The sequence below is a fragment of the Epinephelus lanceolatus genome, chromosome 8 (genome assembly GCF_041903045.1).
Source record: "Epinephelus lanceolatus isolate andai-2023 chromosome 8, ASM4190304v1, whole genome shotgun sequence".
In the NCBI taxonomy this organism is placed as follows: domain Eukaryota; kingdom Metazoa; phylum Chordata; class Actinopteri; order Perciformes; family Serranidae; genus Epinephelus; species Epinephelus lanceolatus.
This window is the reverse complement of record NC_135741.1, coordinates 12975524-13041871: the sequence shown is the minus strand read 5'-3', so window position 1 is coordinate 13041871 and position 66348 is coordinate 12975524. Positions and strand designations below refer to the sequence as shown.

At 41.1% G+C, this 66348-nt stretch overlaps 1 protein-coding gene across 3 annotated transcripts; it reads right to left on the bottom strand.

The window, feature by feature from the left end:
- Positions 1–24547: 24547 nt before the first annotated feature.
- Positions 24548–66124, bottom strand: LOC117258056 (chemokine-like protein TAFA-1). 3 transcript variants are annotated; one of them, XM_033628523.2, is made up of 6 exons: positions 65715–66124; positions 64306–64450; positions 27075–27215; positions 25848–25972; positions 25584–25671; positions 24548–25434 (listed from the first exon to the last, which is right to left on the bottom strand). In XM_033628523.2, the coding sequence occupies exons 2-5, from the start codon at positions 64445–64447 to the stop codon at positions 25639–25641; spliced, it is 441 nt and encodes a 146-aa protein (XP_033484414.2). In that variant the 5' UTR covers positions 64448–64450; positions 65715–66124; the 3' UTR covers positions 24548–25434; positions 25584–25638. The 3 variants fall into 3 exon arrangements, with proteins under 3 accessions (XP_033484414.2, XP_033484415.2, XP_078025988.1); XM_033628524.2 differs by having other exon boundaries at positions 64306–64447; XM_078169862.1 differs by having other exon boundaries at positions 25295–25434; positions 25554–25671; positions 64306–64447; positions 65715–65844.
- Between the last annotated feature and the right edge of the window lie 224 nt (positions 66125–66348).

Here is a 66348-nt window from a genome sequence, read left to right as displayed (position 1 = left end):
CTGGCAGACACTTAAGGAGAGATTTTGTGGATTTTCAGGAGGCAGAATGTGAATCCAGTCAGTTGCTTGTGACTCTCTCCGCCGATCAAAGCAGAAGACCACAAATACTGAGAAATTTATGATTATGTAGCATTTGTAAACAATGCTGTCCCGTAGACTTGCTCTGAGCTTTGTAAAGGGGTCAGATCCCTTCGGACTACTCCTTACCACAAAGAGGCACTCTTCCAAACACGCCTGCACACAGACACACACTCAGTCGTGCACAGAAAGGCTGCTTTTCGACTCCACTGGTTGGACAGGCCACCACCTGCAAGGCTGTGATGGCATGCACACAAGCATGAAGCCTTGATGCAAAACAAGGACTGTTTGAAATGCTAATCATGGGGAGAAAGGGGAGAGAGAAGAGAAGAGGAGCTTCTTCACCGCTGAGAGTATTTACATCATGCTTTTGTTTGTCTCTCTAAACTGAGTACTCCTGTGGAGGGAACTCCACTTATAGTAATGATGGGAAACATTGGAGGTTCTTTGCCTTGAAGCAAATTGTAGCCACTAACAGAACTGAATATTTACCATTATTACCACTTCATCGGTTGTCCTCTTTATATGAATAATATTCCTCCTGGACCCACCCTGATTGCTTCTCTTTTATCTCTTGAGTTCAGTCAGACACTTTGCATTTTACCTTTGCAATGAAGAGACATTTTATAATAACACTTATACAGCGACTGCAAATCATCCCATCCAAGGCATCAGACTTGTATGAATGCCACATGCTGTGCTAGTTGAAAGCAGCTGAATTCTAAGCAGTTTGCTCAACATTTACTTAATGCAATTATGCATTATGGTTGTCTCGCTGGTGACAAGATTCTTCACCGAGCTGTCATGCGGTCCGAGGCATTTTAAGTGTGGCTTTGCTTTGTAAACACTCAAGTTCTGAGTATAATTTAATGTTAGCAGTGCGGTAAATGTCATCGAAATCATGTTATTTTAAGATTCATATAATGACTGTAATGATATTGAATTTGTTGTTTAGAAAATCTCTCCTCTAAATCAGTGATGCCATCCACTTTATACCAGTGGGCCCCAACCTTTTTCTGAAAGAGATCCCTTTTATATCATTGAGTACACTGACAACCCTGCACTAAATGTCATATTTTAGGAATATTTCATAATATATTCAATGCATAACAGAAATAGCACTGATCAACAGATAAACTGCGACATGAACACAAATAGTGAAAACAATAACTGCAGGAAGTTTGTATTAGATGAGCGATTTCGATGAATATTACATCAGATATTTCTTTTTGTAAGTTTTTAACAATCATACAAAATTTTATTTTTGACAAATTCAGTGTTTTCCTCGGTCTGACGCTTGGCCTTTGTTCTATTAGCTCTTTGGTTCCTTTTAACTTCACACTTTTCTAAATCAGAAGCAGTGTTTTGTGTTCATGGGGTCTCATTTATAAACACTGTGTATGCCCCAACGAGGCCTCAAAGAGGTGTACGCCACTTCCCACGCAAAAACAGACTTGATGGGAAAAACTTTGGCCCATGCTTACAAACATTTTGGAGACGGCAAATTAGCGATACAGATGGTGAGGGGGAAGCCTGATTGTAGTTCAATCAGGAGAGACTCTCTTTTTTTCTTTTTATAATAGTAAATAGAATATTTATTAACATGTGCACATAAGAATGAAAAATGTGGAAACTCTTTGGCGATTAGAACCCATAGAGATGGTATAATTTAAGGAGGGTGAACAATCCATAGACGAATAGGGATAGGGGTAGAGGTGAAGATGGAGAAGTGGCGATGATCTGGATGAGTAGAGGAGTGGGCCTTTTGTGAGCTTGTCCTGGACTCTGGATACGATGGCTGGAAGTGAACGAGGTGGAGAAGGCGCAACAATTCTGCTTAAAATGACGCCTGATGCAACAGAGGAGAGAGTTGCAGTGGCATCCTGACTGGCTGATAGAGATTGTGGCAAAGTTTGATTGGATAACTAGAAGAGTGAACAGTCATAGTCAGCTGATTGGAGGAAGCAGTGGGAGTGGGAGGGAGAGAATTGTGAATGGATGAGCACAAGAAAGTCTTCCTGATTGAACTTACGCTGAGCTTCAAAAATTGTCAAAAAAAATTGCTGCACACCATTTTTAGCTTTTGTTTGTTCATACACACATTTTAAGTATGGATCCTATGCATTGTTTTATAAATGAGACCCCAGGTCCTCACTGCAACCTTATCCTGTAAGATTTTTTACAGGTTTATATCTTGGAAAATAATGTAAACTTTGAAAATGATAATGAGATATGGGGCCACTGTATATTTTTAAGAAAAGATTTTTACACCCCTTAAAATCAAGAGCACTTTGGGACCCCCTGTGACGCTCTGGGGACTCCTAGTGGGGGTCAGGACCCCCAGGTTGGGACCCAGTGTTTCAGAGAATAGAGTAATATGCCTTTGGTGATGAATGAAACTCTTTTTGTAGATTCACTGACAGCTTATCACATAACAACTTGTGATTCTGTTCATGGCCTATAGAAACAGCGACATCTCGTTCTGTAGCTACTTATATAAACGTATCTGAAACTTGTGATGCAGCTGACAATAGCATTATTAACACGACCTGACATGATCAGCCACATAAAGAAAGACGATGTTGCTTCAACACACTGCTTACAGAAGACCTTGGATGTATTTAATTTGAATGTAATACTATACACAAAGGGTGAATGCAACACTAGAAACGCCTTACAATGTGCTGCAGCCCACTTCAACCACACCTCAAACTACTGTATGGAATGAAAATGACCTTAGATTGAATCAACATCTCTCTCGCACAACATGAGCTTTACAAAGGTACAGTATTGTATCATACCCTGATTAAGATTCAAAGGAGTGCTATAGTGACCTGTGGTTAAACTCAACTATTCAGTGTTACTTTAAAACATTTAGACCAGATGAATTAGTCATTACATAAAACAACCTTTTAGCTGTTTATTCAAGTTTTCAAGCAAAAATAAAACCGAACTTCATCTGGTTCCAGCATCTCAGTTGTAATTTGTAGCTTTTCTGTAACTTACGTGATTGTTTATTAAATATATTTTGGTTTTGGAGCATCGGTCAAACAAAATATGCAAACTAAAGACATCAACCTGGGCTTCATTAAATTATGATGGCCCTTTTTTAATTATAATCTGACAATATATAAACCAAATGATTAATCCACAGGAATCAACTGCAGATTAAGCACAACCTAACTGGCAGAAAAAATGTTTGTATTGTATGTTTCTGAAATCCACAGATACATTACATTTTTATATTATTGTAGTGGATATGTTGAAATGTCACGTTTCTTAACAACACTGTGGTGGAGGTGTGGTTAAGGCCAAGAAAGGATGGCAGAGGAGATACTCACACACCAATGCAACTGGGCTGGACAGCCACAAAAAAGGTGCAGAGATCAGTTAAAAAAAATGTATTTAGGACACCCGTGCACAAAAAGAAAGGTTCTCAAAGTGCAAAAACTAATTTAAAAAGTGAATAAAAATAGCAGCAAATGTTTCAGTCCTTGCCTATCATCAGTGCTACTGAGGTGCTACGAGGTTTAAACTAAAAAACAGACTTAGTAATGGTTAGAAAGACATTATGTCTTGGTTTAAAACCAAAGTGGCACAATGCTGTTGGAAAATCAGGAAGAGAAGCACCCAGGTTCAGTGGCTTAAAGGTCGCTGGGGATGCTGCTGGGAAACGTTGTGTTGTGTTAGTGAAAACACCCAAGTTCTTCAAACACTGCTAGGAAATGTCACAGTGTGTCAGTAAAAAACACTTACCGTAAAACTTCAATTAAAAGCCTAGTCCCAATTAAACGCCAGTCCCTTTTACTAGCCCAGTGTGGCTTCACGTTTAGACAAATAAACTCCTGTCTCAATTAGACACCCCATCTGGTTGGCAAGCAGGTCATTTTTTTAATAGAAGTTCTTTGGTTGTGTAAAACCGGGTTGTTGGCTACCTCAAATTATGTGCCCATTCCTCAATTACACAGTAAGTTAACTATATTCCTTTAGTCCATAAGGGTCCTCAGATCAGAAGAATCAAAAGGGTTTTGCATAAAAATTAATCCAAGTTGTAAGGATTGTTGTAACAGGATAAAGTGGTGTTGTGTTGATGTGCTGGGTGCTGTTAAATCTCTCTCTGATTTGCTGTCTGTCAGAGCTAAATCAAATGAATGATTCATAATTGATACATTTTCTGTTTAAATAAACAATTTGATTGTATTTCCTGATCTGCTGAGCAACAGTTATGTGTGAAAGGAATTAAAGGCCTGTCCCAAATATGGGGCCACCGATTTTGGTTATTTAAACAAATAATAGCCCAGGCTACTAATTGAATTTTTAGGGAAGATTCAGTGGCTCAAACATTGTCAGAAAAACCTGCAATGTGTTGGTAAAAAACACCCAGGTTCAGTGCCACAAACCCTGGTCCAATTGCAGCAAAGGCATGCCAAAAAACAAACAAACCAGCTGTTATTGTTGAACAATGGTCTGCAGCTTGGCAGGCATCTTGCCTAGGTGACATGCCATCCAACATCCCCTCCCCCTCACAATGACAAAGTCGGCTTATATGTTGCATCACTGTAGAGACGTTGATATAATACATATGAGATGCAAATGCAATTTTAATGTATTTATGGTTTACTGAAACGTATGATCCCAAATTTTCTTGACAACATTGGCAGCTGGGCTGTTTAACAATAATGAGAACACTTGTTAGTTGTTGTTTATAATTTGTCACTTTTGATTTGTTCACTTTGGACAAATGAAGCGTCTCTTTAATGCAGGCAAATCTTGTTATTTTATACAACATCTCTGGGAAAAAAAACTATAACTCTAACAGTTAGATTTCATATATTACTGCAAGTTAAACTCAGGAGCTGGATGGGCTTCTCTAGAAGTCCAACAGTAGTCTCATCCCCATTCCTGCTCATTGAACCGTTCCCCATCTTGTATTTATGTATTCATATTGTACAGAAATGCAACGCTCATTGAAGTTAAAGGTCCCAAGATTCCCTGAGTGTTCTTAAAATCTGAGTAGATCTGGACAAGAAAGCTTGGGAGAGATCGGGAACTCGTGGTGCTACATTCTTTCACCGACTCTACAGAAGCTGCAGAAACGATGAAGCCACTGGGAATTGAACTGAATAAGTTGATGTTACTTCCATATTATTACCGTCCTCACACTCTCTTCTGTGTTTACTTCTTCACAAACATATTGAGGTTTAATTTTTTATTCTGTACACTGCACACATTATATATTGCAGTGTCATGTTTGTATATCGTCCGTAACCTTTATGGCCGTTTGCTCAAGGGAGAGATTTTGTTTCTCAAATTCTCAACAGCAACTAACTTTTGTAATAAAAGTTTGAAATAAGGTAAAAACCGTTCACACCCCAGTGGGGTTTATGTCAACAGCGACAGCATTTGTGCCTATATTCCTAAAATACCAGCAGCACTCACAGCTTTCTGTTCTGATTCATTTTTCAAAGGAGCTGGTGTGACATTCATTAGGTGACTTTCAGATGTGTCTTAGATAAACTCCATGATTCACACACGCTCACACAGGTTCGTACAAAAGTTTAAGAAATCTTTCCACACCGCTTGATTATCTTTTATCTTTAAAATAACCTTAAAGCCAGTCGAAAGAGCTTTATCTCTGTTAGTCTGGAGAAATTGAGCAGAAACCCTCTGAGCGCCTGTCATAATGCATGGCTTTAAAAACAAAATTCACATCTTAAATTCAAAATGAAAGCAGCCAAAATAAGGTAATTAAGGTAGGAGTTATGGGATCCACACTCTTAGCTAGTGCATGTTGCAGAGTGGAAAAAACCCAGAAGAGGCAACAACAGACGAGCGGAGGATTAAATACACTTTTCTCCATTTCATCCACGAAAATGAGACAGAAGTAACCTCAATTTAGAGATGTTATTTACAAAGGTCTGAACATTTCTTTAGATTTGAGTCTCATACTTCAAACCAGAGTCACATTCCTGGCAGCTTATTTGATATCAGTTTGTAGGTGATATGTGGCAGAGAGCCTTCCCTCTCTTGTGGCTGTCTATTGGGGACAGTAGTTCATGTTCGCTAATAGAAAATAAACTGTCCTGGGGCACATGAAAAACATAATGGAAACGCTGTTCTGTTCCCCTTTAACAACTTTTTCCTCATATGGAGTTGACAGTTGTAATAAAAAATGTAAACACAATTCTCCTTGTCTCCCTCTCCTTGTGTATATACTGCCTCTGTGTGTGTGTGTGTGTGTGTGTGTGTGTGTGTGTGTGAACTAAATTAGCCTTTTACTGCAGGCAGCTATATAGGCAACTCAGAGCAATAGACTGAAAGTAGTTTGGTCATGGCTGAGGGGTTTCATCTATTTGCTTTGCCATTATGCATACATACTATTTGGAATAGATTTTTTTTGTGCTTAATTAAAACAGAGAGCTGAACAATTACACTCTAACAAACAAACATTAATTGGACAATATTAATGTTATCAGCTGCGTGTGATGGATTCATATGCATTCATGCCTCATGGCTGCATGTTACACTAATGAAACAGACAGCATTTATGCACGTGTACAGGGAGGAGAGAGCCAAAACTGCACTGAGAGTTGTTCTATATTTTGCCAAATGTGTGCATTTCTTGATTCTTTTTTATTATTTCTACCAAAAGGTGCAATGGATCTCACATTGTAATTACCTCCCTCTGCCAGGTGATAATAAGGTTTCATTTAACTGGTTTCTGTGTGACTCACTTCAAACTGGTGAGATGTTGAGGAATGAAGTCATTCTAATTTTGTTTAATAGAAATCTAATGGCAGAAGAAGAAACTGAATCATTTGTGGAGACTATGGTTTATGTAATATGAATCAGAGCAGCCAAACTGAAGTCTCTCTGCTTGACATTTAAACATCACTATGTAAGGAAAACTTTTTTATATTTATCACTTTTCAATCCCCCCCCCAAAAAAAAAAGAATTTGTTAAAATCATTTGAATAAATATTTGAATCTGGACAAGTAAGAATAGTGAAAGGAGTCGTCTGACATTTTAGGAAATACACTTATTTGCTGTCTTGCCGAGAGTGAGATGACACGCAGTCATCAAAGTGCTATCAATGTTCTCATCTACCTCTCAGCAAGGAAGCGAGTATATGTGTGTTTCCTAAAATGTCAAATTATTCCTTTAAAGATTAGGACAAGGAAGCATCAAATGGAACTATTGTGTTATCATGTATTTTCTCAGATGGATGAACCCCTCGCTGTTCTAGGGCCTGGCCTTCCACTAAGTTTCAATTCAAAGAGTTTTAGATGCCATTCATCAGGGATGGAAGTAACAAATTACATTTATTTATTAATTCATTTATTAAGTAGGGGAGAACAGGGCTGGTTGTCACATGTGTCACAGTCCTACATTCCTCTTCACCTGCTCTTTTCTGTATGCCCAGTCACCCATCTCCCAGTCAGTAATTTTCCCTGGAGCACTAGTCACGCCCACCTCATCAAGGCAACTCATTTCACCTGTTCCTCATTACTCACAGCCCCTATATATACCCCAGCCTCACAGACAATCATTGCCAGATTGTTCTTCACCACTCATGCAAGACTCTCCAGCACTTAATTTGGGACTGATTTCCCATTGCTGACCCTGCCTGCCTCTGACCTGCCTGCTTCGTCTGATTCCCGGTAAACGCATCAGCCCTCTGTCCCTGACCACGAGACCTGGTTCCTGTTTGTCTTAGGCTGGCACGGTGGTGTAGTGGTTAGCACTGTGGCCTCACAGCAAGAGGGTTGCTGTTGCCTTTGTTTGTGCATCCTGTGAATATTTACCTGCTGGCTTCTTAACTCTTCGCCTGGCCTTGACCTTTGTTCTGCCTGTCTTCTACTGGTTCGTCTGCTTGGACTGTGTATCTACCTAGTCCCAGATTTTTTTGCCTCCACTATTACTACTACTCCACTCCACTACTCCCCACCTGCTCCTCCTAGTTGCTGCTGCCTGTTATTGAACTGAACTGTGTTAACTGTTTGGCTAATGCCACCCCTTACTCACCAACCTGGAGGCCAAGGACTTTGCTGGAGTGTGGAATTGTATTTTGTTTGTTTACTAGCCCTGCCCTGCAGCTGCTGAGTTGTAACAGTAAATGTAATTACAAACTGTTCCTGGGGCCTGTATCACGAAGCAGGATTAATGTCTTAGCAAGGTAACTTCAGGGTTAACCCTGGGTTTTCGGTCTCACGAAGCCGGTTCAGTTCTTATCGAGGTAGATCACCACGGTAACTTACTCTGAACGGCTATCCTGCTTTGGAGCAGGGTAAGTTCAGGGTTGAATCTGATCCTATAAAAAGCACCACCCACTGGCCAATCAGCTGTTCGGAAAAAAATGACTCTGCTGACAGAAATGCAGCCCAGTCATGACGGGAAGTTTAATTCATTTGATTGATTTTGATTTGAAAGTTTATTTTGAACATTAAAAAAGAAAAGAAAGCAACAACAACAGACAACGAAAAGACTGGTCAAAACGGAGTGGAAAGAAGTCAAACTTCCATCCCACCCCTTCATAAGAAAGAAACTGATCATTGGCGGCGTCAGCTTTAAGCTTTATTGTTGCATATATAACGTTATGACAAAGAAGACCAATTTATCAGACGCAATGATGTTAGACGATAATTGTAATACACTCAATTCATCTATTATGCGTTGCCACGCATGTTTCCTCCTCCTGCAGCTGCCACGGTGTTGGCCTTTTCTGTAATGTTGCTTTACTCCTCCTCATATTTTAGTAGAATTAATCTCTGATCCTCACGAGAAATACTTTTTTTGCCCTCACATACGGCGCTCTGTGAGGACGCTCAGTGACGCTCAGTGACGCTGCACTTCTCTCATGATTGTAATTGGTCCGCTGCGTGCGCGTTCACGGCTCTTGATAAAGCAACCCTGGGTTGAGTTACCGAGTTGATATCCAGCGTTGTGATACTAATTATCCTGATTGCCATTGTTAGGGTTAGTCAACCCAGGATAGGTCTGGGTAACCCAGGAAAGGTTGATCTCGCTTCGTGATACAGGCCCTAGGTCTCCTTGGTGCTGCAACTGGGCCCTAATACCACTCGTTACAACATCGGTCGGATGTCACATTCATTAGATTTTGTTCCCCAGATGGCGCTGATTTAAAAATAAATAAATGTTTGAAGAGGGCTATCATTTAGATGGTGCTTTGTTTTTCTTAGCAAGCCTACAGCATGTGGTTGTTAGCTTATTCACGAGCAAAAAAGCACAGTTGGGGATGCCTGTCCATTTTCTTCAGGGTTGGTTGTCACATGTATTTTTTATATCATTATATAAGTGACAAATGCACTTATAAAAATGTTTTTTTACTGTTTATGTTTTGACAATGCATGAGCTAGTTAGGCTGTTGCAATGAAATAAAATTTAATTTTTTTTTTAGATCGCTTTCATTTTGTATTTTTCCCCAGTAACAATGGGACAGTTGACCCCATGGCGAGGATGGTTAGCACAAGTGCACAAAACATATGACAGTCCAGTCCATATCTTTTGAAGAGAATAAGCTTAAGGAGAGTAAAGTCACTCAATTCCTACCTGTCACTTAAAGCATCCGTTACAAATTGAAAGGGAATTCATTAAGGATTAAATTTTTGAGGGGTTCAAATGAAAGTAAAAAGTGTGACACCAGTGGCGTAAGGAAGTTATGATGGGCCCCAGTGCTATCGTACATGTACTGTCTTGACACAACAGGGTATATGCAGGAATCCCGAGGTTAATTTCAATACCTTTTTAAGACCTTCCAAAAAAAAACTTAAGACCTCATCGCCACTTCAAGCTGTCGTTGGCAGTAACGCATCTTTAACTTACTAAACAGTTGTAGTTTGCAATTAAATCTATGGAGCACAAACATACAGCAGAACTCACGTAAGATGAGAAGGAATAAAGCTTGAAAGAATAAATTAAACCAAAGGCAGGTTTATTAAAATACACCTTAGGTCATAACAGGTAACACAACTCTACAGCTCAACATCAACTGTTCAAGGCCAACTTGCTGAAAACAACAACTTGCTGAAATTACAATATTACACCAATCAAAACTCAGGACATGTGCCTCAGTTCGTGTGTTTTGCCTTCCATCAACTTGCATTTCCCCATTTTTATTGTCTTTTGCTCCTCTGTTTGGCGCCTGGACGTGTGCCATCGCGGGATGTCGCACAGGTACGCGCACGGCCCCGAGTGGCAGTCGGAGTGTGCCTACATACACATCATTGTTTGTAATAGTTGTGAGGAGGAAAATAAATTATACATTCATGGATACTTTTTGTCAAAGCTTGAATGCCAAGAAAATTTAATACTTCATAAAATCGTGATTAAGACTTTTTAATACTTTTTAAGGGCCTTAATTTTCTGACATTTGATTTATCAACTTTTAATACTTTTTAAGACCCTGCGTACACCATGCACAAATAGAGACCTGATATTGGACAACATCAAGATGCATATTACCCAGAAATCATCATTGCATATTTGAAAGCTATCAAAGTAAGAAATGAATCAGTCAATTGAATAGTTTTTATAGTGTCTATAGATTTTATAGAGAAAGAAAAAACAATTTTGTTTTCTATAGCTTCTATTTCAAAAAATAAAAATGAAATATAAAACCATGATGCAGATGGGTTTGCCTCTTTGTGGGAATCCATAGCAAATGGCACCATTTTTAAGTTAATATTCCTTTTTTAGTTCTGAACACGATTATATTTCAAATGTGGCAATCTGAACCACTTGCAAGGGCCTGCTTTATATATGGGCCCATCAACCCCAGGGGCCCCAGAGCAATGCCCTGCCTGCACTGTCTATTTTCACGCCTGGTGTGAAACCCTGTTCTCCCTGACTTTCAGTCGCATGTATGGTAGGCCTGCATTGTGGGTTGTGGTTAAGGGTAGCAGCAGCATTATATCTCCATATTACTGGAAAGAAAAATAGGTTGCATCTACCTGGAGCAAGCAGAGATGTGATGCACCACCCGGTCAGCAAACAATGTGACCCAAATCAAACGCACCCACGATTTTGCGTCACCAACAGGTGCGATATGGGTGTGGCTAAATGCAACTCCGTGTGATTTCTGCTTCAGTGTGGTGTTTGGCCTTTCTGCAGTTTGTGATTTAACTGCTGAGCCTCGTTCAGCAAAACATGTTTAAAAACTTTGCCACTGGGAGCAGAGTTACTGGGACTGGTTCTTCTGGAATTTTGCTTTGAGGATGACCAAGTTGTTGAGCAGGAGGAAGTTGAACCTGGAGACATTGTGGAGGACTCTGTGCATTTGACTCCCAGACTGCCCTCTGACAGGTGAGCACAATAACAAACTGTTTAACTGTTGTTAGTCAGTGCACGAGGAGGTCAGCAAGTGTTTTCACCTCTGCTGTAATATGTGTGAGTGTGGACTTTATGTTGCTGAGGCATCTCTGTGCTTTCTGCTTTGCTGATTTTTTTATTCTGCTGTTGAGTCTGTAAGGAATTGTCAGGCTGTTTAATTAATGTGGCTTAATGAGGCATGTGGTGTCTGTTGCGTTTTTTATTTATTGTCAGTCATTTTTAAATTGTCTGAGTTTTGTCCCAATTTCTGGTGAAAGCTGGTCCGAGGAAGGCGACTGTATGCTTGTAATTGAGAAGTAGTTGTACGCACAGGCAACAAGGTGTGTTGATGTTGTTCCTCCGGTATGACATTTAATGCAATTTATTTTGTAGCCTGAAGGTGTTCTTTAATTTAACAGTAGTGCCATATATCATCGGAAAATATTTTGTCCTTACCCTTTTTACACAAATACTTTTGCTTGAGTAAAATCTGTACTTACAGTAACAGTACTTTTCCTTTAAGAAGGCTATAATATTGTAGCACTCTCCATGTTGTTGCAGTAATAATGGTGCTGTATTTCTCTTTCTCTCTTGTCATATCCACATGATGTAACAGTTAGGGGTGTCGCAATATACTGGTACTGAGGATAACTGTGATTTATAAAATGAAATATTGATATCATCTTAATAATACACATACAATAATATTGTATAAATAATTCAGCGCCTCTTAAATCCTTTCCGTTATGGCTTTGTCTCTCTCCCATGATGCCATCTGGCTGCCTTCTCACTATTTATTATGTGTAAATACTATTTTTCTATGCAGTTGTGCTGGTTATGTTTACAGACTCTCCCCACCTCCCTACACTTGTATTGTGAGTTTAGTTCGTTTGCCAAAAAAAGAGACACACACACACACACACAGTTAACAAAATTAAGGATGATTCTGACTGGTAACATTATTATTGCTATCATTAATACTCAAATTTTCTATAGGATAGATATCGTGGTAGTATCATTTCAGTGCCAGCCCTAATAGCAGCTGTATATTTCAGCAGTATGTGCTGACTTTCTTCTGCACTGCATCTTAAAGTGAACTAGAAATTTGTAAAAACAGCATCTCTAAATCTGCTAAAAAAAGAAACCATCACCATGTAAATGTCAGGTTTACAATACTGTCACTACTGTAGCTGACAGTACCAAATCATTTTCCACTTGGGTCTCTTAAGAGTATATTGACAGTCTTCAGTTTGCCTAGGTGTCTTGAGTTTATTGAGATGTCACTGCCTGTCATGTGGAAAACTAGGTACTTTTATGGCACGTGTCCCAGGTATCAACATAGTAACACATTTCTGACCGTTTTTTTCAATGGAGTAAATGCATTTTATTACATGTTTAACAAAGAATGATGAAGTAGAATACCTCAGGCAACAAGGACGGATGTTACATCTCATTAACAATGAAAATAAAACAGAGTAGAATTGGTACTGGGGAAAAAGGATCTTGTTGTGTGAACGTGTCCGTGTATAGTTGAGAAATGTTGCAGTTACAGCCTCCAGTTACTTTATTTGCGTGTTAACCTTTTCCATACAGAGAGATTTAAAGATTTTACATTCTGGATAAAAGAAAGATGACACATGCAAGACAAAAACCAATCAAACATGAAACTCTAGGAGCTGTGCCTTGTTAGCCTGGAAATCCAGACCCAAATCTAGAAAGATTTAGGGTCTGGCCATGAGTAATGAAAATGGCCCAACTCGAGGGGCGGCACCAAGCATGCATTTGTAAATATAACTGCACGCAATTGGATAACACTATGACCAATCAGAACAATACACGGAGTGACGTATACGCTTAGCTACCACCGGAGCTAACTGTTAGATTAGACTCTTGCTGTATCCGGTCGGCAAAACAGCAAAAACGTCCTTCTTGCAAAGGAAAGCGCCGTCTTCTGTTCCTCTTTTAGAGAAAAAGCCAAGTCTAACTCGTTCATTGTAGCGACCAAAGCTGTTTCAAACAACTGGTGTTCATCCGTAGCCATCTTGCAATGTTTACCGACTGATTCCGGACTTTGTCATCGCAGCGCTGTCGTCTTCTGTTTAGCTTGCCTCTGGCCCGCCTATATCAGATACACCGATGTGATTGGTGTAGCTCGGTTTCATGGGCATAGGTAATGAGCATCATTACTGATTGCCAGAGTGACTCGCTGAGCAAATTCAAATTGTGCTCTTGCGAGAACTTTGGATTTCCAGGGTAGTGCCTTGTCAAAATAAATCAAAACTTTAATTTGAAAGGACTGACACAGGAAGTGGCCACGCTCAGCAGTCAGACAGGAGTCACGTTAAAAACCAATCACAGCCGACAGGTATCTTTCCCTTCTTCTGTAAATATTCAGTCTGATAAATATGGAAAAGTTGATCATGTTAGTGCAGGGCTACCCAGAGCTTTACATCTGTCCCACAGATGATAGGCCTACACACTTATAAACAGCGCCTGGAAGAGGATCAACTCTACACTGAGGATTTCAGGTAAATAGGCTATATGATGCTTGTAAAGCTGGCACAAAAAAGGCAGAGTAGCACCCAGCGCCCGACCTCACATTTTCAGGCGGTTAAAGACGCAGCATGTGTACGGGACCTAATTTCCAGGGCTGATACCTGCAGTTATTCCACAGGCTAGTTAATAACATGTCGGGCAGGAAATCCAAAGTGTGGGGTCATTTTGAGAAAGTGAAGGACGAACCCAAGGTGATATGTAAACTCATCTTCATTGGTCAACTACAAACATGACGTATCATCTGAAACATGGAAGTAGCTACATGCCCATTAGCCCACAGCGTCATTAACAGGCGGCTCGCTCAGTGTGTGACGTGCACTTGTAGATAAAATATAGGCCTATATTAATGAAGGTTCATTAGTACGGTTTTGTATTTCTCTGTAATGTAGCACAGTGTTAACAATGTTACTGATACTATTCTTTCTCACACCTTCAACTCAAACCATTGTGTTGTCCCGCCCAAGATATATCATTTAATAATTAGATTAATATCGTAAACATGCAGGCGACTAGTCGACTAATGGCCCTAAATGACGACTATTAGTCGACTGGGAAAACTCTTAGTCCGGAGCAGCACTACACCTGCGTCAGCTCCATTCGCTGATGAAGATCATGGGATGAAGTCGTAGGCTCAGAAAAAGCTTGTAATGTTTTTTGTATTTTTCATTATTCTCCTCTTATTTTACAGACTGGACATTAATCACGTACATTACATATTATATTATTTTCCTGGCCTTCTAAAAGTACGTTTGGTACTCTAACAGAGTTTGTCTGGTGTTTCCTTTTTCGTAGTTGTAAGTTCAAAAGATTAGCTGTCATTTTCCTGCAAGTGTGTGTGCACAGCTCAGAAAGTAATTGTCACCAGAACATTTTTAATAAGCCTACATGTTGATGAGCAACATTTTTTCCCCCTAAAATAAGTTGAAAACTCTTCCCTGTGCAGACTGTTTCTTGTATCTTAGAGTCAAACAAGGACAAAGGTTTGACTGTGTGTCCTCTGAACTTTCAACTTTCACATGATGTGCCCTGGCAGAACGCTGCTCGGTGCGGGCCATGTGTTCACCCTTCAGATTAGGCCAGCCTAATTTCCTAAACTATTTTTAAAGTGTCTTGTATGGGTAATTGTGATTTACTGTCAGTCTCCATTAAAGTCAAGTGTAAGGGTGAGGCCTGAGTGGTGAGGAAGAAAATAACCTACAGCAAGACACCACAGACAGGGAGACGGATTGGACACGAGTCGCTCGCTGCTCATTTCATGTCCTTCGCCTCAAAGGATGACGCTCGCATTATGTCATTGTCTCGCCATGAAACAAACAAACAAATTAAAATCTCAGTCAGGCGGTTTCTTGGTGATAAACACAATAGTATCTCTATCTAAAAACATTTAAAGGATAGACATAGTAAATAGGTGGATCTTGGGCCCAAACCCATTATTATTTTTACCTTTTCCTCTTGTTTTTGAGTCACATCTTTGCCCCTGGAAACAGAGTCACAAAGGGTAGTAAGTGAAATCTTCTCATATTAAATTTGACAGCCCTTTAGGACCCTGATAGATCATCAGTAGTTGTCATCGATGGCATTCATGTAAACAGATGCAACTATGGCAATGATGGTATTATCACAATCTGCTGTGTATCTGATGGAGATAGAAAAGCACAGATGCTCATGAGTGGTTTGCAACTTAATCACGCTATCAACTGGTCAAACAAGACATCAAATAAAAAAGAACATTGCTTCATTGCCAGACCACTAGTGTTACTCTGTGGGCTAACATTAGCAACCTGTACTCCTATGTACCCTGCCAGTATGCACTGATATTAAAGGAGTGGTATCAAGTGGCTTTAGTCAAATTTCGGCTGTCGTTTGCCACTAAAGGGGGGAATGCAACACGAAAATATGTAAAAACGTGGGACTGTCAAACACAAATCAGCAATAACAAAGTAACGTTAGCTAATTTGCCACCAAGACATACTTTTTTTGTGTTAAACATCTTAAAGCAGCTGTGCGGAACTTTTTACCATTAATAAAACTATCCCTAGTTTGTATCACTATCTGTTAGTCACTCACTCTGCAGCAGAAAATGGCACTTCAAATTAAAAGCTCTGTGCCAAAAATTCACTGTACTTCAATATAAAGTGTGTTTTTTACAAAGGTGACACATTCGTGAGTTGTTTGTGGACCATTCAGAATAGACTGCAACCCACTTTTGGACCGAGACTCACCACTGGACTACAGAACATCATCACGCTGAACTTGGCTTTACAGCCTGGTTGTGGTGGTGACGTTATGTAATGTGACCGTTGAGTAGTTTGTTAATAGGTGAATGTTAGCTTTTTACTTCTGGTGAGTCCATTTGGACTTCAAAATTTATGTTCATTTGTGAGGATTATTTTGCCGATCAAAAAGTGTAGGTATCATTAATGTTTGTTTGCCGCAGAGCTCATTTTCTGCAATAATCCAAAATTCAATGGAAATTCCCATAGGCTTTTGACAAGGGAGCCAGGATGATGCTAACTGCTGCGTCAGCCTACAGAAAAATATCCTTGGAGCACTCTAATGGGATTGAGCCTTAGAAGTCCTTTTAGACCCTTTTAAAGGCAAAAACCATTTTATTTCCAAGGCTGAATCATTAGTACACCATACTACCAGCCTGATTAAATTGTCAATATTCATTAGCAGCACAACTTCAGTTCATTTTCAGGTTTTTCATACATATGATTTTCAGCCAGCAATTCCAATATACCAATAATAAGAGCACACAGCCATCTTCCTCAGCCTGGAGGCACTTTCATGTCATGGTTAGTCTGTTCAGCTCCTCCACAAAGCTTAACTATTATACCAGACCTATTTTTGCCTACCTGTAGTTATTGTGTACTATATGCTGTGTTGTTCACAATAGCTTGACAAAATGCAGGGGGAGCTCATCTTTAATTCAAGGCAGTCTTTCTCACACAGAGATAAATCCTCTTCCCCACTTATAAGAAGAAGGAAAAAGCCTGCAAGTATTCATTTCTGTATTCGGCAATTATTTAGCCTACCTGTATTGTCTGCAATTTCAGAGAAGGATTCAATTTTATGTTTCCGTTAGGCGCTTAGCTGGTGCTCTTACCCAGAGCGACACTGAGTTGCTTAAACTGATCCACTTCCACAATGCCAGCACTCCAGCCCGTAACATATGGCCAACACACTTGTGACGTTCATTTCCAAACAATCACTTCAGGTTCACAGCAGGTCACAAGCCCTATTCAAATTACCACGCCAGGAAACTTAACATTTTGTTGTGTTTTGTCTTCACGGAGCAGTGTGATTCTATTAGAAAACCATTTTTAGCCCTCTGATTTAATTTACTCTCTCACATTTGTCAACATGAATATCTGTAAAAAACGTCCCCGCAAAAACACAAAATGTCAGCTGAGTGCCTCAGCATTGGTCTGACATAACTTGATATAAGTCGGTGCAACAGACACTGTGCTGGTGTCATTGTAAATCTGTCTGTGTTTGCTTTGTGTGATCAAGTTGTTATTCCTTTGTGAGGACCTAACGGCATGAAAGGCCTGGTGTTCTCTGCATGAATCATTTAGATGAAAGCCTGAGGAGGAGGGGGGAGGGGGGGGGGGAAGGAGAAGGAGCATGAGGCACCTGATGTCAACTTTAATTAGAATCCAGTTTGGTCGGCGTTACCTTGACTTTAAAATCTCAGAATCCTGCAGGGGCAGTGGAGACAGTTCTCGGTTACAGGATGTGATTAGACTGGGTAATTCTGGCGATTGCTTGATGCCACAGAAAACAACTGCAGAGAGGAGTCAATGACTTTTACCTTGTTAAATGCTTTGTGTGTGTATATGCATCGCTTGCAGTTTCTCGTACGTGCATCCAGTGCAAATCTGGCGTTTGTAACAGCCGTGCAGCTAATTTTATACACTACTAATAAAAAGGCATCTTGAGCATTGATCTTCTCTCAAGCAGATAATTATCGGTGTGTGGGGACTTTGTCTTGATAGGAGTTATTTCACACTTAACACCTTATCATCATATCCTGTTGCTTTAAGTTGCACCTTGATATTCATGGAAACAGAGCAGCAGCTTCCAAGTGCAGAGAATGGAGCATGACTAGACTGTCTGAGTGTTTTGAATGAAATGTGTCTTCAGAACAAACCCATGGGAGCCTCAATTCCCAGGACGTCCCTGGTGCATCATAAAGAGAAGTCAGGGCACATCACCATCACTTGTGTCTTATTTCTCACTGTTCTGCAGCTTGATGTGAGACATCAGAGCCTACAGCGGCAGCCCAGAGAGCCACTCCGAAGACTGACAGAAAATGAGATGCTGCTCGCTGCCATCTTGCACATATTATGCCCATTTAGCAATCCCATGTTGGACAGGAAACGTCATTTCAAAGGCTAGTCTGAACTGTCACAGCCTGAAGCAAATAAAGCACGGCCTAAACAGCATTTTCATGTATTCACGCGGCCGTGTTCAGCAGCCACTGCTGCCTTGGACAAATGCTGTAATTTTCAGTACAATGGATGATGGACAGTGTGCTGTAATTTGGCATCTGTGTTTATGCTGCACGATCCGCAGCGCAGATGGAGCCAACAGACAACATGTGCAAGGGCAGAAACACAGCAGGGAAACACTCTCATTCAGATGCATATTGATTGCTAATACTGTACTACCACACCTGGATTTACAGTCCAAGTCCTCCCCCTCAGTACGGCTGAACATGCTTGTCTCTCTATTACTAACTGAGTCAAATTCACAGGCTGTATGGTAATGAATGGGGGCGACAACTGCTAGTACGACAACTAACAGCTATGCAAGTTGACTCTAGCTGCCATGCAAATAAGCTTAGCATGTGTTTCATGTGAGAGCCAAAGTCTCGCCTCACTTCCAGGTTCTGTTCCACTTGTTTTTGCACTGTATTTTTGCACAGTGGGTGTCTTTCACAAGGCTTTCTAGAAAGCTGATTTTTTTTTACTGGGTTTGGGGTTTTGATTTGTGATCTCAGCACTCCATAAGTCACTCGGTGATTCTGTCACATGCAAGAGCACTCTCAACTAGGGCTGCACAATTTATCGAATTTTAATCCTTATCATGATTTTGGCTTTCCACAATTACGTTAACATGATTGCAGGGTTTCCCACATATTCATTGACTTGTGGCAGCCTACCATGATAACAACATCTGACATCGTGTATTGATTTTCTGTTTTTGGAGCTGGACTGTTCATTAGGAACTCTACTGGAATATGTATACCGGTCTGTTATTTATTGCCCCACACTTTCAGAGTGCAGAGTGTACTCTGGGCACAGACGGAGCAGCAAAATGCCAGGCGCAGTGAAAATGAAACCGGGTCTAAAAGTTTGCATTCACTCGCTTCTGCAGCAGCTGCTCCTCTCATCCATAGATCTGATCTGATCGACTCATCAATTATCCACCCCACGACTTAGGACGCATTCACACTGGCGCTATTTAGCCCACTTTAAACAAACCCTGGTCCACTTTCTCGAATAGTTCGGTTTGTTTGGAGTGGTGTGAACGCTCATTCGAACTCTTGTGCGGACTCGGTTCACTTGCAAGTGAATCCTGGTGTGGTGACTATCCAGTGAACCAAAGAGAGGAAGGCTGCATTGCATTTTGGTGTTTGGTGTTTTTGTGGTGACCAAGCTGGCTGAAGGGGATGGATTTCCATTTTCAGTCCTGGCCAATCGGTGAGCCAGGTTTTCTTCTTCCTCCTGCTTTTTTCTTCCTGGCCAGTGGGCGTTTCGGGCATTACCGCCCCCAAACAAGCAGCTGTTGGAACTGCATGACATTGTCCAGGCGGTTTGGTCCGCTTTAAAAGTGCAGTGTGAAAGTGAACCGAACCAAATGAGGGTGTGAAATTTTTCGGCATTCCCCACCCAACCCAACCGAGTCCACCGGACTACTCTGGTGTGGATGCACCCTTAAATTCCACAAACTGCTGCTGAGCACAAAAATACCTCATGAAGAGCTCCACCTGCAGTATGTTCATGGACCTGCAGAAACCTCTGAATTTAGAGAGGACACAGAATGATACAAAGGGACGCATATACACACACAAGAAAAAAACAAACTGAAAGATGGAAGATGGGAGGCAGTTTCCAACATGGCAGTAGGAGTATGAAGCGGTTTCTAACAAGTGCACGCAGACAGATTTTGCCCTGCTGTGCTGACTTCACCACGTTGAACTTCTGGTGGCTGCTGTGTTTCCTGCCGATTGATTTGCGGGCATCACAGAAACACAAAGAAGACAAGATGACGGAGCTGATAATGTTGGTGTTAAAGTACCCACAGTCACAGCGTCAACTTTTAAGTACAACCAAAGCAAAAACTGGACTGGGGATAAGATTTCCACCAAACTTCAGATGATATATGCAAAAATCTTTTGTAATTTCAGTTATTACCATTGTCTTGCTACAGTATGCAGCTACGAGCTAGCTTATACTTCTGCCAGTGTTCAGCTAAGCACCTGCCTGGCATCACAGCCACTTTTAAAAACGCTTTGCTTTTGCGGGGAACTCTCTTGCAGATAGTTATTTGTTGCTGTGAAAGCAGCTTCATTCTGTGGGAAACACTGTCATTGACTGCGATGTTGATGTTAAAAATGTACGCTCTGCTCATAGAAAACTGTGCATGTCAAATCAAGAGCTTCCTAAACCAACAGCCGCCACCATGGATATGTTTTGGCTTCACTTTCAGAGGGCTGTGTCATGACACTGTGCGCCCCCTCACAGCTGCAGTTTGTGAAAAACTTTCCTTAATGTTGCAGCAGCAGTGTGTAAAATAGAAGATAAATATACAACACAAAGCAGACTGGTAAAACAAAAATCAAATGTTTGGAGCAGAACCTGAAGAGCTGCTTCCTCGAAATAGATCAACATATCTGTTGCGTGGAGCTATGTCAGATTTAGGGCATGTGATGTTAAGCAAGAACAAGTCATATGTAAAGAGTGCATGAGACTTGTGTCTGCATCGCAAAAGTATCACTATTAATTTGTTCAGCGACCTGAAAAAGCACCGCAGACTGCAGTCCGATGAATGCATGAAGGCCACTAAGAATACATCACCTCACTGAATCCCTGTCCTTGTACAGCATCAACTCAGACATCTATAACAGTGATTCTGTACAGTGTTTAACCTCATCCTTCCAGCTCCCAAAGACATACTGAAATAACTAATGAAATCACATTCCATTCGACCAGAGATGTGTGTCCAATAACCACTGTGAGCAATGAAGGCTTCAGGGAAATGGTCACCACGCTGGACAAAAGATATGTGATCCCCAGACACAATTATTTTTCCAAATGGCATTACCTGCGCTGTATACAGAATGTCGAGGAGAACTAGAGAGCGATGTCCCAGCTGTCAAGCACTTGACTTATGAGAAAAGTCATCTGTTACTTTACCTGTTATACAGCAGCGGGTTGTGTCTTCTGAGGTTTTTTCACGACCTCACACTGTCAACACAGAAAGATAAAATATTTGCCCGGGGGCAAAACCAACGTTTAAATCCAATATTTCCCCACACTGTGCCGGTCACCGCCACGACTTGTGCAATAGATTTAACACGTGTTCCAGCAAAGAGCAGAACTGTAACGGTATTGGATTCAAACAATGGTATTGCCATGGGTAAGCATTTTACATCTCCGGGAAGTGGGCATCTGTGAGATCACAACAATGCATTTGAAGACGCAGCCTGTTTCTGGAGAAGGGGTAAAAAATAACGTTTCAACTTTCCCCCTGAGGTTTGTGCTGTGTGACCGAATCATTGAGTCCCAGATATGAAACCAGGGTTTGAGGCACTCATGGGAGCTGTCATTGATGAATGCTACCAAAAATAAGCCCTGTTTTATCTTTGTTAAAATGACAAGATGATCAGATGTCACTCACAGGGACAATGGTAGATACCCAGTGTTACATCATATCAGAAAAACTGATAAAAGAAATCTCTTCAATGCATAAATAAACTGTGCGAGAGGCCATTGGAACAGAGGCTCTCTATTCCTGCTCCAAACATTGTTGACATTAGTGGATCATCGGTCAGATGCTGAGGCAAAATTATTTTTAAGTTAAAAGGCAGATGACATTAGAGGAAAACAATAAACAGAAATGAGGCATTTGTATTTTTATCAGAATGAAAGGATTGGTGCATTCAAATGGTGAGACAGGCAGTGGGTTTAAACAAAGCTGAATTTAAGTGGACAGAGGAAACTAATGAAACGAGTGGAAGGTCCAGGAAAAACTTTCATTTTTCCAGAAGATGGATGGCACACAGCGCCCGCAGTCACCCAGTGTTCCTCCTGGAATAATCCCCAAGGGGCAGAGGCTGTGAAAGCAATGGCCAGCATCCCACTGTGATAATGCATCAAAGTGTGATAAATACAGGAGCGAGTCCTGTTGCCCATTCATCTATGTGTGTGTAATCGGATCTTAGCTTTATATACCTGTGAGTACAGAGAACAAGTGTAACTCCAGTTGATAACATGGCTTAAAGATGCAAGTCTGAGGGGGGTGATTTTTTTCGTAGTTTGACGGTTTACACTTGTTCGCTTTGTTGCCGATAGATGAAAAGAATAATACCACTCTCATATTTGTCTTAAATTTAAAGCTATGATCTCATTATCCACGACCACATGCTGTTAGAAATTGCAACCAACAAGTCCTCCAGCCTGTACGACCACATACAGTGTTTGTTCCTTCCCTCTAGTTTGACCCACAGGGGTGTTTGCTTAAATTTGTACCCCTACCGATAGGTTAGGTTTAGGAAAACAATCATGGTTAGCCTTCGTCACATTAGGAGCTTAATTGGATGTTACATAACGTCGGGATGTGAAATGCATAACGTAACCTTACGTATGTCGGTAACTTAAGATAAATCAACCTTGACTTGAGGTTTTAAACAGGTCACCTGGGTCCAAGTCTTTGTGTTTTTTGACCCATCCAACCACTCTGTCACCTGACCTTCTCCTTTTGCTACTGTCATAATTACAATGACCACTAGAGGGTGCCATCAACATGAAATAGTAAATTTGGGTCGCAATAAGTCGCGTGTGCAAATGACCTTCAGTGACATTTTTTGGGGAGGACAGTTTCAGTCTCTCACCTTCTGTAAACAACCCGGTCTCGCTCTCAACTCTGGTATGAGATGCACTAGGTGGCAGGATTTTTTGATGCTCCAAGAAACTGCTGTAGTATTCGGAGCAAGAAAGTCTCCATGGGGCGGAGGTGGATAGGTCCAACAAACTCCAGACCTTTACCCTGGAGACCATTGTTTGTGTGCAAGTATGTGTGACATATTCATTTTAACCTGACTCAAGTTTCTTTTTTATAATCCAGCAACATGCTCTTGTTGCCTAAACCGAAGAAAGTGACCCTAAAAACAAAGGTAGTTTATTTTAAAAAAGACAATGCAAGACCCCCAAAGCCAGTCTGCGACATCAAGGGTCAGCACGCCCCTCTGCCCGCCTGGCACATAATGCACCTGGCCCCAATGCCAGTCCCTGCAGGTGGTGGTCCCGCAGGGTGGCGGCTCCATGTTATTCACTCGGGTTGGGTCCGACTGGGCCCCATGGTCCAAGGCTTGGCCACCAGATGCTCGTTGGCGAACTCCCCTTCCAGGTCTGGCTCCAGAGGGGGTCCCTTGTGTCCCCATACCGGGCGAGGTACTCTGTCTCTGAATGTGCCGTTTCATTGTGGTCTTCTCAAACCACTCTTAGTCTGGTCCTTCCCCTGGGGCCACTTTGCCTTGGGAGATCCTACCAGGGGCTATTAGTCTACGATCCAGGATCACAGGGACACGCAAACCCCTCCACCACATTAAGGTGGCTATTCTTGGAGGGGAAACGTCCCACCGGTAGGAGGCCCCCGGGGCAGACCGAGAACACGCTGGAGTGAATACATATCTCGTCTGGTACTGGAAACACCTCGGGGTCCCCCAGGAGGAGCTTGAAAGCATTGCTGGGGAGAGGAACATCTGGAATACTTTGCTCAGCCTACTGCCCCCGCGACCTGGCTTCGGATAGGTGGTTGAAAATGGATGGCAGTGCAAGTAATTAGTGTACGCTGACACGCTGCCAGGTGCATCTCATACTGTGGCTTAAGTGTGTCTCAGTGTGTTGGTAACTGAGGCCAGGGGCCACAGACCATGCGTCAAGTTTGGACGGGGAACGTGTTGCTTTAAAATCACAACTTGTCCTTTTTACACTTCCATTTTAGTCTGACCAAACAGAAGAGATATTATGTGTTAATTAGGGAGCTTAAGAGGTGCTGGTTGGCAGATTTTGTCACCTCTGGACAGTGTCATACTTCCTGTTTCCGCCTGTTGCCAGTCTTAATGCTAAGCTAAACTTAGCATTGCCTGGCAGCAGCTTCATGAGAGTGGTATTAATCTTCTCATGTAGCTCTTAGTAAGAATGGTAAGTTAGGTATGCTGGGAAAAGGTGTTTCCCAAAACTCTCTCTTTAAAAGCAGTGCTTTGACTACCTCAGCATCAAGGTGTATTCAGATTACTATGACTGAGCACTGACGCTTGCAGTGGCAGTGACCAAGGATGCACTCACGTTAGTTACAGGAACAGTGACTTTAATGAAATTTCAGCACATATCAATAGATGGCTTCATATATACAATATTATCATTTGAATGATTTGACACAAATAAGGCATTTCAAGTATCGAAAACAACCTACTGGTATCACATTTTTGGTGAATCGATCTGTTTCAGGGTAGCGGACACGTTACCGAGTTCGACTGGTAAAGCCATTTAAAAGGTGATCAAAGGCATACAAGTACCATACAAACAAAATGGTAAAATGTACAGTATCAAGACACACAAGCTGTATTTGTAAAACATCTCCCTCGCAACGCATCTATTTATCTTAACATCCTTTAAACTCGTCAAGCTTTGGCTGTGTTGGGTTTTGTGGGTAACAAGAGGAATATAAGACAGCATTCAGGGACTCGGATGTTTTTCACCACCATAAATAAAGTTCATGTACACAAGAAAGGACAAACAATTTATGTACAATATTTTTCCTCTTACGATATTAAAAAAAAAAAGAAAAGAAAAACCTGAGGGCTGTCAACTACTGTACTTGCTCATCCCGTGTCCTTTGATGTATTCCTCTCCTGTTTGACGCTTCATCGTGAACATCTGTCTCACTGATGTCTGAGGAGGGACGTCAGATGCTCTCCAGATATTAATCCAAATGCACAGACGCTCACGTTCCATCTCAAAGTCGGAAAGAAATGATGAAAATATATTCATTACAAGGTTATGATGAAGTTCCCCGCAGGCATCTTGGAGTGTCAGTATTTTCAGTAGCCTTGAGCAGGATGTGCTTTACGTATTCTACAACTTTTTTTTTTTTTACACTTTGATCTGAGAAGTGTTCACATGTCTTAAAGCAACAATAGGTTCATTGTCTTTGTGATAATTGGTCCTGTGACAGTGCTGGAACGAGAAGGAAAGACAGGGTGATGTGAGTATCACAGAAATGAATATAAATTGTGTGTGTTTGCTCCTGACAAAGCGTAGCAATTAAGTCAGCTGGGAGAAAATAATTAGCATACCGGTGTCCAAGTATAAATGAAGAAGCTGACCTGCAGATTAACCTTTCCCACCAGAGGCGTTCCCTCGCGTCCTTCCCGCAAAGTGTTAATATGTTGATGTTGTGTATGGCTGAGTGTTCTGACAAGGAAAAAGAGGAGGAAATTGAAGGGTTAGACCATGCTGTTAACAAGTCAATTTGCAGCAAATTCCAGTCCCGATAGCTGTTGCTGTTTTGTGTAGCAGCGTTGTACATTTCTCTCCAACTGTTTCTGCCATAACGTCTTGTTTCCTGCGGTCAAGAGAGGTTATCTTACCCTTGTGGTTTTGATCTTGTTGCCGGCGTAACACATCCAGCCTGAGTTGTCAGGGAGTGTCTTGCATTCCTCCCCCTCCAGGCAAGGCTCCATCTCACACCACCACTTCCCAATTACTATGGATGCTACAGGCAACAAAGACAAGAGAAATGGTGATGCAGGTGCCTTTCACTCTAACAGAGTGTAAAACCAGATAGCACAGAGCGGCACTTTGCAGAGAGACGGCCATTAGGCGGGGGTGTCTAATTCTAATTATCAAATGTGTAATGTTAAAGGTGACAGTAAGTAACTTGGCTGTATGCGTCACATGTGTACGCTTCAGACAACTTGTTACAGTGCAAAACTGTTGCCGAGCACAATGCGGTTTCTTTATTAGATGCAGTTATACATGAATGCAGTGGGTGGAACCGGGGCTTTTCATTGAGTGAGTGGATCGGTGGATGTGACTGTGACTTGACTTTAATGCACGCCACATTTCTGCCGTCAGGAGAGAAAATTGCCTTAAATACAGGGTAAGTAGACAGTAAATGGTTTGTAATGTGTGACAGAGGAAAGGAATCTGTCAGAGCTGACATCGAGCAACCTCATATTCCCCCAGTCCGCTCAGAGATTTCAGTAATATTTGCAAAAGGATTTAAGATAAAAGCTCCAGGTGAGAGGTTTTACTAAAGCCAATATGTGTTTTAGTTGTGTCAGACCTGAGTGCCAAATCCATTTCTTACAAGGGATTGAGCCAGTGCTGCAGACATTTGTCAAAGCATGTGTAAACCATCATGAGATATCTACAAGGTACCAATATAATCAACAGCTGCTTCCTTCTGCATCGCTTTGCTTTATATTATTCTTTATTTTTCTGCTCTTCCCTGAGGTGTGCTACCTTCAGCAGTTGTGTTTGACTGTTGGAGTAAAGCTTACCCCTGCAGATACCTTCTGCTGTCTGTCAGCAACAGAATTTGGATGTGACATTATCCCAGGTAATGTTAATCTTATCTGGGACAAGGCATTGCATGGGTGACTTAGGCTTTTATTTGAACACATCTCTGAATCTTTACAAAACATTGCAGTTTTGTCTGGCAGGGTTTGGCTTTTTAGCGCATGTTTAGTTGAATTAAATTTTCCTGCAATGCTGCGTGCATTCAAAGCAAATGTTTTTCCTCGTGCAACATTAGAGCAGCAGTGTAGTAAAACCTAATATCTCATGTTTTCTTTATCTGTTAAAATACTCACCGTCGACACATGAAGGTCTGTTTCTGGTGGTTCCAGCCACCTTCCCTGGCAGACAAGAACACTTGACCGTCTGTGACCGCTCCTCAATGCGATTCTTATTACAGCATCGGTGAGCAGCGATTACTTCACATGTGCCCCCCTCTGATAAGAAAAAAAAAACAGACAACAGGCTACATTAGTTCAGCAACTCTGGGGTGATCAAACACATCTCTCTGAGGATGTTTGAACACATCACTGTGATGACATTTCATCATTGGTGGACAGTAACCAAGTACATTTCCTCAAGCACTCATTTAAATATCACTATGATGTACTTGTACTTTACTTAAAGCTGGACGTTTACATATAGATGAATGTCTGTTACATTCAAGCCCTTGCCAAACATGTTCACACAATGCTGAAAAAGCCTGCCGCCGCCAAGGAAAGCTCTCTGTATTTCACAGTGTAATGGAGATGTGGTGTCTGTGGCAACTTGCCCGCGCTGCCACACTAGTGATGTGTTTTACATCAGCCAGCCAGAGCGAAAAGGGGCAGGTAGACCATAGCAACGGAGCAGCAGCTAGGAGTATGGAAGAAGCTTTGGTGGAAAATTCTAAGAGGTGTCCAAGAAAAGTTTGTCAAGAGGATGCTCCAGAAACTTGCTTTTATTTTCACGGGAAAAGTTAAAGAGACGGCGGGGAGATCTGGCAAGCTCACATGCAGAGGGGGAGATAAAAGTTAGGTTTTTCTAATTTATGTTCCAGAGAGAAACACTGCACTTTTTTTTCTCTCTAAATCAGGGCCGTAATGGTAATCTAATTAATTGATAAATTGATAGTGAGAAAATGAATCGCAAATGCAGGGATTTCCTGCTTTACTTTACTCTTTACTCTTTAGACCGAATGCTAATCTCAATAAACAGAAATCTGCATGTGTATGCAGAATATGTGGGCAATAGGAAAAAATTTTAGTATCGAAGTCATTCTGGTTTCCATTTGTAGTCCAAATAGTATTTGCCAATCATGTTTGAGCAGGCATCCTTTGCCCACAGGTAAACAGTCCTTGTGGAGAGCAAAAGAACGCATTGACCGAAATGCAGTCTCAGAACCCATCAGCTATCTTCTGATGACAGTTTAAGTTTTGGTTAGCTTTATTCTAACTTATCTGCATTAGGTATGCAACAGTATGAGATTTTTATGGTATGATAACTGTCTTAGAACATATCGTGGTTTCATGCTCTCATGGTATTACAGAATATATATTATTATCAGTCAGAATGATCCTTAAAGGAATGAAAATGGAAGTGTTATTGTTGGTTGAACAAATGTTTCATTACTATAATTGAAACTTGAAGCGGTTTAGTTATTGAAAGTATGTGTAAAAAGTCTCCCCTTAGAAAATTACTAACGTAAGGGGAGATTCTGTGTACAGTTCAATATCGTAGATAAGCGAATGTACACGGTATGATAATGATCAACTTTTATATCATGGTATACCTTAAAACCAGTACGTTGCTGCAATCCTAATCTGCATTCATACATATGAAGATGTCTTGCCCTGGATATCGGCTGGCTACACCAGAACCCCTGAAACACTGTCCCATAACCCATAGGCAGCCTTACCTGTGTTTCAACCGTTTCAGTTGAAACGGACCCCGGCCACCAGGGGGCCCCCAACTGACTGACAAAAAAATAAATGCCGCAAGGAAGACACAATAATAAATCACTGCCCGCCATCACCTAACTAGCTAGCTAACGTCCCTAACGTTACAAAATGAAACGCACATACCAGAGTGGTGCTGAAAAGTGAAAACTAGCAGACATCAAAAGGAAAGCTGTGAGTAGTCTTCCAAAAGTGACCTCTTTCTTTGGTCCTGCATCTATAACAGCTGCACTGACTACAGCAGCGGCTGCTGCCCACTCACATAACGCCAGCCAAACAACAAATACGGGAGAAGGTGAAAATAAAGACCTTTCTACTGAAACAGCTGGTGATAATGATGACCAAACATTATCGTTTGAAGCACCACATGATGATAGTCCCACAACTGAGACAGGTGAGGGAGATGCCACCACCAGCACTGCAGCCAGGGAGAAAGTCCCACTGCCATTCACAGAGACAGACCCGGCATGTTGGCCAGAGCATATTACCAGTGACCAACGGATCGATATTGTTCGGAGAGGTCCCGTTCAGATAGAGGACTTTAACTTCCCACAGAGCCAAACACGCCGCCGTTTTACTAATGACAGATATTTCATAAGGATGAAAAATGGAGAAAAAATACGCAGGTCATGGTTAGTGTATTCAAAATCATCAGATTCAGTTTTCTGTTTCTGCTGTACCCTATTTGGCAAGCGAAATCACAGTCTCACTGACGGGGGTTTCAGAATGTGGGAACGACTCACTCTCACACTCCAGGATCATGAGAAATCAAATGCACACCGTTCCAACATGGACAGCTGGCGCGAGCTGGAGACGCGCGTAAGAACGCACAGTGCTATTGACAAAACATACCAAGAAATACAAATGCTGGAGAAAAAACACTGGAACGACGTCATGAAAAGGATAATTGCAATAGTCTGTCACCTTGCAGAACGAAACCTTTCTTTTTTTTTTCCTCCGTCTGTCTCTGTCTTTTCATGCAGGTAGTGAGCTGTCCACGGTGCTGAAATGACACGGAGCACTCATTATTTTTGTTGTTAATTTAAGTTGAGAATTTTGAATTTTTGATTTTTGATTTTTTGGCTGAATTTTGAAAACAAATCTGTAGAAAGTTGTTTTTCTTTTATTTCCGTTTCTCTGACCGAGAGAGTGCTCTGACCACAACTGGACAAAAATAACGCGGAGCACTCATTATTTTTGTTGTTAATTTAATTTGAGGGGATTGTAAGGGACAATAAAGTATCCATATCCTTATTTGTTGCAAACCAACCTGAATCCTCGCCTTTTCTGCTGAGTCCCGGTTTCTTGCCCTGGTTATGATTTTAACACTTGGTCACAATATATCGTTTTACATGGGAAAATATGTGCGTCCTTGGGACGCATGGATGACTTTACTGTGTTCTTTCAGCTTATAATGCGTCACGGACGCAGGACGCATAGCTGGCAAACATAATTATGTTTATGTTTTACGTGGTAGGGCCCCATATTAAGTATTGAAACGGGCCCCCTGATGCCAAAGGCCACCTCTGCCATAACCTCTAGAGGCTTTATTGTTGTCATGCTGTTAGCTGATGGGCTCAAAGACTGACTGAATATCTTTGAGTGTTGGACTGCTGCTTGGACAAAATAAGACATGGAACATCTTGGTTTCTGAGAGACTTGATGGACATTTTTTTTTTACTGATTTCTGTTGTTTTATAACTTCTGAATTTCGCATCATATTATTAATAATAAATTGTAGAGCACTTTTCGAGCTGAAAGCACAAAGTGCTTTTCAATGTGCAGAAAGTACAAAACAAAAGTGATACTAATAAAACATAATTATATACATATACACCAATATATACACTTAAGCACATATATACCTGTAAACATGCAGGCATAAACACATGGCTGCAAATATATTCATTCCCATACACACATTAGGTCTGTCAGGAAAGGACAATCTGTAAAAGTACATTTTCGTGAACAAAGGGAGCCTGTTCCAAAGCCGAGGAGCAAGAACTGAAAAGAGTCGATCACCCTTTGTCTTTAACCTGGACTCATGAACAGTTAGAACCCTAGTCTGACCTATATTACTCCCACATATATTACGCGGTACTTTTCAGATTAAGGTGAACCAAACTACCACCTTATACAATGCTTTGTTAAAGATTGAACCAGTGGTGTCATAACTTTTTTGGCTTGAAACCCCTTATTACAAAGTCTCGTCTGGTTGTTGGCTCTTGTCATGTTTGGATGAGTTGTTAGCAGACATAAATAGAAAACAAATGTGTGTAACAGGACTTCTCATTTCCTCTCCCATTCGTCATCTTCTGGCCCCTCAGATTTATCTCATGACCCTTTGGAGGGACTCGACCCCAGGGTTGGGAACCTCTGGACTACGCTACCTTACTGTATATAAGATTAGCTCCATGTCGACCAGATACATCAATAAAATACTGACTAGACATTCATGTATTTGTACAGTCTACCTACTACAATCACAACCAGTATGTCAACACTGATACGCTGCGTGCATTTAACTGATATACTGCTGTACTTTTATGTAAGTAGGAATTTGAATGAAGGACTTTTCCTCATAACAGTGTATTTTATTACACTGTATTCTTCCTACTTCATGAAAAGAATACTGAATACTTCATCCACCACTAACTGTCTTATCCATGTTACATGTTAAAATTTTTTTAAATATGTATCAAAATCTGTTTGGAGGTATCTTCATGTCATGTATCTCATGCCTAATCTACACTATCCATATTCAGAAATTCTCTCTGCATACACTCGGGTTTATTTTCTGCAATAAAAATAACTGTAAAACATTACACAAGTTTGTTGTAAACAAGAATAATTGTGCTTTACACTCTCCGAGCCCTGCAGCTCGTTGAATGTTGATGAAGAGATGTGTGAGAGCGGACAGAAAAAAAAATGACATCTATTCGCAGGAGGAGAGGCCTGCTTCAGGGTTATCATGAATATGAACACTGGCTCCAGCATGCAATTATCACCAGGCTACTGGCTTTGCCCTGAAGGATGAGAGGACTGGACCGAGCGGACTCGACCCACCTCAACCGCTGGCCTCTCCCACCCACTGCGCTCAAACTCTCCACATATGAGAGTTCTGCAGCAAAGGACCATCTGACAATTACACCCGTCAGCGTGACACAAGATCAAGGAGGTTGTGGAGAGAAAGAGCAGAGAGACGGGAAAAACGTAGCCAGTATTTTGCCAGCAAAGTGATTTGAAGTAATGTTTGACAATGAGCTGTGGGTTTGTGAAATGTGTCATGGCTAGATTTGCATATATCGCTTTACTACATTTGAATATTTTGGTTTGTGAGGCCCTCCTGATGCTGAGCAGTTTCTTAGAGGCAGGAGTGCTATCTTAAGAGAAAACCTGCTGTAGTTAAGGCAGCAAACAGTTTAGAATTACTGCAGCTTAGTCAGTCATAACTCAATCAATATAAAAGCCTAGTGGTGACATTAATTAGTCCTTATTTCAACATTTTCTAATTGGCATTTAGAGGCAGCGTATAAACAGTAACACACAGTTTTGAGCAGATATAAAGATATTTTTATTTGTCAATAACTACAACGCCTTCTTTATAGCTCGTTATATGAAGCATCTATAGCTGGAATATAAATTGATGATCAATGCTTTAAAGGCAACATAATGTAGTTGTAACCATGCTGTATGATGATATGTAAACTGAGACGAGTGGTGGATTAATTGATTAGTTGACATAGATAACATTAATCTGTGACAATTCTGATACTCTCAGTTGTCTGATAAACTAAGATTTCCAAATATTTTCTTGTTCCAGCCTCCTAAATGAGAGGATTTGCAGCCCGATCAGCAGAAGAATGGCATTGTATGATTCTGCAAACAACGGATACGTTACATTTGTACACGTTTCTAAAGTGATGTAGTGTATGAGCTGACAATGTCATTGAGAGATGGAGGGGATAGTGGATTGTATGATACCTCGATGAGACAGCTGCCAAACTGCAGACCACTGTTGGAGTCAAACAACAAAAGTGGTTTTCCTTTAGTGAATCATGGCGACTGTGCTGTGTTTCCAGCAGCTTTTTAGCCACCAGATGTTGGGTGTTCCTATAGAGACAAAGCTGCGTTTCCAGCTGGGATAGTGCCACCAAAACCAGGTATTTTAAGCCAAAATATGATCATTTCTGAACCATAAACACATGGTTTTTGTGCCTAAATCTGACCACGTTAACCACAGTGTGTTGAAAGGTAAAGAAACATAAAGTTTCGATATATCTGCTACATAATAACATACAGATGTAAAGTATTGGTGGTTTGCATAAATTGGGTTGGGATTTGCTGCATCTTTAGTCTTTGAAGTCCACCCCACCTCCCCATTTAGCATGTATAAGCAATATATTAAGATTTAATTGATTATAGTAAGAAATACTTGTTTTTATATTGTCATACAGCTACATGTAAGTGCGTTCTAACCTGTTATTAGATGTTACTGTATATGGCTAATGAATGCAAAATATGGGAGGTTAAAATAAACTGTTACTAGTTTTGTGAGTGTTGGTCGACTAAAAGAAGACATTTGAAGGTGTCATCTTGGACTCTCAGAGCTTTAAATGTTTTTTTTTTTCTAAACTAGCTTTTCATGAACTAAATCATATATGTTTATAATTATAGTACCAAAAAACAAGAGCTTAATCAATAATGAGTTTTAGTTGAAGCCCAAATGATGTGTCCACATGTATGTTAAGTTCACTTGGAAACATTTTGAGACTGGCATGTAAGTGATTTGTTCTCGTGTATGAACACTTTTTGTAACACAGTGTAAGTTTGAATTCACATGCGTAATCATAGATCATTATATGTGATTACAACTGTGTTATATTGTGTCATCCAGCATCCATGAAGTCTCTGAACAACAGTTATAGATGCTCTGTAGAAGGAGTTTAAAAACTGTTTAAAGCTTTAACGTTTGTTTTTTATTATGGATTAGTCTACAAATGATTTTCTATCTATTTCTTCTTTCTATCTATTTTGCAAAAAATAGTAAAAAGTAGAAAATTTCCCCTGAGGTAATGCAGGGTATTCAGATGGCTTGTTTTATTCAACAAACAGTACCGAACCTACCGAACCGAATTTACTATCACCCTTTCCCACTGGACAAAAAACTCACTCTTACACACAGACATCTGTCTTTTGTCTTTATTTGGAAAGATTTCAGTCAGTGTTTATTGACTGAAAAAAATGACTGAAACAGTCAGATACTAATCGCCTCCAGCTGTGATCAGAAGTGGTGGAAACATGACAGCTGAGTGGACAGACGAATTTTCTCCCCTTTTCTGGCATGACCATCAGCAACTTCTGTGACTCTCTTATCTCAGCTACAAATACCGTCCAAGCAGCACTCAAACATTTCTCCAAATTAGTAGGCACTGAGTTTGACTATATTAAAAAAGGAAAGACAAAAGAAATTCCAGTAACAATTTCACTGGCCTCTATGCTGCTTTCTACTGCTTATTAACCTGTTACCCAGCACATTATTGACATTGAACGTGACACACGAGAAAAGAAAAAGCAAAGGGCATCTACTGGCAATGGGAAAGGAGTCTATCGCCTATTTTTTAGGCGAGTTTTCCCGATATATGACAAAGAAAAGCAGCGACAAATGACTCAAATATGAATTGATGCAGGATTATATTCTGTCAACCAGCCAACCAATTAATCTACAAACAGCTGCAGCCGTAAAATGGTTTAAAATATATGTATATTTTGTGTTTATATTACCACCTATAAATGCTAAATGGGGGCTGAAATGAAGTGTTACCGTTAAGCTCACGAATTTCAACAAGTCATTTGGGATCATAAGAGCGTCTACGCACTGATTTTTCAGTTAAAAAACAAAACAGTTTACCACAGTGAAGATCATTGCATTACATATAAAATTTGTTCAACCCACAGTGTGAAACCAGCCAAACTAAGCCATAAAGTAGCTTAAATTCAGAGCGGACAGAGGGAGAGAGTTGAGTGTCAGTTTCTGGATATAATTGAACCATCATGTGAGCTCCTGTGGGGATTAACCAACAGGGCCCCACTTGACCCTCTGGATAGAAGTAGATCAGTCGGCTCATCTCACACTTGAATCTCTCATCTCTACAACATCACACCACAAAATAAAAGTCTCTTACAACTTAAAGAGAATCAGATAATGATAAACTTGATTGCAGTTCTGTCAGGATTCAGTGTTTCTCGGGAGTGGATATGCTGGATATGTGCAGCGTCTGGTTGTAAATCTGCTCACGCTGGGGTAAATGACGAGTAATAATAAACAGAACTAGTGTCAAGGTGTTGATTGGACATGGTGGTTTTAAGAAACAAAATTAATAGCCAAATTCGAATACAGGACGGGAGAGAATTAAGAAAGCATGTCTTTTTCCTGCTTGTTGCCAAGTCTGTTGAGTTTCTCGGGGTTATCATGACACCTGGCTCTGTGTTTCAGAAAACATCAACAGCCTTTGGTTTAACTGAAAAATATCCAGATCTTGTATCTGGTCTGGGAGAATGTTGCCTGCTGTCTGATGCACTCAACAAAAGGGCATGTCTGCACAACGTTAATCGTGATGTACCAGTGGAAGCAGTGGGGCATCATTTGAAAACAACAGCCCACAGGGGTTTGTTCTTCTTAATGCATCTCCTTAATTGCATAAGACAGCCCTAGATTTCCTCTTTGATCTATTAAAAACACACTACGCAACAGAATTAACTTGCATTGCTTGTTGCTAGCAAACAGAGCAAAGAATCGGGATACTCTATATTTGGAAATCATCACCTCCGAAGAATACATTAAAATCAAATAAAAATGCAAATCAGTGTGGTATTGCCAGCTGGCAGGTGTGCAGGGTACCTTTTTTTAAACAAAAGCAATGCAACACTTGAAGTTCACCCATGGTTTCAGCCTGCAAGTACAACACGCTGCATGCTCCGAGACCCCATCTTTGCATTATAAATATTTCAGAGGGAGACGGAGGATAACATGGCTGGAGATGAACGCTCTCATCAGGTGAAGGCTGGAGCCATGCAAGGGTATAATTGTTTTCTGTATTTCCATTTTCCCCCCATTATCAGAGACAAAGTCAGTCTCCCAAATGACAGCTTCAGTGTTTGTGTGTGTGTGTATGTGTGTGTCAGCTTATGTTGACTCTCTAGCAACATTTTGACTGACAGGGAACAAGGGTCACACAGAAGTTGTCATTGGTGGGGTCAGAGGTCACACAGAGGCAGAGGGTCTCAACTGGAACTGCCCTGTTTTTGTTGCCATGCTCTGTGCTTCTGCCTCTTAATTACTTTGAACCGGGGAACAGAGGCTGTCAGGAAACAAGGTGACCACCTACAACCTGCGCTCAACAGGGCATGGCTCATTTTCAGGCCTGAAAGAGCCGATAAAGTCATAACTGGAGGTTTTGTCATGTTTTCTGGGATGATTTGTTCCTGGTGTGTTTTTTTGGTTTCTTATGTTAATTTATTTCCTGTGCTGAGATTTTTTTTGTTGGTCTCTTCTGGCTATGGAACAAAATCCTCCTCCATATTTTCTGTATCTAGTTTTGCAGTCCATTGTTCAAATTTTCTGTTTTCAGTTTAATCTACATTTACTCTCAGCCTTGACATAAGCCCCTTTTACACTGCCTGTTCAAGACAGGAATGTTGTGCCATTATTCTGCCTCGCTGTTTTGTATACCAGGTACGATTGCAAAATGGTGGTACAGAGGTTTCTTGCCTGTAAGCTGGCAGCGGAGGTAGTAACAGCACTGAATTGCATTGTCGTAAAAGGTACAGCAGGAAGGACGGGACAGGTGTGAAAATGTCTTATGTGCATGACCCATGACTCAGAGACAAAGAAGACCCACTGGACTATCCAAAAACTGGGGAGACACTAAGGGTCCAGGAGCTTCTTATCCACCAAGAAGAGGGTGAAATCCAGTGGCAAATAATAGGGACTGATTGTTATTGCCATGTTACTGTTTAGAAACTGTTACTGGCTCACCCCTTTTCCCCTTTAAGGGCGGTAGCCTTGTGGTTAACCTGTGAGGGTGTGACGTGTGCTTCATGGTGTATGTGGAGGGAAGCAGGTCACTCTGGGTGTCATGGTGAAGATGTCAGGCAGCAAAGTGTGATGCTAGCAGCAGAATTAAGTTTCTAGATGAGCTCAGGGCTACTGTTAAACCTCATGAGAAGGCCATGTTTATTGTTTTGTGTGAGGACTGCAATAAAGCTATTGTTGGTGAACAGCATCCAAACGCCTCTCCATTCTTCCTTCTGCAGAGTGGTCCGGACTGCTACAAGCTAGTTACCAGCTAATAAAGAGCCAAGCTAAAGTCAGTGTAAATAAGCCAGTGTGTTACTGGAGCCGGTAAGCTGTCACTGAGAGATGTCATGTGTCACACTATAGAGGCAGACGCTGACACACCAAACTGACTTCAGAGAACTAGCAGCGACAAAAGTCCCCTGCCGTGTCACCTCATGTTGCCGTGTCTCAGATGAAAAAGTTGCACATGAACACACCACAACAATTATAGCCAACAGTCAACCAGCACATACGTTCTGCGCCTGTGTGACAGGAAACAACTTTCCTCATTCTTTAAAGGAAACCGGAAGGCCGTCTTGATGCTAGTTAGCCAGTTAACACATTAACAATACAATCGGATTTACTGTGCGCCAGTCAACAATAACACAAACCATCAGGAGACATTTCTGCTCAAGAGCTCATTGGCTAAAGAAGAATATTCTTACCCTATGTAACAAGTTTGTTTTGATCTCTCTCCCTCTCGACTTTAGCTTTTTGTTTACTTTCCTCACTTAAGTTTCTTTTCTCTTGCGCACTGAGCTGAACTGCCAATCAGAGTGTATTCATTCACCAATGCTGACGCTAATTTAACATGTTGAATTGGCAAAAAAAAGGCAGACAGGGCTTGACTAGGGGCAACGATGTGGGACGCACCGCACTAACGAGGGTGGCAGATGCTTACCAACGGCCCAGCTTTGACCGATGGCCGATCATTAGCTTGGTATGTGAGGGCCTTTACACGTCCTGCCCGTCACAGTTCCAGAATGCTGTCATGTTAAAATGCCACACTGGGGCGGCAATATGTCTGCGTTTTTGTTTGTATGCTGGTAGCAAAGCAAAGGTAGCGTAATGAAGGGTCTTTGGTGCAGCCCTATCATTGGATCCCTTTGTAAAAAGGGCTTTAGTCTCGGATTAAAGTGACTTGTTCTCTGATCAAGTGGACCAAAGGCCTTTTAATGAGCTGTACGCTTACAGATGTTGTGTATTGTTGTTGATGTTGTCCATTTTTATGAATGATCAAAAATTCAGCACCAGCTCCATCGTAATGTTGAGCCAAATTAAATTGCAATCGAATTGGAAAGCGCCTCCGTGTGACTTAATGTTCATTTAGAAAACAGTTGCAAAAGTATGTAATTGCTTTGCTAATTTGTTTTTGTAATATTTACATTTACACAGTGGTGAAGACACTTTTATGGGTCAAAGTCCCAAAACACTGGATCCTGCATTTCCCAAAATACAATTCTCTCGCTTTCTTTATTTCATTTCATAGGGACGATGCAATTTAACATAGTTTCAGTACAGAGTATGAGACTGATGTGAGGCAAAGAGAGTTTAGAGCTTTTACTTATTCTCAACTCTTGTCTCTGGTTTGATAGCATCTTTCATTAGATGCCCCACTGCCTCCCTAAACGCGCACTTTTTTCAATCTGCACACCTCCAGTTGGTAACGCTGAGTCACTTTAGGCAAAAAATAGAATAAAATAGGAAAGAGGACCAAGAAGGACTGAAAATGGGGTTAAGATAAGTCCAAAATATATCTAAATTTAGCTTTTTCCTTTTTGTGTGAAGTTAAATTCTGGGCTCAAATATTATAACTCACATTATTGACATTAAGGGACAAAATAATTCAAGAGTTTTGGAAAACACAAGTAGACATATGATCCATGTTCTTATACAATAGAAGGAAATCAGTCCTTTAATGTGAAACTCTACAATGATGTTTTTCGAACAATAGAAAAGCTTGTAACACAGGAGGGTCTTACAGTTTGCTATGGCATCACAATGAGAATCATTAGACAGGACTGTTATTGAGATAAGTTTTTCTTTCTTGACTTTGAAAACAGCAGTTGAGAAAACAGTCTCACCAAAGTTTATTTATTTATACTTTTATGCTTAAGGTTGAGTGTGTCTCAAGTCTGCATTTACAATTCAAATCAAGGTTTTTCTACAAGTTAAAATATATATACAAAAGTGATGGAGTCACTGAATAAATCTCAGCAGAAGGTCCATGCTGGCGCATTCTGGAGCTGTCTGTCTTATAATACATGAACTTCACCAATAGATGGAGTCTGCCCATTTGTCATGGCATTGTACTTGTTCACTGCATGGGAATATAAGTAAGTACATGTACTAAAGTACTGCACTTAATATGGGGTACTTGCACTTTAATTGGGTGTTTCCATTTCATGATACGTTACACCTGCACTCGACTACATTTCAGAGGGAAACAGGTAACACTTCTACAGAATAAAGAGAGACAGTTGAATTGTCAAATCTTAAATGATAATCTGTTGAAACATTATAGATAACCTTAGACTATCTGTAGGCAGACCAAGATTTTTAATTCAAAACATATAACCAACTTTTAAGTTATGATGCATTTGTTCCTGCTAAAAATGTCCTTCTTTACCTTTACCTTTATTTTACTTTCAGTGGAGATCAGTTTGTTTCAGGTACTTTCAAAAAACAAGTTTCATTTTTCATAATTCTAGTGCAGCAATGTGTTTTTACTTTCTTGTTTCATAAGATACAGTCAGTTCTTTGGACAGGTTCATTTAAATTAAAAACAGGTTAAAAAACTGAATTTTTAAGCAGATTTATTCACTCACTCACTTTGTGAAAACTTGTACACATGTTTCGAAATAGATGTGAGAAGTATTCTTTTGCTCACTTTATGAAAAGACAATTTTGGCCAGAATTGTCTTTTTAACATTGAGACTTCTTGCTGTGAGGCCCACAATGCTAACCACTGCGCCACCATGCTGCCCAGGGTGAGGGGTTCGAACCCGGAGTGTGGAAGCCCTTCTGTATGGAGTTTGCATGTTCTCCCCGTGTGTCAGCGTGGGTTTTCTCCAGGTACTCCAGCTTCCTCCCACAGTCCAAAGACATGCAGGTTAATTGGTGACTCTACATTGGCCGTAGGTGTGAATGTGAGTGTGAATGGTTGTCTGTCTCTATGTGTCAGCCCTGTGAGTGTGAGTCTGGTGACCTGTCCAGGGTGTACCCCGCCTCTCGCCCAAAGTCAGCTGGGATAGGCTCCAGCCCCTCTGCGACCCCCAACAGGATAAGTGGTTACAGAAAATGAATGAATGAATGAGATTGGGATTTTTATTGGATTGAATGGCCCAACAGTATAAAATGAAGTTAAAAGTAGCTCCACCTCGACTGATTGTAACAGTAAAATGTGAACACATTAATACAACAGTAATAATACAGTTATATAATCTCCATATACCTCTGTGAGATGGGCCTTTCTACAGAACTTTTACTTTGATACTTTTAGTAAAGTTTCATGAAAATACTTGTTCTTGTAAAACTAATTCACTTTAACTTGCTTTTATTTGTAATAGAGAAACAGAGTATTTTTCCATAGCTGTATTATTACTTTTACTTGAGGAAAGGATCTGTGTCTTTAAATATATTTTTTACCTTTACTTAAACATCTACAAGTCTATTACATCGAGGTAAAAATGCCATCTGTTGGTGAAGTTCATGTGATATGATTGAAAGCTCCAGAGCACTTTCAGATTAACCTCATTGTGAGATTTATTACGTAACTCCATCATTTCTGTATTTATGTTTTATCTTTAGAAAAACATTGATTTGAATAGTAAATGCAGACTGGGCAGAAGCACTCTGCTCTAAGTATAAAGTAGATATATCACAAATAATCTTTTGTTGAGATTGTTTTCTTATCTGCTGTTGTCAAGGTCAAGAATGAATAACTTGCCTCAATAACAGGCCTGTCTAATGATTTTCATCATCTCATGCTATAGCGAGCTGTCATACTCTCCTGTCTTACTGTACCCACTCAGCTTTTCTAAATTTCCAAGAGCATCATTGTAGAGTTTCACATCAAAGGACTGATTGCCGTCTGGTACAGGAACATGGGTCATAAGTCGACTAAAATATTTCAACCCAGTTGCCAGAATAAATGTTGGCATAGTAAGTTTCTGCAACTACAGATATTTTACATTTGTACGTTTCATACATTTTTTTTGTTTCAGATTTCAGTTTTATGCTGTGACATACAATATCTTGAAAAATTTCAATATTCAATACCATTTTCAATAACAAGGGGGAAATTGACATTGAGGGTATACATTTTTAGATTTTAATAAAAAGATAAATATGAACATGACAGTGACAACTTCTCTTTTCTTGGTTCGTATCAGAGAACAGCAGAATGACTGTAGTAAACATGATCTATAACCAAAACCTTTTTACGTTAATGAAAACATATTCACACATAACCTCCAAGATTGTCATGCATTCAGATGCAACAAAGTGCAAGTCAAAAACAAAACCGTGTTGCAAAAGCCTGTATGCATCTAGGTGATGAGATGAGTGATGAGAACACAGCACTGTGAGTGATTGAAAGGAGGCGGAGCTATGGGGGAACTGCAGCAATGTGTGCCAACTCATCCGGGAGATGATTGATACTGCGGAAAATGAGTACTGAAACCGTTTCAAATATTCGGAATAACTATGATTAAGTATTTTTATGCCTCTGTGCCAGCAACAGTGACTGGAGGTATTATTTTTTGGGGCTGTCCATCCATCCGTCCATGTGTATGTTCGTAGGGCCATCTCATTCTTGTGAACCCATATCACATAAACACCTTGAGGGATTTTTTTCAGATTCGGCAAAAACATCCACTTGGACTCAACTATTAAACTGATTAGATTTTGGTGGTCATAAGTCAAAGGTCAAGGTCACTGTGTCCTCGTCTGTCTCATTCTTGTGATTGGCTATCTCAAGAACACCCTGAGGAAATTTCTACAAATTTGGCACAAACGTTCACTTGGACTGAAAGATGAACTGAATAAATTTTGGTGGTCAAAAGTCAAAGGTCAGTTTGAAAAGTCAATGGTCACTTTTCACTGTGCACCCATCTCATTCTTGTGAATGCAATATCTCAAGAAGAGTTTCCTCACATTTGGCACAAACATCCACTTGGACTCAAAAATGATGAAAAATTTCTGAAAAATTCTGATTAGAATTTGGTGGTCGAAGGTCAAAGGTCACTGTGACCTCACAAACACGTTTTTTTTGCCATAACTCAAGAATTCATATGTTTATTATGACAACGTTTCACACAAATGTCTAACAGGATATAACAATGACATTATGACATTTTATATCCAAAAGGTCAAAGGTCAACTTCACTGTGACATCATAATGTTCTGCAGAAAACACTTCTCTGGCCATCACTCTGAATTTGTGACAAAATCTTGGATGTTGACCTTAAAACTGCTGGTTGTATATATCTTCTGTGCTGCTGGGGAAAGCTGCGTGTGGAGCGTCCATGTTTCACAGAGATGGATGTAAACTGTAACTGCAACTTGATTGGTTTGCAAAGGCATACAACCATGAAGCAGTAATTCTAGTTGACAACACTAGTCTACTGCTTGGCGGCCATCTTGCCTAGGACTCAGACCATCCACAATCCCCTCCTCCTCCGGATGAGAACCTCAGCTCATATGCACATCGGCGAAGATTTTACACTGTACATTGATGCAGAAAAGGCACAAATTGGTGCAGAAGAGTTAGCAGAATGCAGGAAATTAAGTGTTTGATGCTCAAAATTGTCTTGTAGAGGCCCGCCAAGCCCCTCATTTCATATTCCCATTACCTTGCACATACATGTAATCTGAACTACATCAATTTGGAAATGTTGATATAATTGATATGAAGCATACTAACGTAACCTGGCAACTGGGCTGATTATTTTGTCACATAATAACCTTCAGTATAATATTTGAGCCCAAACTTTAATATCACACCAAAAGAAACATTGAAAATGGCTCAACAGAGATTAATTCTGGACTGATCATGACCCTGGTTTTCAGTCTGCCTCGCTCTTCTATTCTTCGCCTATCACATGGCAAGTGGCTTCTTTTTTATCTGCAGATCAAGATGTAACATTGTGTTGACAGTTGCTGCAAAATAAATTAAACAGTGAGAGTAAAATGGCTTTTGTGAAACCTAACAAACTCTTTGGCAGGCGACACAACTTCTCGCTGAGGGATCCGCTTTGTTCGAGTCTACCACATGAAAATTTGTCAGAGCACTTAACTGTAACGCTATTATCTACACAAATGACAACACCTGGCGTCAGCAGTGTCTCAGCTGCTGGGTGGAGACCGAGCGCCGTTGAGTCGACGGTCTCTGGCACAATGAGTCACACTGGAAGCCAACAACACTGCATCAAAATCCGATGAGTTATGGACAGCAAGCCTGGATGAAGGCAAATGCTGTCAAATCATGCATGACATGAACGCCCAGCGCCGATTCTGAATTTCTGTGGCTCTGCGGTTCTGCGTGCTTAATGAATGTGAGCAGAGTTCATGTGGGACCAGTAAATGGTTCTTCAAACGTGATGTAACAGCCATTGCGCAGAGGAAAATGGTCACTCTATCTCAATAGAAATGTCAGTATGCAATAAGTATGCAATGACTCGCTGTCTACTGTAATGAGCCCAGACTGTGTGGTTGTCTCTGGAGACGCTGATAGCAAGTATACTGTCTGAATGGCAACGCTCCTCTGCCATCTGTTCTAGGCATTCGACACGATGCATACATGAAAAAATACTATATGCGCAATTTATAGAGGGATTCAGAACATCTATCATTTTGATTAAACCTAATAATTCAAGTAAAATATGTGGATTTAATGAATATAGCATATGACTGGAGGGATAGCAGAGATAGAAGTCATTGTTACACTCCAAATGGAAAGCCTAAGGGACTCAATTTAGCAGGTAACCTGACTCTCTGGGGCTTTGGATTCGGGTGATTGGCAGCCGGTGGCACTATTTGTACACTCTGTACTGAGTGTGCATACTCACACACACATTTAAGTGCCACGTGACGATATAACTGATAACTGTGTGACATTTGAATACCAGTCACTCTCTGCGAGCTCAGAGTCCATGTCACATGCGAATCCCTGCAAACTCAGACTCCTTATAACCTGCGGTAAATTATTTTGTAGCTTAAAAGTAATTTACAAGAGACAGCAGGCCCTGATTTCCAAACCACAGCAGTCCGTGTTTCAGAGCAGCATGCCTGTCACCTTTTAATGGGAAATGCATCCAAGGTGACCCATAATAGGCTCCACTTTCTCCGTGCATGCTCTCTGCAGACATCCAAGCCAGCAGGCTACAGCAGTTCTGTTGCTGACAGGAAATGGGAGCGCCAGATTAGAGAAATGTCAAATTAATGCAGATGGAAGACAGTGAGAGGTACAAAACATGTGACTGCATGGTGTCAAATTGAGTGACTATTTTTTTTTCCCCCTGCCTTGTGTGAAAACATCTGAAGTCCCCGTAGTACTGTTGTTATTCTAGAAATAAACGCCGGGGTGAAAGTGAGTGACATATTGCTCGATAAACTGCGAGGCAAATTTGTTTAGAGGCTGAAGAAAATGCAGAGGGCTTCTTGTGTGAGGTGGTGTAAACGATTACAAAACGCTTCAGTAAATTTGAGAATTCAGAGTGTTTGGAGAATTAACAGCATTTGGGGAGAAAAGTGTCAGATAGCAAAGGTGTCGACATGTGAGGATATTTTTTTCTTAAACTAGGGGTCTTTTTTTTTAAAGGCACGTGTGTGTTTTAGGTTTAATGTGTGTATGTGTGTTTTGTAGGAGAGAGTGCATGTGCTTGCCGCAGAGAGGAACCAAAACAATTTACAAAGCATAGAAAACTACCAATTGCTACTCTAAAAAAATCACTGTCCATGACAAATAAAAGCGTAGAAAGTCTTGAAATATGGCTGGCGGTTTTGACAGCGTGTCACAAGAGGAGGCCGTAAGATTGGTCCTGTGCAGTGGGCCAAAGATGGGTGATACTTTATTGAAATGCAAAATGACTACTCACAGAGCAGAGCTGGTGTTGTTTTAAGATGCATGAAAACTGCATGGAACAGAGGAAGCAGTGAGTAGTAGGGAATGGGTTTTTGCATTTGCATGTGAGCCTCAAAGGCTGTCGTCTCCCTTGTCACACACAACACAGGCTCAGGACACCGCAAGTCTGGTCCTGATCAAGGGCATTAAATGCTATCCTGACTCTAGACGAGTAGAATCCGCACAAGAAAAACGCCCGTGGTTATTTGGTTTTTATGGTGGAGATGTGTGGCTTGTTGAGCATGACAGCGATTTACTGTACAACAGCAATTGCACAGCAGCTTTCATGTCCATTAAACACGTATAAACAAAGCCACTCTATCTACGTTATCCTCTTCCAACACCCATCACGTCTGTTTTTTCTCTGAAACAGAAAAATAACAATGCAAAAACATGTCTTCTGTCAGTGAGATGTCATTCATTTTTAAATGTCAGGCTGTTCCTGTCCTTCGTTCTAGCCCTTTTCCCAGACTGGCAAATGTCCAGAACTGGTATTTCATATTTTTAGATCGCCCGCTCTGATGAAAGAGTTGCATTCAGAGGGAAGAAAAGGAAACAGAGATAGAGTCGAGTCAGAGAGCCTTTAGAGAACTGCTGCTAGCCTCTGATGTGACTGCTGGCCCTCTCACTGACAGCCAGACAATCTACGCAGGGTGTCAGTGTGCCTGCAACATGTAAACTGTGCAATAATGCATAATGCAAAGGCTAAATGACCTTCCGTGCCGTATGATGTACTCAGAGGGGTCGATGGTGATGATTATGCAACACCTGCAAGCTGATAAAGGGAGAAATTGGTGGAGAGGGTCTTTTATTTATGCAGTGTGATGCAACAGAGCAGATTGTGTCACATGATCAACATTTTGATCACATCTTACTGCAGTTAGGGAAGGTATAGAACATGTGTTGCTTTGTGGGGTGATATTTTCAGCACCTATGCAAGGTGTTTTAAAGGTTCAGTGTGTAGGCTTTAAGGAGACATATTGGCAGAAATGGAATATAATATAGTAAGTATGCTTTCTTTAGTGTAGGTGTCTTCAGCATTTTTCAGGCCAAGGATTCCTTTGCTCAAAGAGAGGCCGAGCAGGGACCCCGTACTACATACTGTATATTGTATAAAACCAAAGCGCGCTCAAGATAATTCTCTGAATATTGTTGAGTCCTCTTTTGTTTGCACTTGCATGTAACTGCTAAGGCAGTAGTATTAGTAGTAGCATAGCTAGGTGCATCAGCCCCCCCCCCCCCTTCACGCTTTCAATGTGAACCTGGTCTCACTCTAAAGTTGTCGAAATTAGGTGCTTGGTCAGTTACTTCAAGCATCAGACATCGATCAAAACAGCCATCCTTTTACATTGGCATTATATAAGGTGGTTGCCGTTATTGTTTAATGGCCCCCGGTGATGTAAGGGGGAAACATGGTGGGACAACAATGAAAGTTTGTGTGTGTTTTGTTGAAGGAAAGAAAGCATGAATTTGTGGTGTTGTACAGACATACTGCATTTATTTTGAAAGAGTCTGTATGCAAACAGTACATTTCCTGTAAAAATGGAAGTGTACTTTGAAAGAAGACAATACATATATTAGGCAGAACTTGACACAGCGTCTAGACTGTCAACAACCAACGCACCCAGGGTACCTTTCACGTTGTATCTCGACATGGAAAGTCTATGACCAAACATCGATATGTGACGAGGTTGTAATGAGAATATATTGTCATTGTAGGTTTCGGAGTTGTACGCTGTGTCAGAGTCTCTTGCTTTAAAACATTACGAAACGATTCATTGTGGCCGCAAGGATGTCCACGCACTTTACATACTGGTAATCATGTAGCTAACTGGCCAATATGTGAAAAAATAGGTGCCACACCGTAATTTACCGTTAGCTAGCTCACCTCATTGTGCAAGGATTCATGGGTAACAGTCATTAATGTTGTGTACCGTAAACTAAACAGATTGTGTGAATAGGCCAGTTTATCTTTGCTAATATGCTGGGACTCACATTAATGTGTATTTTCAGACACATTTTACTTTTTGGAAAAAAAAAAAAAAGTTAATCAAATTACCAAGAGGTAATTTGGGGCCCCACTCAGCAACTCTGAGGACCCTAAAGGGGTCACACACCCCCTGTTGAAAACCCAGGCTATAGTCTGTAATCACCTGAAAGTATGAGTCAGTGTGTTTTTGTTACCTTAGAATGAGCCGTTTATATCTACATAGGGAGTGGGTCCTTGTCCACGGAGATCACCATGTTGCACCGCCATGTTGCTACAGTAGCCCAGAACAGACAAACCAAACACTGGCTCTAGATAGGGCAACATTTGCATTATCATGCTGGCCACCGTAGTTGAAACCCCCCCACATTTTTCAACGTGAAACTACTTTATAACGTGGATCTTGAGTTATCAGAGAAAAAGGTGAGCACTGATTTGCAGGTGCTAGGTTAGTGGCCCGTCTCTGATATGCCTAACAGCGTTGGAGAAACACTGATTTGTAACTCGAAACTGCTTTATTTATTGTTTTTCCCCCCAATTTTAATTACAAGGTCCGTTTGTTTCAGAGAGGAAGAGTCCACTGCAGATAATTTGGCTCCTAGTAAAAACAATCCTGAACGGATTAGAAATAAGCTGAGCACACATTAGCAGGAGCTGGGCAAGCAACCCATCTGTGACATGCCAAGCAGCGTCGGAGAAACACTGATTTGTAACATGTTTTCCTGTTGGAGAGGAAGAGATCACTGTGGAGAACTGAGCAAAAGCCTTCTGAACAATGAACACCAAAGGAATTGTAACCAGGAGAAGTTTCAGCTGGTTGCAACCTTCAATCCTCACCACTAGATGTCACTAAATCCCCCTACATTTTACACACTGTTCCTTTAAATTGGACATATGTTTATTTCAGTGACTGCCTCCTTAGATTTTGTAACTTTACAGAATATACTAACAGATCATATTAAGAACCTATAAAAATAACTTTTACATGCTTTTTCTTGTAATTTAATATCATCTAGTGAGGCAGGACATGAAATATTCCAGTCAATCCTGCTATCATGTTGTTCATATTTGACAAAATGTCTTTTCCCCCATTTTCACACATGCAAACTCCAGTCTCTCCAGGAAAGGTAATTGGATCTGTAGTGTAAATATGCTAGAAGACTCATGGCACACCAAGGAGATATTAGAGAAGGAAAAAAACTAAAAATCTGCAATAGAGCCTGATAAACCCAGTATTAATTACTTTGCTTATTTCTCATACTACCCTCCCCCTTGGAACCAATTAGTAAGTTGAGATGCTTCTTTTCAGTTTAATGAGGTCTAAGTAACGATAATGAATTTCATATTCCTGCCAAGCATTTAAAATAGGCGAGTGGAACCACAAAGGCAGTGCCATATGAAATGATCTCTCAAGCATAATTCCCATTCTGCAAGAAATATTTCTTTCATTGAGAAAATCAGAAATGAGGAAATTAGGTCCCATTTCCACCACTACAAATACAGAGGATGAATTAATAGAAGTAGTTTTTCTTCACGCTGATACCATTTGGGGATGGTAGGGTATTAGTCACATGAAATTGCGCAGAATTGAAAGACCCAGTTTTAACTAGATATGAATAAACGATGTGTCTCACAAGTGGGTCACCAAATCTTCAAAATCACATCTAAATCTCACCACGAACGGCCAACAGTGAAGTGACAAAAGCCCTGCTCGTCGTCTAAAGAGCAGGGAGAGCCTGAGGACTGCCACACCTTGAAAATCCTCCACAAAGGGATGAAAGCCAGAAAAGGAACAAAAACACCCTGTGACAAACTTGTTACATCTCCCCATATGATGTGGGTTAACAGGAAAAGTAGGTAGCAGGGTAGCCTTTTACCTTGGCAGGGAGCATATTTGCTGCAACAATCCTCAGAACACATAAGACAAGAAGGTCTGAACTCCCTGATATAATATTTACAAGCGGTGGGGACACAAAGCTATCATTAGGGAAAACGTTGAATTAAAGAGGAGCAGTGCTCACACATGAACCCACAGCGGCTTGTGCAACCACTGACATCAGCAATTACTGTGAAGTGTGGTTATGGTTGGATCCTTCCCATTGTGAGGGCTTGTTTTCAGTCCCTGGCATGGGAACAAAAGATGAAAGAGGTTGGATTGATTTTTTTTTTTTTTTTTTTAATGTTATTAATCATGAGAAATTTGAAGTGCTGGGCAACAAAACTGACAATGCAGAGTCCAGGTATGGTGCTTTAAAGTGCTTCAGATTTGTGGTGTTCACAGACTGGGTTCATATGCACAAAGTTTTGCCCCTGTTTTGAAAAAGTCAGCATTGTACTCTGTTGTTTACATGGCTAATGAAAATGAATATTTCACTAATATTCCAATTTAAATGCAACCATGCGTACTCTGATTAACATGCCCTAAAATGTAACATATCAATCAAGTTTACCAGAGGTGGCAGACATGTTTCATCATGCAAATAAAACCTCCCTCTTTCATTCCTTCAACCACCTTCTTAAAAAGGTTAGCGTTGCGATGTTTTCACTCATCCAAAAACCTGCTGATATTCAAGTCTTTTCTTCCAAGCAGAAATGTCGGCTTTTCTTGTGGGCTTGCATCTCTGCCCCAGCCTTGCAAACTGTTGGCGAGTTTGTGTACAATGCACAGAGCTGACCATAAACAGGCAAGAGGTCATGTGTTATAAACTGTGGGAAACGCCCCAATTGAGACGCATATTCCATATACGCTATATATACAGTACAGGCCAAAAGTTTGAACACACCTTCTCATTCAATGCGTTTTCTTTATTTTCATGACTATTTACATTGTAGATTCTCACTGAAGGCATCAAAACTATGAATGAACACATGTGGAGTTATGTACTAAACAAAAAAAGGTGAAATAACTGAAAACATGTTTTATATTCTAGTTTCTTCAAAATAGCCACCCTTTGTTCTGATTACTGCTTTGCACACTCTTGGCATTCTCTCCATGAGCTTCAAGAGGTAGTCACCTGAAATGGTTTTCCAACAGTCTTGAAGGAGTTCCCAGAGGTGTTTAGCACTTGTTGGCCCCTTTGCCTTCACTCTGCGGTCCAGCTCACCCCAAACCATCTGGATTGGGTTCAGGTCCGGTGACTGTGGAGGCCAGGTCATCTGCCGCAGCACTCCATCACTCTCCTTCTTGGTCAAATAGCCCTTACACAGCCTGGAGGTGTGTTTGGGGTCATTGTCCTGTTGAAAAATAAATGATCGTCCAACTAAACGCAAACCGGATGGGATGGCATGTCGCTGCAGGATGCTGTGGTAGCCATGCTGGTTCAGTGTGCCTTCAATTTTGAATAAATCCCCAACAGTGTCACCAGCAAAACACCCCCACACCATCACACCTCCTCCTCCATGCTTCACAGTGGGAACCAGGCATGTGGAATCCATCCGTTCACCTTTTCTGCGTCTCACAAAGACACAGCGGTTGGAACCAAAGATCTCAAATTTGGACTCATCAGACCAAAGCACAGATTTCCACTGGTCTAATGTCCATTCCTTGTGTTTCTTGGCCCAAACAAATCTCTTCTGCTTGTTGCCTCTCCTTAGCAGTGGTTTCCTAGCAGCTATTTGACCATGAAGGCCTGATTCGCGCAGTCTCCTCTTAACAGTTGTTCTAGAGATGGGTCTGCTGCTAGAACTCTGTGTGGCATTCATCTGGTCTCTGATCTGAGCTGCTGTTAACTTGCGATTTCTGAGGCTGGTGACTCGGATGAACTTATCCTCAGAAGCAGAGGTGACTCTTGGTCTTCCTTTCCTGGGTCGGTCCTCATGTGTGCCAGTTTCGTTGTAGCGCTTGATGGTTTTTGCGACTCCACTTGGGGACACATTTCAAGTTTTTGCAATTTTCCGGACTGACTGACCTTCATTTCTTAAAGTAATGATGGCCACTTGTTTTTCTTTAGTTAGCTGATTGGTTCTTGCCATAATATGAATTTTAACAGTTGTCCAATAGGGCTGTCGGCTGTGTATTAACCTGACTTCTGCACAACACAACTGATGGTCCCAACCCCATTGATAAAGCAAGAAATTCCACTAATTAACCCTGATAAGGCACACCTGTGAAGTGGAAACCATTTCAGGTGACTACCTCTTGAAGTTCATCGAGAGAATGCCAAGAGTGTGCAAAGCAGTAATCAGAGCAAAGGGTGGCTATTTTGAAGAAACTAGAATATAAAACATGTTTTCAGTTATTTCACCTTTTTTTGTTAAGTACATAACTCCACATGTGTTCATTCATAGTTTCGATGCCTTCAGTGAGAATCTACAATGTAAATAGTCATGAAAATAAAGAAAACGCATTGAATGAGAAGGTGTGTCCAAACTTTTGGCCTGTACTGTATATGCCTAAAGAACGCTCCCAAAACCAAAATAATGTTGGCATATCCCACATGTCTTAATCCGAAAGGGCTACATTCAGAATAAGGTCTATTTTGGAACATCTAAACAGACTATACTGTTTATATGACCCGCATCAAATTTAGAATAATGTCAATAATAGGCAAATATATTGTGCATTTAAATGACCCACAATTTAATGAAAGCACCAAAGCAAATTCCTTGTATGTGAAAACCTACTTGGCAATAAACTGGATTCTAATTCTCTCCTTAATACCAAGCGGCAGCCTGCGGGGCTGAAAAATGAAGCTGTTGCGAAGTGCCAAAAACTGCAGTTTCTCAAATGGTCACTTGAGGCTCGCTCCAAAAGTGAGTTAGTCCTCATAGACATCCATGCTAAAATGCTCAACTTTACATCAGAAATAAACACGGTTCTGGTCTGTGTAAGTAATTTACCTGTTCATGACAACTGTAACTATAACTCACTGTCAAAATGTTATTAAAGCTGTCAGTTATGCATAATTAATAGCGTGGCCGCTTTGTATGGTGGCCCTGAAAGGTCACAGCACTACAACTTAAGAAAACACATGCAAAAAGACAAAACACAAGCAAATTGAGAAAACATTTTCATCAATTTGACAACACGTGCGCAGCATTTAGAAAACGCGCTGCAAAGACCACAACACAACACATTAGAAAAACGCGCTGCAAAGACCACAACACAACACATTAGAAAAACGCGCTGCAAAGACCACAACACAACACATTAGAAAAAGCGATGCAAAGACCACAACACAACACATTACAAAAATGCGCTGCAAATAGACTGCAACACAACGGAAGTGTTTCCAGGGGACACTTAAATGTGATGCACACGTCCGGTCAGGCGTGTTGTTGACGCGGATTCAGCTGCAGCCCCGGAGCAGAAGCCCCTGACGTGACACAAGCCTCTGGCTTGATGGAAGTGCCCCTAGCATGACGGAAGTGACGTGTTTTGCTGGATAGCACTGTCACAGTCTTTGTGTGGAACTGAGCTTGCAGGACATAGCATCTCAACGCAGTAGGTTTCAGGTAAGCTAACTGGAATAAACTGGCAGAACATAGCTATGTTGTTTATTCTGTGACCGTAAGAAGAGGTCCCTGGTGAGTGGCGAGGACAGGGCTCACCTATGGTCCCGCCCAGGCCTGACCTCCGCGGCCCTCCGACCTGACCTCCGCGGCCTGGACGGATGCTCAAGTGTGGGTGAGAGGAGCGCGGAGGTCAGGCCGGGCGGGCTGACACTGTGTGTCCCAGAACGGGTGCTCAAGTGTGGGTGAGGGGAGCGGAGAGGAGCGTGGAGGTCAGGCCAGGCGGGCCGACACTGTGTATCCCAGAACGGGTGCTCAAGTGTGGGTGAGGGGAGCGAAGAGGACCGCGGAGGTCAGGCCGTTACAACACTAAATTAAGCAGAGTGACGGACCCAAAGCCTTCAATCTGGCTAAAAGACAGCTGAAATGCTAAACAAAACAAAAAAAAATATAGTGGTGAAGTTTGGATTTGTTTCTTGAAGTTATGTGCACATCGTCTTTTCTGTCTCTTGCAGGCTGCCAGGAGAACCGGACTGGCCATCAGATATTGTTTGTGGAAATTTGTAAATAAAGTTTGTCAAACTGACTTTTGTCTCTTCATTGTGCACGCTTACACATGAAATATGGTAACAGTCAGCTATTTTTGAATGTTAGCATTGATTTCTCACATTGAATAGTGAAATATTTGTAGTTTGAAAGGTCCGACCTAAATGAATAAAGGTCGTAGTTAACGAAGCATATTAATATTAATATAGAAGGAGCGCCCACTGAGCGCAGCTTCATTTATTGATGGTTTGCACATCGCGTGGTGGTCAAAAACAAACAACAAAAAACAAAGTTGACTTGTATGATTAAATAAAGGTAAAATAAATGGACAATTCATCACTTCATAGACACTATGTTTTTTACAAACATAAGCAATTTTACTTAAAAAAGTTATTAAAAAAAAAGAGAAAAGTCACTTCCGTCATGCCAGGGGCACTTCCCACAAGCCAGAGGCTTGTGTCATGTCAGGGGCTTCTTGCTCCGGGGCTGCAGCTGGATACTATTGCTGAGCTGTGACTCGAAATCCGCGTCAACAACAAGCCTGTCCGGACGTGTGCATCACATTTAAGTGTCCCCTGGAAACACTTCCGTTGTGTTGCAGTCTATTTACAGCGGGTTTTTGTAATGTGTTGTGGTCTTTGCATCGCTTTTTTCTAATGTGTTGTGTTGTGGTCTTTGCAGCGCGTTTTTTTAATGTGTTGTGTTGTGGTCTTTGCAGCGCGTTTTTCTAATGTGTTGTGTTGTGGTCTTTGCATCGCTTTTTCTAATGTGTTGTGTTGTGGTCTTTGCATTGCTTTTTTCAGTGTGTTGTGTTGTGGTCTTTGCAGCGCATTTTTCTAATGTGTTGTGTTGTGGTCTTTGCAGCGCGTTTTCTAAATGCTGTGCACGTGTTGTCAAATTGATGAAAATGTTTTCTAAATTTGCTTGTGTTTTGTCTTTTTGCATGTGTTTTCTTAAGTTGCAGTGCTGTGACCTTTCAGTGCCACCGTAGCTTTGAGTGACAGGTGCCATCCACTGACAAGTTGCTACGTTCGATTGCACTCAGAGACCCTCTAAGGCAGGGTGTCAGACTCATTTTAGTTCATGGGCCACATACAGCCCAATTTGATCTCAGATGGGCCAGACTAATAAAACCATCGCACTATAACCTATAAGTACCGTCAATATTTTACAATATTTTCCCTTTTTTGTTTAAAGAATTGCAAGTACATTCTGTAGACGTTCATCCTTTTACAAAACAGATGAAGAGCCTGAGATGTCTCAAGAAAAATAGGTGCAATTTCAACAGCATGTCTCAGTTTTCCCACATTCAGTCAGTCTACCTCTCACTGTCATTACATGTGCATTAATCTGCACATTTACCGATATAGATTCTTTTGAACTGAAGCTGCTGATTGACAACATTTTGCACCATAGCTATCTTTAAACATGGTCACAGTAAGTATTCATCGTTATATCAGAGAGCTGTATTCTGCTCAGGGACTCTGAAGCAGAATTTTACATGAAGTGGGTAATGAATTGTTTAACTTGCACCTGACACCTCTTTGTCATCTAGTGGGCTGGATTGGGCCCTTTGGTGGGCTGTATGTTTGAAACCCCTGCTCTAAGGAGTCAGATGTTTAGATTTTCCATTGAGCACACTTAGTTTTAATGGTTTTAAGCCATTTTTTTTTCTTTTGCTAGCTCAAATTTGCATCAGCTGGGCGCCAAGTAGCCTAGTGGTTAGAGTGGACGTCCCATGTAGGAAGGCAATGTCCTTGCTACAGCAACTGTGGGTCCAATTCCAGCCTGCGGCCCTGTGCTACATGTCATCCCCCCTCTCCCCCCCGTCCACATCCACATCTGTCCTGTCAAAGAAAGGCAAAAGCCCAAAAAGTAATCTTTAGAATTAGCATTAGCATTATCACAGTTAATCATAAGCTGTGTCTCAAATTGCGTACTTCTGTACTTAAACTAATTATTTTGAGTGCACAAGTGTGTTCACACTGAGAAGTATGGAAAAACGCAGTGCACTGGGAGTACCCGGATGGTGCACTCAAAACGGTCAAGAATTTGAGTATGGAACTATGGACACTTCTCGCCCTCAATGGTCGCCATTGTGGCTATGTAGCGGAAGGGGAGGGACCACTTTTCAAACTGGAAATGGCGGCAGAGGACTGTGCGACCGTGAATGTTGCTGCATTGTACAAATGTAAGTTATACATGTGTTTTTTGCACTAAGCACCACTATACTGTTGTCAGATATAAGCTGGCAGTATGTTTATTGGGTTAATTTAGCAGTCTGTAATGATTTTGTACTGCCAACGATAACGCGAATGCTAATGCTAGCTTGTTAACTAGCTAATTTGCAGTTGTCGTTTCCGGAAAGTGCACAACAGCCTTGTTTGGTTTGAGACAACACTACCCTGTTGAAATTTGTGCACTACGTCAATAAGTACATAGTGCACATAGTATACTACATGCAAGTGTACTAACAAAAGTATGTGATTTGAGACACAGTGATAGACTGTAACTGCACAGTGCTAACCAAGCTAGCAGCTAGCGTTAGGTTTAGCTCCATCCTCTCATTCAAATATGGTCTCTTCTGGCAACAAAAATCCAAGATGGCGATGGCCAAAATGCCAAACTTCAGGCTTCAAAACAGGAGTCCACAAACCAATGGGTGATGTCATTGTCACTACGTCCATTATTTTATACAGTCTACAAGTAACACCTGATGACATCTTGCTTCTGCACACAGTATTTTGTTTGTACGCCCACTGGCTTTTTGGAGAATACTGCAACAGAGAAAGCATTTAACATAAAAGCCTCTGCATTCTTGTAGCTCATGTGTCATCTGTGGAGGCCACTGTCGGTGTACGGCGCCAGCATAAACAAAACTTTAGTGTCATGTGTATTGCTGAAGTCACTCCAACTCTCTTCAAAAAGAAGCAAGACAAACACAGAGATGTGAAACAACTTAGAAAGAGACACAAAAGTTCTAAAAAGAGAAACAAAAAGACCAGACAGAGGTGCAAAAAAAACCTCAGAGTGACGCACAACGACTACAAAGAGTGTCCTGCAGGAGGTGGTTTACAAGTCTGCGTCCAGGGCCTCATTGTCTCGTAATCCATCTATGCCTGTGAGCTATTTAGAGTTACAAATTGCAGCTATTTATCAATATTTCACAGAGATATTTTATTTGGTATTCATTTATTACAATAAATAGACAATGTAACTATTAATGATGTACAGTTTATCATCGCCCAGAACCAGGGCTTTGAATGTGTCTTAACATATTTTACTTTTTTTTAACAAATGTAAAAAAGTGCCCTGCTCTGACCCCCCACTCAAAGTTTCTAAACTCCTGCAGAGGCATGATTAACAGTAATGAAAGTTTAACACTAATTGCTCCTAACATCATCATTACACATTTATCAGTATGAAAAATTAATATAATACATAAACTCTGTTAAGAAGCCTTTAATTTATTTTCAGTTACAGATCATTATGTTCTGCAGGCTCAGTAAGTTTCCAGAACATTGTTTAATATGAGCAAAGTCCCTTATTTGGTTTGCTGTTTGCACACAACAACAAAAAAAAAGAGTAGCATCTGTAATAGCTGAGCTTTGTTTTGGACTATTTCTGGATTAAAGCAAACTGAAGGCTTTTATCAGGACTCAAGGTTTCAGAGTCAACTATCCTTCAGCTATGTCAGCTGTCACAACAACATATTTAGAAAACTGCTGCCAACTACTAAACAAAACAAGGGTCTTAAAATCTTGCTAATGACCCCAAGAGGATGCTCTGCTTCTTTTACCCAGCGGAGCAAAGTGGTTTGAAACGACTAATAATCCCGTTCTGAAGCACAATGTGTTCTGCAGTTATTAAAAAGCAAACGTCTCTTAACTACAAGCCTCCTTTTATGTGCAGTCATGATTATTTTTTTGGCTAGGGGCTGCAATCCATGGTAGCAGTGCTTGAACATAAATGTACTTCTTAATTTGGGCTTTAACAGTATAGTCCTCATTAGCTATTTGGAGCAGGACATTTGGTTTAGTACACAGAGTGTTTCAGCTCTCTCTATCCTATGATCCCAATAATTACAGACTTATTAGTATAATACACCCTACTTACAGTTTACATCTTATAAATTGCAGAACATTTATTGAAAAGTCTTACAAAGTTAAAAGTGCGTCAGCAGTCGACTAGCCCGCTTCATGTGCTTATGTTTAATGTTGACATTTTTAACCCTGAAACACACACATCAGTTCTTTAGAGAGATAAGGTCCATGTTATTCTGTGTTATTGGTTCATTTTATTTAATTGAGCTCATAAGTGCCTGCTGTTTCTCAAAATATTTGTTTCTAACACTTCTCTTGTGTCAGAATGCTGAGGTTATTGGAGATACGTTTCTGTAGCTGTGCAAGCAGCAATTCTGTGTGGATGGCCAGTCCGGTCTGAAATATATCTACAACTATACAACCCGATCTCACTCCGAAGTCTTTCGAATTCCGGCTCTTGCAGTGACTTCTGGCGTCAGACTCCAATGAAAAAAGCCGCCCCCTCACGTCAACATGATATGTGGTTGATTGTCGTTATTGTTTAATGGGGCCTGGTGGCATCAGGGGGAAACAGGGTGGAACAACAGCAAAAGTTAAGGCACAGGAAGTCCGAGTCGGGCAGGCAGGAGGTGTGGTGGATGGGATCATCAACCACCAACTTTCACCTGGGAGGCTGGCGTTCGCTTCCTGTATGATTGTAAAGCCAAACCCTAAATGTAACCGCATGTGTTTGTTGTTGAAGGAAACAAAACGTCAATTCATGGTGTTGTACCAACGTGCATTTATTCTAAAGGAGAATGTTTACAAATTGTACATTGCCTTTGAAAAAAGAAATCTATTTTGGAAACAGACAATGCATGTAACAGGCAGAACTTGACATGGTATCCCAGAACGTCAACAACCAATGCACCCAGGGAACCTTTCACATGGTATCTCGACGTGGAAAGTCCATGACTAAACGTCGATATGTGGCAAGGTCGGAGTGAGAATGTGCTGAACTATACGATGGATTGCCATGTAATTTTGCTAATGCAGTCATGGTGCCTGAAGGATAAAGCCTAATGACTTGACATCCTGGCCAGAGGCATTACAATTCCAGTTGCTTGTCTATACCATTCTCGTGCACATAATATCTCAAGGACGCCTTGAAAGGTTTTCTTTAAATTTGGTGGCCATAGGTCAAAGATCAAGGTCACTGTGACCTCCCAAAACATGTTTTTTGCCATGACTGAAGAACTCACTGGCTAATTATGACAATTTAACACAACTGTTTAATAGGATAAAATGGTGAAGTGATGACATTTTATATCCAAAATGTCAAAGGTCAACTCCACTGCGACATCATGATGTTATGCAAAACACTTTTCTAGCCACTATTCAGCGCCATATCTCAGGAGCAGAAGGGGAGACATTTGGTCAGATACTGAATGTGACGCTAATCTAAGTTATCCGTCTTGAAGCTGTGCTGGTTGTTATAGATCTCCTGTGCTGATGGGTTGAAGGTGTGTGTGTGACGGACCCATGTTTAAGGAAATGCTGCTTTACAGTAACATCAATATTTCCAGCACTGTCAGCTGTCATGGCTACATAATGAGTCTGGACAGATGTGGATGTAAACTGTAACTTGGCCGGTTGGCGGGGGGTTCTCTTGCACCACTATGAGGCTGACTTGGATTCCAGTTAAATGTCTCAACAACTAACTGATGGATTGGTGTGCAATTTGATTCAGAAGCTCATGATGAATAGAAACTACTTTGATGATCCCTGAACTTTTCCTCCAGCGCCATTGTCAGTTGGCGTCCTGTCCATGATGTACCTTGTCTTTTATCCACTGTCAGCTGGGACTGGCTTCAGATCCCCCATGACTCTCAAGTATAAACGGGTATAGCAAATGGATGGGGATGTGCTAATGACATTCCCATCAGCCTCAGCTGTACTTGTGTTTAGTGCTAATTGGCAACTGAGATGGTGAACATGCTGCTGATGTTAGCATTTAGCTCAAAGCCCAGCTGTGCATGAGTGCATCCTCACATTGCTGTAGACTCCTAAAGTGTTTCCATATCAGGTATGATTAATTCATACCATACCCGGGTATGATCGCCTCCCTTCTCCACTCCCCTACCACTTAGCTTTTCATTAGTAATATTTTTCCATACCACAGTACTTGCATCATCGTCTACGTGATATTTGTTTATGTTGTCACCACAGTGTAAAAAAACAGCACCAAATGCAAGATCCCAGGCTCATACAATGGAGTCAACCTTCGCATTGTGCCAACAAAAAGGACCCTGTCTCTTGCCTTCCTACTTTATCACCCATGGCTGTGCAGCACAGAGGATGAGATCATTGGGTTCTGCGTGCATATGCAGATTTCAGAAGAGACGTGTGGTGCTGAGAAATGCCTTTGCAACTCTATACACCAACTGCTACTTGCATTATATAGACATCTACTTCCATGTTTTGGTACAGTTGGGTTTCATACCTGATGAGTGATTTGTGATAACTGTGCTGGCTAGTCTGTGTTTGGTACCTGACAGTCATTGACAGTAGCCTGTGTGCAATGTTGTAGCATAAACAAGACTTAAAATAAGAGAGGCTCAGACATGGAGTTGCACATTTGAGGGTTTACACACAAGAAAGCCAAAGAATTAGTGCATCATGACAATTTGTAGTGTCTGGCAAACAAGCACTATCAGTTGACATACCCACAGCTTTCCAATACACATTTAAAGGTGTTTCCTGTCACTTAAGATACTGTTTTCTCTGTTATTCAGACAACCAGCTCCGAGAACAACTGCTTCTCCTCACATAACAAATCTGGCCTGAATCAGCGCCAGATCTTTCACCCTCCTCAGTTAACATTTGTTTAAATTTGTTTAACATGTAAGTAGAAATTGTTTAGTATCAGTTTAGCATTGATTTAGCATTTGTTCAACTCTTGTTGTCTGTAGGGAAATTCCCCCACGGCCCCCCGACTATCCTACACTAAATTTATCATTGTAATCCTATCTATGGGCGACCACGTGTTCCACTTGCACTGACTGTTACGGATTATATAGATGACATAGATTATTCACAACAAAGTTATAAATGTAATGTAAGCATGGCTAAACATTCTTCAGAGTTAGTGCTTGCCTGCATTGTGCAGCTATGTGTAATTCAAAACATGAAATCTAAGTATGCATATAAATGCAAGCATAGATTTAAAATACAACTCTTTAAATATTTAAAATATGATTATTAACTGAATACATGAAATCCCACAACCACCTATCAGACACAGTGTACTCTTCATAGTATATACTCATTGTGTTTATTAGACAGAAGACAAATAAATGGTAAAACTGCAGTTTGGGTTGGGCTTACTCTTGTTAATAGAATGTTCTGAGATGCTCATAAGCCATGTTATTTTAATTTCTAGCTCAATTTGTGTTAAATAACTAATTGGTTTCCGCAGACCAAATGTATTAAGATTTGGAAAAACACAACACTTATACGTAAAATGGAAAGAAATTGTATTTCTTCCAGCACCAAAAATAACTGTGACCTCAACACTGCGACACAAATCGAGCCGTGAACTTTGTCTGCTGTTAACACCCTTTTTATTAATGCTTGGGGAATCTGGCTAAGACAAGAAACAGCTGGTGTAATCTTAAGAGAGAAAGCTGGCTAATTAATTAAGCTGTGGGCCAAAGAAATTCATTTTGCATATAAGCGTTGTGACCACAAACCATAGCCCCTGCACAGAATTGGCTGAAAGACTTCAATTAAACATGCTGTTTAAACAAATATCCACAAGCTTAGAGGAGCTCTCTCTTATGAATAATTCATAGCCTGGAAGAGAAAATAAATGGGAAATACTGAAATATGTAAAACCTATTTGTAGCTGTGAGCATACAGTAATAATTACGGCACTGATTGTTCTTAGATTCATTTACTTAAGAATATATTTTTCTTGCAGGGCTAACCAAGGAAATGACACGAATAGTTTATTTCTGGTAGAATATAAGATACAACATTGGCAAAGTAAACAAGCTTCTCCTCTTCTTACTACAGAGCAAATAAAGTAAAGCAAGTCCACTTTTTTAGGCTATGGAGAAAGTGTCTGGTTTCACAGAATGGTCAGGGGTCCTTTGACGGCACGGTGGCATGTGTAATAGCATCAGGACAAAGTGGGTTTGCTGAGCTCCAGATGTGGAGAGGCCTCGGGCAGAGGTTGCACGCCACTTCCCATTGGCGCTGCAGCGGAGCAGAGATGACACTAGCGAGAGCATGGTTGAGAGGAGGTCTAGGGTAGGGGTGGAGGAAGATGTATGTCAAAATAATGTGCCTCCAGGATGCATTATATAAGGCTATTAAATTGTCAGTGTCTAAAACAGTGCATAGAGGATACAACCTTTGTTTGTGACAGCTGAAAATCCATTTTTCATGTTTGTTTCATTGTGAGCTTTAGCAGCGAGTGGTTTCTTTTGTTGGAGCGCACTGGAGAAAAAAAAAAAAAGCCTGATCCTCTACTCCTCATTAAAGCTCCTGAAGGGGAGACATGAGGGATTTAAATGGTATTTTTGCTCTGGAAAGAAATGAAACTATAGGGGCACTCCATTTTCTAGAGGAAAACTGATACTAATGCTGCTTAACATTGAAATTACATTCATGTTTTCAAGACGGACCGACAAGGCCGAGGAAGGACGGTGACCATAGGTGATATAAAGGGCTATCACAGTAGGTAACAGTGTGAGGCGAGAGGAAGACAGTGAAATGGATATTGCACAGAGTAAAGTATTTATGATTTAAGTCTGAATAAATTATAATATACAGTGGATACTTACAAGTGAGTTACTTCTGCTTATCCCCTGTTCTGCTGCTCAGAATATCTTACCTCGTTATGCTCGTTCACTCGCAGCTACACATTTTACAGCAACGGCTAGGTATGAGATTATCTGCACAGTGTTGAGAATTGATGCCCTTTCAGTTATGAACAGGTTGACCCGGCAAAGCCGACATTCGGTGGGAGTAAGTTCACGAGGGAGCAAGGCCACCTCAGGCAGCCGCTATCTACTTTTTGTCTCCTACTCTCCGTTATCACCTGCATATGATGCACTGCATCACCATTGGCATGATTTCCGCCACAGGAAATAGACTGCTGCTCAACACATTTAACACATCTTTGTTCTCTCTGCAGTGAGCATATATTACATACAAGAGCTAAGCTGTTACTCCTGAATAAGTGTGATTTGTCACACCTGCATATTATATTCTCACTTTTTCAGGGGCTGGATTAAGTTTTAAAATCGATGCAAGTGGGAGGATTACTTTTTTTATTTAGCCAGTCAATGTTCCAGACAAGGACAGTTCTCCTCCTGAGGTTTCCCCTGGACATGTTCAGGGGTCGAGAAACGCATGACCCCAAAAGCAACATCTCTGCCCGGCACTTTACGGATGCACGACAAATACAATCTGTTCTCTTTTGTGCACAGTTCACGCTCTTTGCACCAAAAAAATACAGCACCTTACGAATCATACCGCGGAGAGCAACACTGCCTGCACCAGAAAGGCAGAGAACAGCCGTGAGCATATCTAAGAGAGTGGCAGGCAGCAATCTGTAAGTAGAGCTGTGGGGTGGAAAGCAGGATTCCTTGTCCGAATCACTGAGCATACACAAGCAGCTACTCAAGGGTCATCCAGCTAATGGACCTCTGGACACACGCTCTTTGCAATAAGGCTGTCAATATTTCAGTGCACAAGTGGAATAGTTGCTTATTCGCTGTCAAGGAAATTATCACCGAAAACACGTTTGGATTGAGCAACACAATGCTGCTGATAAATCTGTAATCTTCCTGTCTTGTGTGCCTTTTCACGCTGCAGGTGTTTTTATTTACAGCTGATCGTTTATCTGGAGTTTGTGTGTGTTGTGTCTGAACATCAGGTCACATTTCAGCTTTTTCCAAAGTCACCACACGTGATTGACTTGGTTTCTCCAAGCAGCACCTCCCCAAATAGATCTAAATTTCTATTGGCAAGGACACAACTGATCCCTCGGCCTCTGTAATCTCGATTTCCGCTGGTAATACCAGTCACCGTGAACTTGTGGCATTTTGCTGCCTTTAATGATTGGCCCAATGGTCTGCAACCAATGGCCTTCTTGCCACCAATTCATGACCCGTCAACCCCAATCCTCCCACCAATCCAACAGGCACACAGCACACAGCACAGAACAAATGTCCCAGTGTCAGAATCAATCCAGACAGGCTTCCCATCCTCCTCTCATAAAACTGGCATCTCATTTATCCAGGAGTGAGGACTAGCCATACTATGGTAAATGGAATGACAGGGCATTTACACTTTTAGAGGCAGAGGGTCCTGAAGGATTCAAATTGTCCGCTTTGAACTCGTTTTCTCCAAAGAGGTACCTCAATGCACATTTGAAATATTAATTCCATTTCCCTTTTGTTGACTTGAGACCACTTTCTAGAAGATATCCTATTTGTGAGTGTTTCTTCCTTTTTTCTTTCTTTCAAAAACATTTTTTCCTCCTCCAATATATGTGCAGACGTGAGTAATGAAATGAAGGTGTTGGAACAGGAAGTCTTCTGACTCACAATATTGAGAGTATTGAAAGGACCCCTTGCTGATATGCTTGAGGTGCACCGGCGCATAGAGGAAATAACAGACACCAAAGACCTGCACGCTCATGCAGCTACTTCTCCCTTTGAAGTTCTGACAGCATTCGACTTCCTCTCCTCCGTTGAATCCTGAGATCATAATTATTTACCATAACCACGGTGCACATCCGCCTGATGAAAAACAAAAGTTCGACCGCAATGTTTCGGTCATATTCTATTCAGTGCAATTTCACAGGAACCACAATCACACAGATCAAATTGAGAAGGAGCAGTGTAGCATGAATATCAACTGTAATAGCTCAAGACAGAAAACGCAAAGGCAGTCATTGTCTATCTTTGTGATCTTCAGTACAGAAACTCTCATGCTATCAAGGCCAGATCTTAATGAAAAACAGCCACTGTACAATGTGTCTGCTAAATAATTGGCTGTTAGTCCAAGCTTAACTGATAATATATCAATGACTGAAACAGCTTCATGAAATCAAGATGGAAATAAAAATCCACAGCGAAATAAAGAGTTATTTTCCCCAACCTTGTGACAATCTAATTAAACACATGAGCAACCACACCCAGGATGCCACAGCAACATAACAGTGCTAAAGGGGCGATCACAGCGAGTGAGAGGAAACATTTGCTTCTCATTTTGATGCTTCTGAGAGATCTGTAGCACCCAGAGAAGGACAGCGAAGGACTCACCGATCATGTGGATGGTGGTTCGTCCAGGCCTCGTCCCATGATGCTGTTGGATGGTGTCGTAGAAAGTGGCCTGACACAGCTGAATGGCAGTCACACTGACCCAGAGGCACAGGCAGAGCAGCCAGGACATGACAGGACACATCTGCTAAGGACCGGCAGAGGTGGAGTCAAAGCACAATACATCATGTTCTCAACCTCTGACCTTAAACCCCCCCCTCCCCAACACACTTCCGGAGTCGTGAGCAAAATAAATTAATAAATACAAATAAATAGATTTCATGATTTTGTACGAGCACGCCGCTCTATAATTGGCCTTAACGCTCCTCGGCGGAGTCTTTTAGTCATCGGAATTTATCATTAGCATGATTATATAAGTATGACTTCTTCACTGTTTCGTCTTCCTAGTTTGCCCTGTCTTGTCCCTGAGCCACAACGCTGCAAATGTGGAGTGATCCCTGGGGAGTTTTTCCCATGCAGCAGAGATTTCCCCTGACAGGCTGACTCCCTTCAACTCCTGAGCTGTGCTCCTGCCTCAAAACCTAAATCAAACTTAAAGAAAGATAAGATTTTCTTTTTTTTCCCCTTTTTTTTTTTGCAAGCATCTGGCTGCCGAGGCTTTTCTGTATCTGTCAGAATAATGTGACAGTGACACAGCAGTAATAGGAATCAAAAGCCTTGTAATGTTTCACCATGCTGTTATAGATAAGAAAAAAAAAGAAAAGAAATAGAACAACAGCGAGGAATGCTCCTGGTCATAGGAGAAAGGTGGCTGTGAAGGAAATCTATGAAGGAGAAAATGCAAAACGTTTTAGCCCTGAAACAGTTTTATCCACAGCAGCAAACTGGCAACAAACATTAGATTATTAACCATCTTTAAATGCATTAATTCATACCACAGGCTGTTTGTCACATTTATGAGATATATTAGGATTTAATTCTTCAGGATACGATTTCAACATGATAAGTGCACGAAAACTTTTATAGGTCCACAGGAAGAATGTATTGCATCTATTAGCACTATTAAGGTCACACAAGATGTGCTTTCTCCAAATTCTACTCATGATATTTAGATTGCAGAACACTTTTCAGCCCTTTCACATGTTCACTGTGCTTTTCAGCATCTAAAGTAGCGATAAAACAGAAAATGGCTAAATGCCTGAATAAACATCTTAAATGAAATTTTCGGTTGAATCAATATTAAATCGTATCATGGGAAAAGATAAAATAAAATGCATTCGGTTTATCTAGACAAAATGTCACAGAGTACAGTCATGTGTGCAGATTTCACATTTAAATCCAAACTGATTTTTATGCTACATATATGATTTGCCAGTTCTATGCAAAAAGCTCAATCTTTTCACAATCACATGATTTATTTTTTGCCCAGAGGAGAAAGAAGAGAATCTTACCTGAGCAACCCAACAAAGAGTGTATAAATATCTCAACAGAATGACATAAATCCATCCATAATGCTGCTCATGTTGATCCCATCCAATAACTCTGAATTTAGCTCGAGGAGGGAACTCCACTGACTCTGCCTCCCTGCTCCACACTTTGATAGCAACAGTCCAGTGATTCAGAAATGACCGTCAAGCCGGAGTCAGGAAATAGATTTACAGCTCTTTCAATTCCACCTTTGAAATATCACTGCTTCCCCTTGAGGAGCTGCTCCCACTGACACTGAATTCATTTGCCCCTTCGCATTTATAGGCACGTGCGGAGTGCTCCTTAATTAACTCTAGTGGAATCTCTTCTTTCACCGTCTGCATCCTTCCAGTGAGAGGCAGCCTCTGAGCAGCGGCTCTCGCTGAGTCCCCCCTCAGCGAGCACTAAGAAACAAATGTTCCCGTGCAGCCTGGCTGTGTGTAAAGACTGTATCACATGTCTTAAAGCCAGACTGCCTCTGGATTAGATGGCATGGTGGAACTCCACCTGATCATATGCTTCTGACAAATGCAAATCAGGGAAAGTGGCACCACTCACGTAGCTGTGACCACATGATTAACAATTATTTACATTTAGAATGGATTCCTTTTTTTCCCG

Excerpts from the sequence above, each read along its gene's own strand:
- LOC117258056 (XM_033628523.2), bottom strand. The coding sequence starts at position 64,447 with ATGTGTCCTGTCATGTCCTGGCTGCTCTGCCTGTGCCTCTGGGTCAGT. Across the intron at positions 27,216-64,305 it reads AACCACCATCCACATGATCG|AGGGGGGCACATGTGAAGTA; the intron begins GTGAGTCCTTCG and ends TTTTCTTATCAG. Across the intron at positions 25,672-25,847 it reads ACAAGATCAAAACCACAAGG|AACACTCAGCCATACACAAC; the intron begins GTAAGATAACCT and ends TTTCCTTGTCAG.